Source organism: Vicugna pacos, chromosome 25, assembly GCF_048564905.1.
Source record: "Vicugna pacos chromosome 25, VicPac4, whole genome shotgun sequence".
Lineage (NCBI taxonomy): Eukaryota > Metazoa > Chordata > Mammalia > Artiodactyla > Camelidae > Vicugna > Vicugna pacos.
The window spans coordinates 11,490,368-11,562,293 of record NC_133011.1 but is presented as its reverse complement, the minus strand read 5'-3'; the positions used below and the strand labels follow the sequence as shown (position 1 = coordinate 11,562,293).

Sequence of the window (71,926 nt, the reverse complement as noted above, 5' to 3'; positions counted from 1 at the left end):
CCTTCTGTGCTTTCAAATGCAGCTATGGTTTGGGAATGACAGACTCCCCAGTACCCACGGCCCTTCCTCCTTTCCTTTGGCGGCATCCCCTTGGCAAGCCTGCCAGCCCAGAGCAGATGCCAGGGTACCCCCTCCTCCCTGCTCCTGGCTCCTGAGCACTGCTTGGGAAAAGCCACCACCACGGGACTGGCATCGCTACAGACTCAGGCTCCCAGCTGGGCACCACCTGCCAGCACATGCAGTGGTCCTGGGTCTCGCTGTCTCGCTTTTCTGGGCCCTCATCACTCTCCCTGTGCTCCCCGCTGACCCCAGGCCCAACACTCAGCTCCTTGTCTCCTATTACTGGAAAAAAATTGAGGCCACTGGGATCACATGATCTTCGTCAAATTCTTTCTCCCTACTGATTCTGCTACCGCTATCCCCACTGCTTTCCTGTTAATTTTAGAAGCAGGCCAAAATCCAGGTCAAATCCCCCCAGCCTATGGAGTCAGGCCACCAGGGCTCCAATCCCATTTATGTCCCTTACTGGCTGTGTGATCTTGGGCAGTTTTCTTAATCTGCTCAGTGCCTCAGTTTCCTCATCAGTGAAATGGGATAATATTTGCCTTTTCCTCAGAGTTGATGAAAGGATTAAATGAATGGGCCACACAGAGAGCTTGGCTCAGGCAAATACTAACAAAAGGTCATTATTGTCGCTTCCCCCTCTGCCTCCTCCAAGCCTTGTTCCATCATTATGAACCTCTGCCTGCTTCTAGCTCATTCCTCCTAGCCCATAAAAATGCACAAGTCTTTCCAATTCTAAAAATCTCCTCTTGATTCTATGTTCGTGGTTTCTCTCATCCCTCCTCATGCAAACTTCTCAGAAGCATTCTTTATCAGCTCGCTTCTCTCTTTATCTCCCTTCTGTTCCTCAGTCCACTGGGACGTGGCTTCTGGCTCTACCATAGTTCAGATGTTTGTCGGGGTCACCAAGTGCTTGGCCGATACCAGGGGGCACCTCTCAGTCCCTGACTTCTGCCTGCTGCACTTGACTTTGTTAATCATTTCCTCCTTTGTGAAATGGTGGGTGGCTTGGCTTCTGTGCCTCCTTATCACTCCCTTGCTTCTCCTTGGACTCCCTCTGCCTTTCCCTCTCTGTCTCCTCATAGGGCTCCTCATCCTCTGTTGGCTCCAGGAGGGCTGTGGTGACCCTGAGTCTGTCCTTGGCTTATGGGGCTCCTCTGCCCTCACACTCCTTTCAAATGATCTTAGCAACACCTGTGGCTTCTACTTCCACTTGATGGTCGATCCGTGCTACTGACGGAATTTCGTCCCCCCAAATTCATGTGTTGGTGCTGTCATCCCCAGTGCTATAGTGTGTGCAGACAGGGACTCAAAGGAGGTAATTAAGATTAAAAGAGGTTAAACATTTGGGGCCCTAATCTGATAAAACTGATGCCCTTACATGAAGAACAAGAGACACCAGAAATTCTCTCTCTTTCTGGGCTCACACAGAGAAAAGTTCATATGAGGACACAGCGAGGAGCTGCCATCTATTAGCCAGGAAGAGAGGTCTCACCAGAAACCAACTCTACTGGCACCTTGATCTTGGACCTCTAGCTTCTAGAACTGTGAGACAGTAAACTGCTGTTATTCAAGCCGGTGGCCACTTGTTACAGCAGCCTGTGCTGACTAACACAATACCTAAGTAGATCAGTTCCCTTTTCCTGCGTAACAAACCATTCCAAAATTTAGTCATTGAAAACACCAACCATTTCTTTAGCTTCCCTTTCTGCAGGTCGGCAATTTGGTCTGGGTTCAGCTGGGTGGTTCCTCTGGTCTCGGCCAGGTTCACTCACGGACCTGTGGCCAGCTGCTGGCTTGGCCGGGCGCTGGTTGCTCGGGGTGGCTCAGCTGCGAGGGCTGCCCTCTGCTCCACGTGGCCGCCTACCCTCCAGCAGGAGGGCCGGGCTTCTTTTCACGGCAATGCGGCAAGGTTCTAAGGAAGCGAGCGGAGCGGAGGTTTGGAAGGAAAAGCCTCAAACCACTCAGAGATCTGGGCCTTTCCACTCACATCTGGCACCCTGGTCGTTGACTTCTCAATATCAAGATACCTTGGACAATGAACTAGAAATATAGAATAATAAGTAAGTAAGTTCTGGGAAAACACATAGCATTTTCAAGTATAGTTGGCAGGACTTGACAGATGTAGAATGAGAAAGGATGAGGAAAATAGGCTTCCTCCTGGGCAGAAAGTTTGCTGGACTGGATGGATTGTGGAAATAATTTGCTGAGCACTTTTTATTTGCTAAATACTATTCTAAGCCCTCGGCACACGCAGAACACCAAGGTGCTCAAGAAAATGTCTCTAGAGCCAGAATTGCTGAGTTTGAACCTCAGTTCAGCCACTGCCACAAAGAAAGTTACTTAACCTTTCTGGGCCTCAGTTTCCTCATCCATAAAATAGCATAATAATGGCACCTTTCCTCACTAGGCTGTCCTGAGAATGAAATGAAATATTACATGCAAGCCACGCAGAAGTGCCTGGCTCGTACGGTGCCCTCTGAATAGCTGCCTGTGCCATGATCGTCTCATTTAATCCTCACAACCAACCCATGAGGCAGGTGCTTTTATCTCCATTTTACAGGTGAGGAAGCAGATGCTTGGAGATGTTAAATAGCTACCCTAATATGCAAGGTTAGGCTGTGACGTTGGACCCAGGCAGTCTTAACTCCAGAAGCCATGTTCTTAACCACCACTTCCTCTATAATCCTCCTGTACCACAGGAAGAGAACATGTTTGGGGTTCAAGGGAACGAGTTTGGTTTTAGAGGTAGATGTGGAGTTGCCTCTAGGACATCCAGGTAGGGAGGTAGGGAGACTTCTGGTCAGCCGCTGGGTGTGTATATGGAGGGTAGAAATCAAGACGCTGTGGACAGACAAGGACTGAGTGGCGGGTAGATAACATCATCCAGGGAGATGGTGTAGCTTGAGAACGGAGGGGGGCTCGGGGCACATTTAAAGAGAGGATGGAAGGAAAGGATCCCGTGAAAGAGCCTGAGAACAAGCAGCCAGAGAAGAGAGAGGGAGGTTTTGGAGGAAGGGAGACCACGGGTCTGAGTTTGCCTGGGGGGAGCCTCAGTTGAGGACAGCCTGGCGCAATAATTAATGAGTGCCCCCTTTCACTTTAAATAGTGGCCCAGTTTAGAAGATAAATTATATATTCACCCTCCGTAGAGGGTCAAGGAGGAGAAAACATGAGGGAGGAGGAAATGCAGATGTGAAATACCGCAGAAAGGACAAGTAAGGTGAGTTTGGAAAGTGGGCTGTTGAAATTGGATTTGGCAAACTGATGACCTTGGAGAGAGGTTTCTGAGGAAAAAGATGGAAAACAGATTGGATCAAGCTGAAGTCTGAATAAGAGACAAGTAGGGATAACAAATGTGCACAAGTCTTTCCAGAAGCTTGGCTGGGAAGGGGAGAGAGAGACAGAGGGGCAGCTACAGAGAGCAGGAGAGAAGGACACGCGCTCCCAGCCCCACTGGATAGGGAAGGGATCAGATCGTGTCAGACCCAAAAGGGAGGAAGCCAATGGGTAGAGAAAGTGACAGGCAATCAAGGAGACTGCTGATGGATCGAGGTCCCTGGGGAGCCAGAAAGGAGTCAAGTTCAGGCAAATAGGAAAGAGCCTTGGAGACATAAAGGAGCAGACTTAACAAGTGGTGGAAAACATTGTCCCAAGAAGGTGGGTTTCCTGGCACAGGACTGATAAAGGGGATGGCATCATCGTGCAGACTTGTTCAGCTGCAGCAGAACTTGGTCAGTCATGCCCAGGTCTTTCCTTGGCCATAGTCTCTTCAACCTCAACCCCACCCCAAATGCACACACATCATGCACACATGCATGATTTCTACACACGTGTCAGAAGGTTCACAGCAAACTGATGCCCACAAAGGAGTCCAGACCACAGCGAGGAAGCTTTGCTCCCTGGAGTGCTTTCCTGGTGCTTGGGTGTTTTCACCCCCAAACCTGTTCTTTCCACCTCCCCCAGCTGATCCATAAATGCGCTCAACAGCCATGAAGGCAGCCCCTTCTTCATTTTAAATGATTTTCATAACATGCCACAACTCCCAAATTTGCAGTTGCTTTTCACCAGTGACATTCTCCAGCTGCATCCACATACCTCAAGGGGGAGAGGTTCCTTAATCCCGACAGTGTGGTTTCTGGAAGGCTTCTCCTAGGAAGGGTCCTTCCTGAAAACCCACAAGTTCATTTCTGGATTCTGGGCTCCCCTCCTTGACCAGAGAAAGATGCCCTTCTGAGACACCCCCTCTAGACCTCAGGCCGCATAGCCCTTTGAGTGGCAAGACTGAGTGAGGATGCTGCCTTCACTCCCGACCCATGGAAAGACTATCTTGGTGAGAATTCTTTTCAGCTCTTACACTTTATAATTTAATGAATATTAATGAGGTAGAGAACGGCCGTCTTTCATTTATTCAACAAATAGTTGTCAAGTTCCATGATGGTCCTGGTGGAGGGCTGGGAATGCAGGGGGAGTTAGCGCCTGCTCCCTGCACTGGAGGCATCCTTCTGAGGCCACGCCCACTCTGTCCTATAAGAGCTCACCCCCACCTAAGTCATTCTGAGTAGTTGACAGCATTTAGAAGCTGTGTCACATGCATCGCCACAGAATTTTGGATTATGATGGTGAATGTCTTTACTGCTATTAAACAAGAGTTTATTTCTTGAAAAATAGAGGCTTGTGTAAAGGCAGCATGACAGGGGGAGGCAGGTCTTACTTCATGCTGCAGGTGATGGATCGGAGACACAGAGAGGTGAGAACTGCTTCACAACCCCGCAGGTGGTCAGTGAGGGGCCAGGGGACAGCCCAGACCTTCTGACTTCTGAACGGGAGGATGAGGCATCCAAGAGGAGACAGAAGAATACAGGTAGAGAACAAATAACCTGGAGAAGGGCTGATGGAGAAGGGGGAACAGCTGATGAAGTAGGTAGAATAGACCCCAGGCAGAGGTGGGGTCGAATCTTTGAATGAACAACCAAAATCCTCTGCTAAAATTAGAGACAGAGATTGCCCGATCTCTTAATTCCCGCTGCCATGGCTCAGGGCAGACTTGAGTCCTTAACAAAAAGGGCAGTCCCCCGTGACCCCCCTCACAGTTCCACCTCGACCCCTATCTCTTGTCATCTCCCCACTCGCAGCCACCATTTCAGCGAGCACACTCTCTCACCCAGGACTCACTGCCCTGACCCCTCTCTGACCTGCCTTCCCAACCACCCACGGGACACCTCCCCGGTGGCCCCGCAGCCACCTCAGTGACAATGTTTCGTTCATTTATTAAATTCTTTCCTGCAGCCCGTTTTGTATGCCAGGAACCACTGTGCCGGGCTCAGAGGAGACAATGGACAGTGAGCAGACGTGGTCCTGCCCTTACTGGGGAGATAGAAATAAGTCAAACAAGCAACAGCTCGTTACAATACAATGTGAGGACAAGTGCTCATGGTGTTCCCCCTCCACGCCCCGGCAGTAGCAGCAACGTCATCATCAAGCAGCAATCCTGGGTCCTCCTGGCTCCTCCTCCGGCCCGCCCACGCGTTCAGGTGATTCTCTGTGCTAAAAGGTCGCGCCCTCTTTCTCCATGACCTCGGCCCCACTCCTAGTCTGTAACTGCCAGTCTTCACCCCAGACCCTCCTCCACATTGCTGCCCTAGTTTTCTTTTCTAAATTACAAATGTGATCACAATATTCTCAAGATTAAGAGCGTCACCAGAAAAAGCTACAGGAACTACAAAGAGAAGTAGTCAGAAACTCACTGGAGACAGAAGATTTTAATTCAAGATTCTCAGAAAATAAATAGACAGATACACACGCACACACAGCACGTAAAAGAACTAAATACCATGAACAATAAGGTAGAACTAATTTATACGGGGTTTTGTTTTCTCTAAAGATAGATAATACAAGAGCCTGTGGAAAATTCACCAAAATTGACCATATTTTAGGGAACAAAAAAAACCTTAACAGATTCCAAAAAGCAGAGTACAAACAATCTTCTGATTGTAAGACAATTAAACTAGAATTTAATAACCACCAGAAGACCAAAAAGTCACTCCAACCTGGAAATACATTTTAAAAATGTATCTTCGACAACTGGAGTTAAAGAGGAAATACAAACCACAAAAGAAAGGTTATCCAGAAAATAATAATAAACTCTTTTGAAGCATCAAAAAATGAATACATAAAACAAGTTTCCTTTTCCCCACCACGTTCAAAAGTGCCCTCTGTAGTTTGCACCCTGTGACCCCCTGTCCACTTTTCTCTGTGTTCCTCTCACTGAATTTCTCAACAGTTCTGGAAGCTGCCTCCTCCTTTTACTCCTCCACACCTTCACACCTTTATTTTGTTTGCCTGGAATGTCTTTTCCCTTCTTACCTACCAAGTAAACTTGAGTTTATTCTCTAAGACTCAACTCAATGGTCCCCTCCTTTGTGACGCCTCACACAGAATCACCCCCCCCCTTCCCCACGCCCCCAGAGGCCTTGGCACTGTCCTCTGGAGAAGATGGTGAGTGAAAAGAGAGCCTGGGTCAGAAGGTCTCAGCCGCTTCCCAGGCCAGCAGTTTCAACACCGTGTCACTAACACCCAAGTCCCTTGTCCCTGTTGCCTTCCACCTTCTTGGCAGCTGGCTGTATTTCTAGGGGCTTTTGCTCTAGGTCAGTTAATATTGCTGGATAAAACAAAACAAAAACAGGAAATTGTGTTAATTCTGCTCACTAACAGCTCATCTGTCCTTAGCTGACCCCTGCCCGTTAGGCCAGCTCACGAATATTCTCCTCTTGAGTCTCAGCACAGAGGTTCCCAGAATGTGTCCCAAAGATTATGCATGTCCTTTGAGATATGAATGGGCTGTTTTTATGTTGTTTTGTTTTGGAGGAAGTTATGGAAGGAAAAGATTCCCAAATAAATTTGGGATGCAGAAGTGAACAAATAGGTTAGACTTTCTGGCCTCGTGAAGCTTATCCTGTGTGTGTGTGTGTGTGTGTGTGCATAGTGAGAGAAACAGAAAAGAACAAATCTACAAATAAACAACATGGTTCAAGGGCATTTGGGAAGAATAAAGCCAAGTGATGGGATGGAGTCACTGGGAGGCTAGTTGAGGCAGATCGGGAGGGGAAGCCCTCTTAGAAGTGGTGATACTTGAGCTCAGAGCTCTGTGAAGAGTGAATCTGCTTGTCAAGCTTGAGGGACAGAGCCTTCCAGAAAGGCCAGAGTTCAAGGAAAGTCCCTGAGGTGGGAGTTTGAAAAACAGAAAGAAGGCCAGTGAGGGTGGCAGTGGAAACCAAAGGGGAGAGGATGGATTCCAGAGCTATGAGGTGTTGATTGACAGCCCTTGGTGAGGGTCTGGATGTGGGGGGAAAGGAGGGGATGGATCTAGGATGCCTTCCCATGTCCTCTTTGGGAACGTGGGTACCACTCCTCCCTCAGGCAGAGGTGGCAGAAGGAACTGGTTTTGATGAAATGCAGTGTATTACATAGTGAGTTGAATAGTGGTTCATCCACTTGGACAAATAATATGTCCAAGTTTTAACCCCTGGAACTGTGAATGCAACCTTATTTGGAAGAAGGGTCTTTGCAGATGCAATTATGTCTAGGATCTTGAGATGAGATTCTCCTGGATTTAGGGTGGGCCTTAAGTCCAATGACAGGTGTTCTTCTAAGAGAAAGGCAGAGTGAGATTTGAGACACAGACACAGAAGGAAGGGGAGAAGGCCCTGTGAAGATGGAGGCTGAGATAGGATTCATTATAGCCACAAGCCAAGGAACGCCTGGGGCTCCCAGAAGCTGGAAGAGACAAGAAGGGATTCTCTCCTAGAGACTTCAGAGGGAGTACGGCCTTACTGACACCTTGACTTGAGGGTTCTGGCCTCCATAGCTGTGAGAGATGACATTTCTGTCATTATAAGCCACCACAATTTGTTTGTAATTTGTTAGGTCAGCCGCAGGATACTGCCACGTGTGGACCACTCCATGTTGAGTGTGGGGAGCTAGGCGGAGGGGCTAACTCGGCAGGTGGATACATGGATCCCCCCAGGAGAGAGGCTGAGGCAGGAGAGAAAGCTTTGGAAGCCAGTTGAGCTGATAGGTGATGGTTTAAACCAGTGTCACTTGTGAGGGGAACCTGAAAACTTAGAACCCGAATGTGGCCTCAGAAGCTCTTTCTCAGAAGCACAAAACGAAAAGCTTTCCAGATTTTCCAGAACAGATTTCATTCACTGTTATAACCAAACACCCACACTGTGTATCAATGAAATATAATGTTCATATCGAAGAATATATTTATGTGCATTTTAATATCTTCCAATAAAGAATATTTCTATCAGATTATTTTAAGTTAGGAAGGAATTGTACTTCCTTGAAATTCTCCGAGTCTGATGTGAGGCCAGCCCTCTTTCCCTCTGACACTACTGAGAGCATACAAGGAGGAAGGCTGCTGGGAAGAAAGCGCCAGAAGCAGTGTGGATGAGTTGATGGTTCTGCCCTGCAAGAATTCCTCCCGATGCCTCCAACGGGCCGTGAAAGTGCTTCTGTGACACAAGCTGAATTTGTACCTCCTCCTCTTCTTTATTTTTTATTGAAGTACAGTCCGCTTACAATGTTGTGTCGGTTTCTGGTGTACAGCATAATAGTTCAGTCATACATATACGTACACATCTGCATTTTCATATTCTTTTTCATTATGGGTTACTATAAGACATTGAATATAGTTCCCTGTGCTATGCAGTAGAAACTTGCTGTTTATCTATGTACCTCCTCCTTATTCCTTCTCTTAAAATGTGTCTACTCATAGGTATTGCAGAAGTGACATTCCTCTCCTAGCTTCCGGTTGGCCTCCGGCACTGCAGGAGTCAAGTGTTTACACGTTATTAAACCCACAAAATATTGACTAGCATACAGTTTGTCTACCTACCTTGACAAATGACTTCCCAATGCCCTGGAGGGTGACAATCAGATTTGTAACTCAGCCTCCCTAGAGTTCTGCCCTGGAATGCGGGGTGTGGGCAGGGCTCCCTCCTGGCACCCCCTGCTCCCACCTGCTCCACAGCACACCCAGAGGGTCTCTCAGGAGGCAGACGGGCACCCAGGACCCAGGCAGGGCCCAGCCCCAGCTGCACACCCCACCCAAACAGCGCCTCTCGGCCGCCCTCAGGCCTGAGCCCCGCAGTGGCTTCCAGAGGAGCAGCCCAGAAAAGAGGCCCTGCACAGGCCCTGGGCTTGGTTGGGGGCCATCTGGGCTCGGAGTTCTGGGCTCTAGGGTGGGGCATGGACTAGGAACAGGTTTGGCCCCTCGGCCCTGCGGACCCCTCGACCAGTGAGAAGGGGCACAGAGCACGACACCCGGGGCACGGGCTCCTCTTGCCTGGGTAGACGGGGGCCGGTTTTCAAGGGCCAGAGAAGTGGACCAAGACGCTGCCACGATCAATGTGTGGGTTTTCTTGTACGCTTTTCGGTTTTGAGGGAACACAGGTTAAGAAATGAAACGCTGTAGATATTTTGAGCCCCGATTAACAAATATTATTATGATGCCAATATTTCACTGGGTTTTAGAAATCAAAAATCAAATGCCTATGAAGTTTGACTACAGTGAAATATGACTGATATGAATGGAACAGCATCTCAGGTAGCAGTGCTTTCCAGAAACTTCTTTCTCTCCTTTCTTTCTTCCTGCCTTCTTCTCTCCCTCCCTCCTCTCATGCACTCTCATTTCCAAGGCAGAAGTCAAGATGGAAACCACAGGCTTGGATGGAGTCTCCTGGGGAAAGTGTAGCTACAGGGTGAAACATGGAGGCCACCATATCAGTATCAAGCCAAGGAAGAGCTTCCACCAAGGAAAGTTCAGGAATGGCATGGGGAGAGGAGAGGCTGCAGTCCCATAGACTGGGGAGGAGATGGGAGAGGAGAGGTCTGGAGGAGGGAGTTGTTCAGAGAAGCAAGTGCCCCGAGGGGCCGCCATCCTCCTGAGGCCAGTTGAAGCAGGCCTGGCTCGTGCCTCTAGGGGGACCAGCTCTTCCTCACACCCACTGTGGGTCTGCTCCAGTCCTGCTCTTTCTCTTCTCACCCTACATTTCTCCCCTTTCTCGTGGCTTTCCACGCTGTTGACTTACCAACCTCCATCCCTGGACCTCTGGCAGAACAATGGGTCCCAAGCACATGCTTTGCTCAGGAGGGATGCTCACCTGGTAACAGTCCAATGTCGTTAGCTGTCCAAGGTGGAGGTGTTCATCAGTGTTACTGATTCCCAAAGCAAGGACAATCTGTTTCCTCTCTTGAGAAAGAGGAGCACAAAGCCCTTTACCCTGTGATCTCTCTGACCCCAACGCACTGGAGCCCTGCTCCCCAGACATGCTCATTCCTTGGCCTGTGACATTCTCCCCACTTCTTCCTCTTCCAAATCAAATGTCACCTCTTGGTGATTCCTTGGGCAGGAAGCCTTTCCCCAATATTTTGTGTGTATGTGTCTATCTCTTATAATATTATTCATTTTATGTTTTCATCGTCTCCCCTCCCCCACCAAAACTGTGGGCTGGTAGGGAAGGTTGACTTTACCCAGTGTTTTAAACCAAACTTAAGAGCTCTAAATTTGTAGAATATAGTAACACTCTCTTACAAAAGTTTATTTCAAAATTCAAGTTTAATGAAGCAGTGAGAGAAGATTTTTTCAAGAATTCTCCAATCCTTGTTTTTTTTCTTTCCCTAGCCTTTCAGAGGTCGGCTCTTCTGGCTGGAATTTGGTTTTAGAAGGGAAACCCACTATTTTCCCCTTTGGATGGGCTGTGAGCCTTTCTTACACATGTAGTATGTATTTCCGTTTTGTTACAGGACATAAGCTCTTAGATGTTTTGCAAATGTCTGAAATTCAGAATTTTAAAAATGGAGCCCCTCCCCCAGTATCTGTGGGCTTGCCCCCTCATCTCTAACTTTTGTTCATCTGTTACCTTCCTTAGTCACGAAATGGAAATTTGCTGCCCTTAACTCCCCAGTCAATACATCTAACCTCTTTCCTGCTTTATTTTTCTCCATAGCACATATCACTGTCTGCTATGCTCAGATTTTATTAATGTTCTGTTCATTAGTTATCTCTCACCAATAGCAGGTAAGTTCCACAAGGGCGGGGCTTGCTCCCTGCTGTACCCCAGTGCCTGGAGCAGTGCCTGGCATGTGGCAGGTCTTTACTCATTGTTTACTGAATGACCAACGACTGGCTTATTGGAGACCTACCCTTGGCTCCCACAGCAGACTCCCTGTCTCGAAGCAAATCCTGACACCTTTTTATGCCAATATCAGGTTTTTAAAAATCAGCATCATCTTTCCTCCATATTTCTTCAGTCTCGGCCACCAAGTTCCTAAGTCTTGGCAGTTCCTGGGTTTTGTCTCTCACGGATGCTCTGCCTTTAATAGATGCTCAAGAAAATGCTATTGCAAGGTTGTTCTGGCAATTTGGATGGAGGGAAAAGACCAAGATTCATATTTCCCTTTACTGTAAAAGTCAATAGTGTGGTAATAGCGCTGGTTTCCTGTCTGTCTCCCATTCTCCACCCCCACTTCTATACTTCAGGTGTTCATCCGCCTCCCCATGGCCCTCTACATGTTCAGGTGTTGCTGACTCTAACTCTCCAACTTGGCTGTCAGAGAAAGGGCGGGTCCAGATTAGTTTAAGCCATTCTCTGTGTATATATCATCATACCCCGCTGTTCCCCACCCCCGACTAGGGGCACAGACCCAAGCTGACCCAATCAAATGCCTTCTCTTTCCTCAGAGCTGTGAGCAAGATAGTGCCAACTGTCTCTGTGACCACAAAGGAACCAGGCAGGAAGAGAGCTTTTACTGCGGACGGCAGAGCTGAGAGGTAAAAAGGGTCTGGGTCCTTGATGCTGTCTCTGTGCTGCTGGTCGCAGGTTTCATTCAGTAGCCCGCCTTATGCCCGCCCAGGCAGGATTTTGCCTGCTGGGGAAATAGCCGTAAATCTACACAGACAAAAACCCCGACTTCATGGAGCTTTCATTCCTGTAAGGGTGGGGGAGAGGAGCGACAGACTACAAAAATAACTATAATAACAAGAAAATAATGTTAGAAAGTCATAAGTGCTATGGAAAAAAATAGGACCATTGGCTAGAACGGATTCTCAAACACTGAATTCCTATATGTGTTGTGTGTTCTTTTCAAGAACAAATCCAAACATCCCTTTTGGGAGTTGACAGTCTTTTAGTTTGCAATGTATAAGAATATAGAATTGTGCACTGGAGTTGGGATTCTGACCTGATTTTTTAAAAAAATTCAGTTGAACCCATTGAGGATCCGTGGTTGCAAACAAGTGAAAATTGTGTTGGAAATGGGAGCATTCCTGGGGATTGTGATTTTAAAAGGCACTTGTCTGTGAACAAGTGTAATAACCACATGAATAAATCTCATGAACTGCCCATTAGTGTTGCAAGGGTATCAGATGCAAACAAGGCAAATGACAACAGAACAGAATAAAACACACACATATAAGGAAGCGATTATTTGAAATCTGGATTCCCATCAGACAGACAATGAAAGTGAACCGATGCCTCACCCATCACATATTTTAGAGATGCTCCTAAATTCTGGCATAAATTTATCCAACATCAAGCATCATTTTGAAATGTACATGGAACACCATATAAACACTATCAAAATAGTTTACTATTAAGGGCAAGACACAATGTATCAGGAGATTAGAACGTAAAATCTGTGGAGACTAAATGTATATAATTGTATTTAATTGCAAAGCCCGGAACTGCTAAATTTATTGACAAATTGTCAGTCCTGATGCAAAAAAAAAAAATTGGCAAATAATGATGACAGCAAAGTTAAGCACAATGATTGACAAGATACCTCTGGCCAGTAATTTGAATGACAGAAATGGCAGCTGGCATAGATATAAAGCAGCCATTTTTATTAGCGCAATGAAGTGAAACGAGTCACTGCAAATTGGCGAACCTAGTGAGGTGAATTCAATGTTAGGGTTGTCAGTATGACAATCTATGAGCTGGGTAAAGATGTCTATGAAGATATTTTATGCTGCTAATCTTGGCCAACTTGTACGGTCATTTCACTGACCCTCATGGCATGGACTGGAAGTGAGGATTTGGGATGGGCTGGGATGGGCTGGAGCTCTGCTGGTTGGAAGACCTGTCTCCATAGTCAGGCAGATGCACCAAAGCTACATTTCCTCAGTGATACAAGGAAACCGTCGCCCCCTAGAACATATACGAAGATGTAAGACAGGTACTCAGTGAAGCTGATAAAACTATCAATCATGTCACAAGCAGGTGATTAAATGACCTGACCCTTTTCCTTGGCAGTGTGAAGAAATGGGTAATGACTCCAAAGAGCTGCTGTTTCAAACAAAAGTTTCTTGTCTTTGGATTAGAAAAGTTTTTGTTTGTTTATGTAAATTATAAGAGGGATATTTTTTCGTAGAAATCTTTCCCTTTGTGAGATATCATAGCTGGATGGGCCTGGCTTTACAAATTACTCTATGTGTTTAGCTAAACACCTGTATACACTGTTGCGAGGCAGGTGTGTGTGAGTTCCACAAGAGGCCAAGGCCAAGAGGCTGCAGTGAGGGCCAGTCTGGCTCCATGAGGCAGACTCTAATTTTTTTCTGTTGCCTTAAAGCCTTGATATTAACTCATCTGAAAATATGTCAGGAAGAGACACTTCAAAGTCTTAATAAAAGCCTTTAACAAGTTATTGGTAAACTCCAAGACTCCAAGTGGCTTAGTTGACCAGGAAAACTTTATTCGACCACTTTAGGGTGTCACCTAGTAACTTTAGACCTTCTGAGGAAGAACAGATTCTGGAGGTACCTTCAGACGGTTTCTTGAAATGAACATTTTCAGTTCCTTTGGATTTTTTGGTTTTGAATACATTTATATCGTTTTGTTCCACTTACGTCATTTTAAGTGGGAATTATTTCTCAGCATCCGACCAGTTGGAGAGGACAGTTAATCACAGCAGGAGGGAATATGTGCTAGCACTTTCTCCGTGTAAGGCACTATTGGAAGTGTGTGTACTAACAAATTTCATCCTCCTCATGACCCTGTGAGGTAGGTGTTACCCCATAAATAAGTAAATGGTATTATCTCTATTTTATAAATGATAAAACTTAGGCACAAAAAGTTAAGCAACTCGCCCCAAGTTTGCACAGCTAGGAAAGCCAGGAGTACAGCCTGGACAGTTCTGGCCAAAGGCCAAACTCTGTGCCGTGTTGCTGGACAGGCCGACCTCGTCTTATCGTGCTTCACTCTACTGTGCCTCGTGGACATTGCGTTTTTTACAGATTGAAGGTGTGAAGCAACCCTGGGTCGAGCAAGTCTATTGGCACCATTTTTCCAACAGTATTTGCTCACTTCAGGTCTCTGTGTCACATTTTGGTAATTCTCATGATATTTCAAACTTTTCATTATTGTTGTATTTGTCATGGTGGATTATGATCAGTGATCATTGATGTTACTACTACAACTCGCTGAAGTCTCAGATGATGGGTAGCGTTGTTTATCAGCAAAGTATTTTTAATTAAAGCAGGTAGATTGTTTTTTAGACACGATCCTATGGTACACTTAATAGACTACAGTACAGTGTAAACATGACTTTTATGTGTATTGGGAAACGAAAAAATTGCACGACTCTCTTTATTGCGATATTTGCTTTGTTACGGTGGTCTGGAACTGGGCCCACAACATCTCCGAGGTATGCCTGTGTATTTTACATATATAAATATGTGTATGTATGTATTTAAAGTAAGTGATACTTACTACTGCTGCAACGATGATCACAAACTAGTGGCTGAAAACAAAAGGACTTTATCTTAGAGTTTCGAAGGTCAGAAGTCTGCAATGGATCTCACTGGGCTAAAATTAAGGTGTAGTCAGGGCTGCATTCCTTCTGGAGGCTCTGGGGGACTCTGTTTCCTTGCTTCTTCTATTGTCTAGAGGCTGCCTCATTTCTTGGCTCTTGGCTCCCTTCCTCCATCTTCAAAGCAAAGAGCATAGCATCTTCAGTTCTTTTTCTGACCCTGACACTGATTCTCCAGGCTCCCTCTTTCGCACGGAAGGGCCCTTAGAGTTACATCAGGCCCGCTCAGATAATCCAGGGCAATCTCTTCATTTTAAGGTCAGCTGACTAGCGACCCTAATTCTACCTGCAACCTGAACTCCTCTTTGCCACATAACATAACATGTTCATAGATTCCAGGGACGAGGACTTTGCAGGGTCATTGTTCTGCCCATCATATTTTACCTGGTTCAAAATTCAAAAATTACAGAACAAAACAAAAAAGGGTCCAGTGAAAAATCTTCCTTCTATGTCTGCGCCAGACACAACTCCCCTCCCCAGAAGCAACTGATATGATCTGCTGTGTCTTTCTAGGTTTATTTTATGCATATAGGGCAAATATGTATTTTGGGGTTTTAAAATTGTTTATTTTTTGCCTTCACTATTACACAGTCTTCTACATCTTGCTTTTTTCGTTTAAATAATACGTCCTAGAGATGATTCAGGTTGATACATAAAGTTCTGCATCATTCTTTTTTGTGCCTGTGTAGTATTTCATTGCATGGTCATTTATCATGTTTCATTTTACCTCATTTGTCTCACAGGATGTTTAGGGAATTGCCAGTCTTTTAGCTGTTTTCGATCTTTTGCAACACAAATAATACTGTAGTGAACAGCTTTCTGCCCTCATTATTTGGCAAGTATGTGAGTGTGTCTGAAGAATCGCCCCAAGGTGGAGAATGATGGGTCAAGGGGTATGTGCATTTGTCATTTTGGTAACTAGTGCTAAGGTGTCTCTTTCACTCTCTCCAACTAGGAATTTTAAAAAGCCTTAGAACTTTGGTTTATCTAACAAGTTTAATAAGTACCTCTCGATTTCTAAGTGTGCATTTTTGAAAATTTATTAGATGTGTTATTTCCTTTCCATTGTTTTCTTTAATCCTTTTAATGTTTTAAAATTAACAAGCTATTTTGCTTTTATTATAATTTTAAAATTTCATTCTTTATGATGAGTGACACTGGCTTTTATAAAGTACTATAAACTTCCATTTAAATATATATATATTTACAATTTCTTTTTCATTGAGATAAAATTGATTTACAATGTTGTGTTAGTTTCTGGTGTACAGCATAGTGATTCAGTTATACATGTATATTCTTTTTCATATTCTTCTTCATAACAGGTTATTACAAGCTATTGAATATAGTTTCCTGTGCTACACAGTTAGACCTTGTTGTTTATCTATTCTGTGTGTAGTAGTTTATAACCATTACTCCCAAATTCCCAATTTATCCTTCGCCCACCTTCCTCTCTGGTAATCATGAGTTTGTTTTCTAAGTTTGTGAGTCTCTTTCTGTTTTGTAGATAAGTTCATTTGTGTCATTTTTTTAGATTCCACATATAAGTGACATCATATGATATTTGTCTTTGTCTGACTTACTTCACTTCCAATGATAATCTCTAGGTCCATCCATGTTACTGCAAATGGCATTATTTCATCCTTTTTTATGTCAGTAGTATTCCATTGTATATATATACCACATCTTCTTTATCCATTCATATGTTAATGGTCACTTGGGTTTCTTCCATGTCTTGGCTATTGTAAATAGTGCTGCTATGGACATTGGGGTGCATGTATCTTTTCCAGTTAGCGTTTTCTCCAGATATATGCCCAGGAGTGGGATTGCTGGATCATACTACTTTTAGTTTTTTAAAGAGTCTCCATATCATTCTCCATAGTGGCTGCATCAAATTACATTCCTACCAACAGGGTAGGAGTGTTCCCTTTTCTCCACACCCTCTCCAGCATTCATGGACTTTTGAATAATGGTCATTCTGACTGCTGTGAGGTGATACCTCACTATAGTTTTGATTTACATTTCTCTGATAATTAGAAATGTTGTTTTTTCCTGTGCCTATTTGCCATCTGTATGTCTTCACTGGAGAAATGTCTGTTGAGATCTTCTGCCCATTTTTTGATTGGATTATTTGTTTGTTTGTTTGTTTGTTTTGTTGTTGAGTTGTATGAGCTGTCTGTATATTCTGGAAGTTAAGCCTTTGTCAGTTGCATCATTTGCAAATATTTTCTTCTAGTCTGTAGATTGTGGTTTTATTTTGTTTTGTTTATGTTTTCCTTTGCTGTACAAAAGCTTATGTTTAATTAGGTCCCATTTATTTGTTTGCTTTTATTTCTATTGCCTTGGGAGAGTGACCTAGGAGAACATTGCTATGATTTTTGTCAGAGAATGTTTTGCCTGATTTCTCTTCTAGATTTGTGGTGTACTGTCTTATGTTTAAGTCTTTAAGCCATTTTGGGTTTATTTTTGTGTAAGGTATGAGGGAGTATTCGAACTTCATTGATTTACATGAGGTTGTCCAGCTTTCCTAACACCATTTGCTGAAGAGACTGTCTTTTCTCCATTGTATATTCTTGCCTCCTTTGTCAAAGATTAATTGACCATAGGTGTGTGAATTTATTTAAATATATTTCTTTAAAAATTTTTTTTGTAATTGAAGTGTAGTCAGTTTACAGTGTGTTAATTTCTGGTGTACAGCATAATATTTCAATTATATATACATATATTCCTTTTCATATTCTTTTTCATTATAGATTATTACAAGATATTGAATATAGTTCCCTGTGCTATACAGTAGGACCTTATTGTTTCTCTGTTTTATGTATAATAATTAGTATCTGCAAATCTCGAATTTCCAATTTATCCCTCCACCATCCCCCACCAAACTGCCCTGGTAACTGTAAGTTTGTTTTTTATGTCTGTGAGTCTGTTTCTGTTTTGTAAATAAGTTCATTTGTGTCATTCATTTAGATATAAGTGATACCATATGGTATTTTTCTTTCTCTTTCTGGCTTATTTCACTTAGTATGACAATCTCCAGGTCCATCCATGTTGCTGCAAATGGCATTATTAAATATATTTCTTTATGTTTAAAAACATTAGATAACTTAAAGAAAAACAGTATGTATTAATAATACAGATGTTACCCCAATATAGCAAAAAATAATTTTTTTATGATTAATGGCTGCTCCCTCACATCAAGTAATGATCACTTGTTTAATTTTTGTTGATGTTTTTTACATAACAAAGAATCACTGTCAACAAGATCTTTAAGCGAGAGAGGGGAAAGTGGCGAAGGGGCAGCTGCAGAAGCAGCCTTCTTCAGGAGCAGATCATTGTTTTCCTTTGTGCTGTTTTCGAACGTTTTTAGCTCATATCTCATGGATGGAAGCCAAAAACTCAGGCGCCCAACAGAGAAAAAGTCAATTCCAAGTAGATAAATTGAGATAATTAAAACCAGACAGACCTAGAACATTAGGCTTCTGGCTACCAGGAAGGCGACAGCTTTTAGGGAGGTCTAGCTTTGATTCATGTGCTATAAACACACTCATCTTTTTCATCCTTTGCTGTAAACACTCAGCCTGTCTCTCTTACTTACTTTGTAGATTGCAGATGGCAAACTTTAATCAGGCTATCTCCTAGGAACTACCCTGTTTGTAATTGGGCATATTTCATTCCTTAGCAGAGAAATCAGAGGGTGCAGACTATCCTTAATATTTGCCTGTACCAGCATTGCTCAAGAGTGGGCTACAGAAAATACATCTGTTGGACTTCAATGAATATTACTTGGAAGAGAGGCTCCACAATGAAATGTTCTGGATACTTTGAGTTAAACAGCTTTCTTTACTGCAGGCCTTCTCAGAGCATTTATTACCCTCTCTGGCTAGAGCCACGATTAATCATCTCAAGGGACTAGTGTTCCCTGGACTGACTGGGCTTTCAGTGGCACTAGCCTAGACAAAATAAAATCAGGAAAGTGAGACTTTGCCTTAATCTAATAAGGCATTCCCAAAGCTAAATACAAGGATAATTGGGATTAACTGCTTTCTTGGATTATTCATATGATGATGACTTCCAGTTACCAAGCACCTACTTTGTGCCAGCTACGTCCTAGCATCTTATTGACTCTTTTAACAACCCTGCAAAGGTCTTTTAAAATATCCATTTAAAAAAACCAAACAAAGTAAAGATCAGAACGACTAAGTGATTTGGTTCATTTATTCAATACATTTCTAAGTGCCTGCTAACTCCTGGGTACTCTCCCTGACATTGGCTCTGAAGCCCTGACAGCCTCTAGATTAGCCTCTATAACCAAGAGTGATATTCTTGGAAAACAGGTAAACAAAGCCTGGCAGAGCTCCCCACATATCTTCAGGAGCCACTGTGACGTGGTAGCTAGGAGCGGGAGTTCTAGGGTCTGCGTCTCCCAGAATCTCAGCTCTCCATCTGAGAAGAGGGGCCAGAGACAATACCCTACATCACAAGGATGTCGTGGGGATCGAGAGAGATCAGATACAGAATGTGTTCTACTCAAAGCAGGCACCTGGATGAGCCTAACCAAGGTCCACATGACCTGCGGGGTCGAGATGCGAGAAGCTCAGCTGTTCAGACTTCCTGTGAAAATACTTTGTGTCATCTATCTAAAATTGCCAAGAGAGGGAAGGCAGGAAGGGAAAAGGAAGTCAAATAATCAAAAATGTTGATTTTCCAATTGAATCAGTTTGAGGTTGGTGGGGTGCCCTGGAGTTAGTTTGCATGTAAAGCAAGTCTCCCCAAACGGCAATCCCAGTTCACCAGAGCCAGAGAGCATGGAGGTCAGAGCTGTCCTCCTGAGGGAAAACTATTCTGGATAGGAGCACAGAGCATTCAGAACAGCACACAGAATTATAAAGAGAAGAAATTTGGTGACACAATCACGGCCAACAGGAACTGAGTTTATTCTTTAAAGGCTCTGATACGTCTGGTCAGCTGGGCAATACCTAATAAAAGAGCAGACCGAGGCAGTGATAGACTTTGTAATGGATGGATCAGACCAGAAACAGGAAGCCCCTGATCAATCTGAATTTCACTAAAGCTGAGTCTATGGTCACTCTGTGCCTCCAGAGGTGACACAATAGGAACAGCCCAGAACTGCCTATGAAGAGTTCTTGCAAAAAACTAAAATTAAAGATTGAACCTGGGCAGCTACTCACCTGAGTCTGCTCGCTCTCCCCTTCAGAGCATACTGTTGCTTAATGAATCTTCACTTTGTTTTCTTGAAAAAAACTTAACCTGACTCCAATCTAGTCTCTAGACTTGATTTTATAAGGAGAACACAGAGGAAACATGTTAAATGACACCATAAAGATACAATCAGCTAAACCCAGAGCAAAGGAAACTCTTTAGGACAAATGACTCAGGTTCTGAACAAACAAATGGCATGAAGAAGGCTGTGGGGTAGGGAGGGGACTTGTTAGAGATTTTATGAGATTTAAGAAATGCAAAGTGTGGAGCTTGTGTGGGTTCTATTCAAATAAACCACCTGTAAAAAGGCATTTTTTTTGAGACAGCTGGGGAAAAGTCAACCAAGTGGGCAATAATTGAATCCAAATATATTGCTATTATATCTTATCATCAGGGTATTAGTTGATGTCAAGCAGTTCTTGGTGATGTGAGAGGTGGTAACAGTATCAGGTTATGTTTTTAGGAAAGTACTTACTGGTTAGAGATAAATCCTGAAGTATTTACTGGTGAAATGGTACAACATCCAGAATTCACCTCAAAATACTGAAACAAAAATAAACAAATAAAATTGGCTAGTTGGGAAGGCTCTATGAAACCACAGTGGGACAACCGTTAAAGCTGAGTGTTGTGTACATGGAGCTTCGTTACCCCTCTTTCTACATGCGTGTATGGTTTTAAAATTCCAGAAAAAGTGTCAAATGAATACAATTTTAATTTTTAAAATTGTGAGAGCTTAACTGAAGAGATTTCCAAGTTCCAATCAAAGGGAAAACAGGCACCTGGTGAGATTCTGAGAGGGTTTTCTGGCAGCAGCCCTGGGGAACCCCGCCTGGGCTGCGTCCTCTCAGTGGGCACTAGCCACCTGCCACCCACGTCCGCGACCGCATTGTGACGGCTCCCTGCACAGGCACTGTCAAACTGTCTACTCGACACACTGCACTGGCTTACCCAACGTCTAACTATCTATGGAGCTAATTAAATGATTAGACTCAGAACTGTGAGATGGCCCAGTTTACGTAAGAAGAGTCAGTCCTCCGCAGCCACTAAGCTAATTCCCCTTGAAGCCATAATTAGTCATCGGAGTCGTTCCCAATCAAGTCGTGTCTCTGATACAGAATCCCCAGTTGGCTCCTAACACTTCCCTGGTGGTGAAGTTGTTTATGTGATCTCGGCACAAACAGATGGAGGTGGGACAGACCAGGTAAAATGTCCCTAGGTCTGGCCAAGGGCCCAGTTTTTGAGTTAAGATGTCCAGTAGTGGGGCCACTATTGGATGAACAGGGACTGGGTTGATTCCTCTTCAAAGGCTTCAAAGGCCCTGTTGACTGAAGCCCAGAAATGCCAGTCTCTGTGATGAAGAACCTGTGCCCCTGATCCTCTCTGCCAGCATCCATCCAGGCTGGAGAAGTAGCCTCAGTTCCCACTCAGGGCCCAGGGCCTCACCCTGTTGATAAGAAGTGATGGGGACAAACAGGGTGGTGGGCAGAAAAGCTACTGTGCTGGGAACGAAAGACATGGGCTCAGGCCAAGTCCCCAGACCTGCCTGGGTCGCAGGGTCCTCACCTGTAAGATGGGGGGCTGGACAAAGTGATTTCCAAGACTCCTTTCCAACTGAGAAACGAGTTTAAGTGGCTGGCGTTCTTCTGGGAAATGGTACAGAAACTCGAGGTGAAATGTTTGCGGTTTCCATCCTTAGCAGAGAGGCTGTATGTCTTAGTGGTCAAGAAAGGATTCTAAGGCCAGATTGCCTTGGCTCCCATGCTGCTCTCTCACTCACCAGCCATGTGGCGTCCTGAGCCTCAGTTTCCCCTCTGTCCAGCGAGGATAACAGTGATACCTTCCTCATAGGTATTATGAGGAAATGAATATACGTGAAACAGGCAGAACTTAGAGGATAAGCCCCATGTAAGTGTTACTATTACTTTTATCAAGAAAAGGAACAATTTATACAACTTCACAGACTTAGGAATAAAGCACAAGGCTGCTGATGTCTTCTGAATTATTCAGACCCTCTCTAATAATTTTATCGATTAGAAGATGGGCATTTCTATTAAAACCCTGGCCTTGACAATGATAACAATGATGATTGTTAACAATGGTAAGTTTTAAAATATGATAACAGTGACAAACATAACATGACAATGATTAAGATACAGAGTAGCATTTATTGCATACTTTGTTTTTTAAGTCAGAAGGTTGGAAAGACATAGGGTTGGAATGGACACCTACAGTTTTTCAGCTTAAGCCTCAATCAGAAGTTTAGGTCCCTCTACAACATCACTGCTAAGTGACCCTTTATGTTCTGCTTGAATTCCTTCAGGGACACAGGATTCACTACCCCCGAGACAGAGCTGCTGTTTGAACCTTTCCCCAGGAGAAAATGTTAAAAGAACTGAGGATCTTTAAGTTGGAAAAAAGAGTTTATTGGAAACACAGCTGACTTTAAATATTTGAAGAACTCTATAATTATTATTAACATTGATTGACATGAAGCACGGTCACTAATCTTTTGCTATTATGGTGATCATTTATTCATTTCACACCACATGCCAGACACTGTGCCAAATGCTTTCTCATTCAATCTTTCAACAACCCTCTGAGACAGTACTGTTAATCTGATTGTATAGCTGAAAAAATTGAGACAAGAGAACAGTTAGGTAAAATCCTGCTCAAGGATATACAATTAGCAAGAGGCAGAAGAAATGGGATTCAAACCTAGATTGGTCTGACTTTGGAAGGCAGAATAAGAACAGTTTAGTGGAAGTTATTAGGACCCCAAAACATAGACTATCTGGGAAGCAGGTTTTGAATCAACATAACGAGAACTTTCACATGAGACTGAACACATCTCAGGCAATGACGTATACACAGGGCTGGTGTAAAGCACACACACCCTACTCGGCCTGGTGCTGGCTCCTGAAGAGGCGGTGGGGAGGCAGGAAGGGCCGGGACCTGGCAATGCTGGACAGGAGGAATCTGGCTGGTCAAGTGGGGTGTCCATGGCAGTCTCACTGCTGGAGAGAAACCCCCAAGTCGGGTGACTGGTGCTGTGACAAATGTGTGGGCCTCCCCACTACATTGTTGCTCCTGTCAGCTCTGCCCCGTTCCCCTCCACAAACCAGCCTGTCCCTGGCCCACTCTCCCTTAGCAGATGACCACGCTTCTACTTCCTGGGGAAAGCAGAGTTGACTGGGCATGACCTCAGCCATCAGCCTCTGTGTAATAAACAAGCTGCACCGTCTTCCCTCCCTCCCTCCCTGTCTTGAGAACCAGGCACCCAGAACTGCTCCGTCTCCACGCTCTTTCCTGAACCTTGATCCCGTGTCCTTTCCTCTTTCTACCAGCATGTCACCACACTCAACAACACAAGGAAACATAACTCTCTTTTTTCAACTGAAGTATAGTTGATTTACAATGTTAGTTTCCAGTGTACAGCAAAGTGATTCAGTTATACATATATATAATCTTTTTCAAATTCTTTTTCATTATAGGTTATTACAAGATATTGAATATAGTTCCCTGTGCTATCCAGTAGGACCTTGTTGTTTATCTATTTTATATATAGTCGTGTGTATCTGCTAATCCCAAACTCTTACTTTATCCCTCCCACAACTTTCCCCCTTGGTAACCATAAATTTGTTTTCTATGTCTGTGAGTCTGTTTCTGCTCTGAAAATAAATTCATTTGTATCATTTTTTTTAGGTTCTACATATGAGTGATATCACATGTTTGTCTTTCTCTTTCTGACTTACTTCACTTAGCATGGTAATCTCTAGGTCCGTCCATGTTGCTGCAAATGGCAAAATTTCATTCTTTTTTATGGCTGAGTAGCATTCAAGTGTGTGTACATGTGTATATGTACCACATCTTTATCCAGTCATCTGTTGATGGGCAACTGGGTTGGGTGGCTTCCATGTCTTAGCTACTGTAAATAGTGCTGCTATGAACACTGGGGTGCATGTATCTTTTCAAATTAGAGTTTTCATCTTTCCCAGATATATTCCAGGAGTGAGATTGCTGGGTCATATGGTAACTTTAAGTTTTTTTTTTAAGGAACTTCCACCCATACTGTTATTCATAGTGGTTGCACTGATTTACATTCCCACCAACAGTGTAGGCAGGAAACAACCTTCTTGACTCGGTATCCAGCTCCCCACAAGTGGGCTAGCCCACCTTTCAAAGCAGAGCTTCTGAAAGAGCAGTTGGTACTTGCTCTCGCGACAACTCCTTGCACCTGTCCTCTGCCCACTCCACCTGGTTTTTGGCCACATCAGCGTAGGAACAGCTCCTACCAAGGACCCCACCACCTCACAGTTTCCAATATTCAGCAGACACTTTTGGGCTCTGTCTTACCTGGCCAGATCTGTTCCTCACTTCCTCTTTATGAAATTCCCATTTCTCTTGTTGTTCTAAAACACTCTTTCTTGTTTTATTCCCCACCTTTCTGGCTCTTTCTGGATCCTCTTTCTCTCAGGCCTCTCACTTGTTTATCAGAGGACATCGGAGGCCCTGATCTCAGTCCAGACCCACCAGACCATCTGCCCACATGTGGCTCCCTGGCTAGAAACCCAGCTCTTTTCCAGGGTCCAGGCTTCTCCATCCAGCTGCCTGCAGTGGGCTCTGTGCCTTCCTCTCAGAAAATCACAGACAGACAGCACACAGATCCACCAACAACCTGAAGGGATTCTGGCAAGATGCCGCCATGCAGACCAACCACCCTGTTGGGTATGAAATTTTAGGGCTTCAGGTGGCCCAGAGCAAGTCCTAGCTGGATCCTCAGCCTGGTTCCCTCAGCTGCCTCGGCTACATCTCAGGGACACATTCCAGTACTCTCTGGCTCTGACCTTGTCCCCGTCCTCCAAGGCTGGGTGCAGACACATGATCTTTCTTCCACCATTCGCTTCATTTTGGTCCTTTGTTTCAACCCCTGATTTTCCCACTTTCCCAACGTCTACATTCCCACACATTGTGTTTTCTATTCTAGCCCTCTCCCTTGTCGTCTCCTATACAATTTATAGAGGCCAAATTAAGTGGTGCATATCCATTAGCTTTGCAGCTCCCATGAGGTTTGGGGAGAGAAATGGCTCACAAGAAACCCTGACATGCCGTATGCAAGCCGTGAACGCAGACCACATATCTCTGCTCCTCAGCCCTCAGCACAGGCTCTAAACCGCCCCAGAGGCCACAGCACTGAGAGTCAAGCACGGACCGTGTGAAGAAGAAAAAGTGGCCTTTCCCATGGAGTGCTCCCAGGGGACACCAGGCACCCAGGATCTCATAGAAACAGGGGGTGGCCGACCTCACGGCAGTGCTGAGATGGGTGAAAGGAGCAGCAGGAACGGGAGCATACCGGCCTGGAAGGCTGCCCACACCCCGCGTGGACACCCCGCGTGGGCTCCGCGTCCTGGCAAAGACCAGACAGCATACTCCTTCCTCAGAACCCTGCTGTCTTTGGCCTCATGTTCCTCCACCAGAACAGGGGCTCGTCTTTTGTCTGGAGCACTTCTCATATTGTGGATTCTTCTCTTTTTTCTCTGAAGCTCCACCCCCTACCTGTTCCTTGGGCCCATTTCAGCCTCCAGAACCGGCCCCGCACTGGGCTGTGCCAGGTGTGGCTGCCTCCGTCCCCCCTCCCCCCATCTCCTCAGGCAGTCAGGAAGCCCAGGGTGCCTTTCAAGAGGGATGTTTGATGTTCCTCAAATGTTCTCAAACACACAAAGACAAACCGCAGATAACAGAGTGCTTACAGACCCCAATGTCCACCGGGGTCTCTTACAGATGCTTTCTGAGAACCAGACACTTAGCTCAGGATGGGAACGAGAGAGCTCCTTTCACGGCACTGGGGACTTGAGTTGCCTGTCTGGGCGATAATTTTGTTTAGATACCTAATAACTTTCAGCTTGGCGCACTCTTAAATTCTCAGTAGATAAAAAGAACTTAACGAAGAATGTCAGAAAACAGGTATTTTCCAAATTAACAAGAAAAACCACCACAATAAATTATTCAAAAGGAAAAAACCCAAAACACCAGGGAAAATATATTAGAGATTTCAACTAGACAACTCCCACCTAAGAAGTTCTTCCTGTAAAATGTGTATGGATCATGTATCTTGTATACATTGTCTCCAAAGCCCAGATCATAAAAATAAGTTAAAAATCGGTTTTTCCTACAACAAGAAAGTACAGGATGCAGTTGTAATGTAGAGACTGGAGAAGTGGTAAACACTGTGAACCTGAGCTTCAGCACAGTGATCACCACCAGCCCACCCCCATTTCTTCCATACCCACTACAGGCCAGCACTCATTTTAGCACCGGGAGGCAGGCATTATCATCCCATTTGCAGGCCCTGGAGGGTTTACTTAGTGAGCCGGGATTTCAACTTGATTCTTTCAAACCTGAGTCTACCTTTAGCCTCTGCATTCTCCTGCCCCGTGCTATATTTCAAGTATCTTGCAAACCCATTATAATTCATCCCCACCCCCCTTTAGCAAAAATCCCAGAATGCTTCCCAGTCAAACAAGGGCAGAAAATCTAACACTTACGGAGTGTTCATCCACACACATTTTAAAAGAAATTCCAGTGCAATTTAAATCAGAGTTTCTCAGCCCTGGCATTACTCATGTTTTGGTGGGGATAATTGTTGTGGGGCTGTCCTGCGTACTGTAGAATGTTTAGTAGCATCTCTGGCTTTTACCTCCTAGATGCCAGCGATATCCCTCCCCGAGTTGTGGCAACAAAAATGTCTCCAGACATTGCCAGATGTCTGCTGGGTGGGTAGGTGGGTGATGGGAACTGCCCTTAGTTGAGAGTCACCCCTCTAGATGACCAGACCATCAGCATGGACTAATCACCTCACACCTGCCCAACCAGATTTGCCTTTTCTGCTTTGCAAACTCCTTCCTGGAAGCAACAGCACTGAAATCCCGCAGTAGTACAGACAGGAAGAGCATGGCCAAAAAGAATTCAGGAATAAGTGATATTAGAAAGCAGGTGGGTTGACAGCTGGCATCAGGTTTAGGAATTTTTTCATACAGGTCAGTATTTTCTTGACAAAAATGTCCACTTTACCTCTATTTATGCCAAGTCTAGTTAATTTTATACAAAGGACATTCTTGTTATGTTACTTTTAAAGATCATGGTTGTGAAGACTCTGAGAAGCTTAAAAATGCTCATGACAGTGAAAAAAGTAGGTTAAAAATTTGTATGAACATTGTGATGGCAACTAAAGTGAGAAGAGAACTATGGAATTAAGGTAATGGGATTATGGGCAATATTTTCCTCCTCTTTCTAATTTTCCTGTAAGGTAACTTCCATAATCCCTTTGTAATTTAGAAAGTAAAATTTCAGATAGGATCCCCAGACATGGGTTCCTCCACTGCCACCACAGGTAGAGTCACCAAACCATACAATTACTACCTGGCCTCCCTGAATTACCACCAAGATCCACAGTTTGACCTTAGACAATGTCCCCTGGATGACCTGTGTTATATCTGAATTGCTCTTACTAAGTTCATATAATATAAAATATTATTATTATTATTATTATTATTATTATTATTATTATTATTATTATTATTCCATTGCCTGATCTCTTTTGTGAATCTTGATGAAACCTACAGTGCCTTGGACCCCTCCAACTGCTTCCCTTTCTTCTGAGGCACAGGTGGATCCTCAGCAGCCATGTTCATACTTTAGGTCCTACCCCTCTGTCCGGCTGGAACCTGGCCTGAGCTGGGCAAGTCAGGTTCCCTTTCTTAGATATTTGGAATTTTGAACGAAGAGATCCAGACTCTAGGAGTTGTAGCTGAATTACGTAAGTGGTCATTCTCTAGAAAAGCCATAATAAACTCCTGTTACTTGGATCCCCAATTTCTGTTCCTTCTGAAGTTTGGTTGGTCAGCTTTTCCTGGGATCCTCCCCTACCAAAAATAATAATATTATTTTATCTATCTGTTTATTTAAGCTGGCTCTAATTGATTTTTGTTTCTTGTAACTAAAAAAATCTTAACTCCATGGGATTAAGATACATATTACTATACATAAAATAGATGAACAACAAGGACCTACTGTATAGCATAGGGAAATACATTTAATTTTTGTGGTAACATATAATGGAAGAGAATCTGAAAAAAAATTATGTATATATATGTATAGCTGGGTTGCTTTGCTGTACACCTGAAACTAACATTGTAAATCAACTACACTGAAATTAAAAAAAAAAAAAAGAATCTTAACTCCTAGAGATTAGAGTTGAGACCTCTTTATTATTCATATAAATCTAAGGCCATAAGTATTATTCTGATCCTCTTGCCAGTGATGATGTCCTAAAAACCTCACTACTGTCTTCTATGGTTGCAACTTAAAAGCAGGAATGTTGGCTTCGGTCAGACTGATTTCACGTCTCAGCTCTCCCTCTTTAAGCCTGACTTTCCTTATGGGGTGAGTAGACATTTTACACTCAGCAGCAGAGCTCCTGTGGGGTTTAAATGAGGGCATGCACAGGGCATGACACACAGGATATTTCTGTACACACCACACCCTCTACCTCGAATGTTCTGTCTCAAGCCAGGAGATGTTGGTTCTTCTTTATTCATCATGGTCCAAAACACTAAATCCTATTTTGCAAAATAGTCTATATTTATCTCTATATGCATACTCCTCACATCTCTTTTCTCTCCCCAAATCCCAACAATTGACGTGGCAGGTTCTCAAGGCCTTCCGTTTCCTGTCCAGGATTTCCTGAGCCTTGGACGTGCTTGTCAGGTTTCTTCTGACATAGAATTAGTGTCCTCACACAAGTCCCTAACAATATGGAGTGGTTAGTGGGCTTTTCTTTGGAAATCCTTTACCAGTATCCCATACACTTGGCCCAGGGATGATGATAATTTACTGAGTGCTTACTGTGTGCTTTGCTTGAGTCGTCTCATTTAAACTTTGTGCAACTCTGTGAGGTAGGTAATACCACTATCCCCATTTTATGGAAGAGGAAACCAAAGCTCAGAGTGGTGAAGGAACCTGCCAGTGTCACATAACTAATAACTGGTAGAGCTGAATCCAGAGCCTGTGTGCTTAACTGCTAACTATGCTAAATTACTCTCTTAACTGACCGCCTTTACATCACCTACAGCCAACTTCCTGGCCTGCCCTCAGTGCAAGATGAGCACCGGGACATACTTCTTCATCCTGGGCTCAGAGCAAACATCTCTGTGCCCGTGGGCCGAGGGTCCTCACTTACAGCGCCTGGGAGCTCAATATGCTGCTCTTTCCCCCAGAAAGTCCCCGTCTGTGCAGCCAACCTAGGAGTTACTGCTCCTTCTTCTCCTTGTCTCACTCACTTTTATTACCAGCTGCATCCTCAGCTTCTTTGACTTCTGTTTATTGAGTACTTACTTTGTACGACATAAATATCCAGAACCTAATTCACAATAAATATTAAAGTTTGATTTCATCATTACGATTCACACTCACGCACCCCTCACAACGGCCCCCAGGGCTCCGTGTGAGCTAAAACCCCAACCGCCTCCCTGGACCGCCTCCCACCCCCTCCCCCTCCCTCAAAGCCTCCACCAACTGGTTCCTTTGCTCTGCCAAGGATACCCTCAAGCATGCTCCTGCTTCAGAGACTTTCCACTTATCATTCCTAGCTTGCTTACCTACTTCCTTCAGATTTTTGCCCAAATACTCCTTAAAAATTGTGCTGTGCCCTTTCATAAATTGTCTCATTTCACCCTCAGAAACTCTATGAGGTAGGTTCCACATTAGGTTGAAATGGATAACATTTGACCGTTTGACTCACACAAAAGCAATTTCATATTGTTCACCCTAGTATCATCCCTTTTTTACAGATGTAGGAATTGGAGTTTAAATAATTTGGCAAAGGTCACACAGTTACAAAGTGGCAGAGCCAGGATTCAGGCTTAGGCCTTTTTTATCCTGAAGTCCGTGCTCCTGCTGTCTAATTTTACCATGTGCCTCCCAGACCTTCTCTGTTTCCCTCTTGGATTTTTGTCCTTTTGTTTTGTCCAGAAACTTGTCACGCCTCTATTCAGCTGAGATACAGAAAGACTGAAACACTGATCCTTCCACTTTAAGAGCCCAGGGCCTTTCAGTCAACACAGATGCTGCCTACCTGGATATCCCGCCTCTCTGCCACCATCCAGCCCCTGGTAAGGGAGCCCAGGCAGCCAGGATGTGCCCTATAGACTAGATTTGCACTTTCTGAAAAGTGAGGGGGAATTACGAGCTATTAGGCACTGGGCACAGGCCTAAAAGCAGAGAAGTGACTCAGACACCATGGAGGGGAAAAGCAAGCCTGAGAATTCAAAAACACTTAGAAGCCAAATAACTGTAACGTCTCTGCTGTAACTCTCTCACCTGTTGAGCAAAACCCCCTTAAGTAGTAGGCATGGGGTGAGGGGTTTGGGCAAGTCTCCAAGAGTCACTATCAAAACACAGGCTTAGGCCCTTTGGGGAAGACCAGCCACCACCACGTCTTTCCCCGCCTCCTTGCTGTCTGCAGGCCAGGTCTGCCCTAGGTTGGGCTTTGTTGATGTCATGTTGAATAGCATTCCTAGATAATAATGTTCTTTATGAAGTTCATCAGTTATGGTGCATCTCCTCAGAAAAAAAGTGGTTCCCGTCCTCTGTTTATCTCTCTGGGTTTCCAGTTTTACTTGGATTTGGGCCCTTCTGACAATGTAGTATATCCTGCCAGGTCTTTGATACATTTAAGATTTTTAGAGTAGGTGAGGTACACGGAGTGTTATTTCAGAGCCTACCCCACCATGTTACTGAAAATGGAAATCCATTCAATGTTGTCCTCAAGCAGAGGGGTCACACGCTGTCAGGTCTTTGGTTTGATTTTTTAAAGGATGACTCTGACAGTTGTATGAAGAAGGGACTAAAGGCAGGGGGCAGAATCTGAAGGAGGGAGGCCACCTGAGAGGCCGTTACAGTGGGCCCGGGGAGAAGTGAGGTTGACTTGGCCTGGCCTGGGGCGGTGGCGGTGGAGGGAGACAGAAAAGAACTAATTCAAGAGGTATTCCTGAGGCATCTGTGCAGAAGGTGGTGGCAACCTGCCTCTGTGGGGGGGCCGAGCAGGTGCTCTGAAAGGTCCACCCTACTATCGTGACCAAACAGCTAGTGAACCAGATGACCTCTAAACAAACCAGATGACCTTTAAACAAACCATGACCTCTAAAATCCTTCCCAACTCGCATCTGATATGGAATAGTAGTGACACCTATGCAGCGATTAATAGTTATGACCCATTTCCACGTACATGGTCTTATTTGATCCTCATAGCAACCGTATGGGAGATATATATATTTTTCCTATTTTAAAAATTAGAAAATTCCAGCTTGGAAAGTTTATTTATTTATTTTTAATTGAAGTATAGTTGATTTACAATGTTGTGTTAGTATCTGGTGTACAGCAAACTGATTCAGTTATACATATATATAGTCTTTTTCATATTCTTTTCCATTATGGATTATTACAGGATATTAAATATAGTCCCCTGCACTATACAGTAAGACCTTGTTGTTTAGCTATTTTATATATAGTAGTTTGTATCTGGTAATCCTAAACTCTTAATTTATCCCTCCCCGCTCCTTCCCCTTTGATAACCATAAGTTTGTTTTCTATGTTTATGAGTCTGTTTCTGTTTGATAAATAAGTTCATCTGTACTGTATTTTAGATTTCACATATAAATCATATATGATATTTGTCTTTGTCTGACTGACTTCATTATTGTACAGTAATCTCTAGGTCCATCCATGTTGCTACAAATGGCATTATTTCATTCTTTTTTATGGCTGAGTAGTATTCCATTGCCACACCTTTATCTAGTCATCTATTGATGGACATTCAGGTTGCTTCCATGTCTAATGGTGCTGCTATGAACACTGGGGTGCATGTATCTTTTCAAATTAGAGTTTTCTCCAGATACATGCCCAGGAGTGGGATTGTTGGATCATACGGTAAGTCTATTGTTAATTTTTAAAGGAATCTCCATACTATTTTTCATAGTGGCTTCAGCAAATTAATTCCCACCAACAGTGTAAGAAGGTTCCCTTTTCTCCATACCATCTCCAACATTTATCATTTGTGGACATTTTAATGATGGCCATTCTGACCTGTGTGAGGTGATACCTCATTGTGGTTTTGATTTGCATTTCTCTAGTGCTTAGCAATATTAAGCATCTTTTCATGTGCCTGTTGGCCGTCTGTGTGTCTTCTTTGGAGAAATGTCTATTTAGGTCTTCTGCCCATTTTTGGATTGGGTTGTTTGGTTTTTTGTTATTGAATTGTATGAGTTGTTTGTATATTCTGGAAATTAAGCCCTTGTCAGTCACATCATTTGCAAATATTTTCTCCCATTCCATAGGTTGAAATGCATAGGTTGTCTTTTCATTTTGTTTATGATTTCCTTTTCTGTGCAAAAGCTTTAAGTTTAATTAGGTCCCATTTATTTTTGCTTTTATTTCTATTCAGGCGTAGAGAGTTTAAGTGATTAATTCAAATACTAATCAAACCCAGTGGATTTCAAACGGGGTTCAAATGCAGGTCTTCTAAATCAAGAACCCACCCATTTTCTCTCTCATGAGAGCAGAGAGCTTTTCTGAGCAAAAGTGCCAAGGAGATCATAAAGTTGAGAGGAATAAAATCACTGCTATTATTTTAAAACTAATAAACATTCCATGTTATTAAATTGATAAAAGTATAGTTATAGCAACAGCTGTATTTCAGCACTTACTATGTGCCAGGGACTCATCAAAGCACTAAGTATATGATCATGTTTGGTTCTCACAAGAACCCAGAAAGGTAGGTACTATCATTATCTCCGTATTGTATGTGGAGAAACTGTAGAACAGAAGGTAAGTACATTGCCCAAGTTTACACAGCTGACACCCGAGTCCCCACTTTAACCTTTGGGGCTAGATGGCCTTCCAAGAGAGAACAAATACGCCTTTGTGATCGCGTGCATAGAAAGCTTCTGAAACTCCATCTAGGGAAGAGGGCTAGAGACTAGAATGCGAAGGAGGGACACCAACTTTCATTGCTTGTCCTTTAACATCACTTGAATTTTTCATACCATAGAGACTGAGATTGCTAGCTAGCCCCCAATATCTATTCTTTTCTTCCCTTAGTTATAGAAATTCTGAGTTTAGCTGGGCCTGTGGGAGCCCAACTAGAAATTACATTTCCCAGTCTTCCCTGTGCTAGGTATGGCCATGTGACTAAGTTCTAGCCAGTGGAGTGAGGACAGAAGGAACATGTACAAATTCTGGGCCATGCCCTTAAAAGGAATGGATAAAGGTTGCCCTTGCCTTTTCTCCATTCTGGACTACTGGGATGCAGACATGATGGTAGGAGCTGGAGCAGCCATCTTAGACCCAGGGACAGAATCAATATATTGAGAATAAGAGAGCTGCCTTACCAACTCTGGGCAGCCTACTTCTGGACCTTTATCTGAAAGAAAAACAAATCTCTGTCTAATTTAAACCACTATTCTTGTAGGTCTCTTTTTAACAAAAGTTTCTTCTGTACTTTAACAGCTACATGCATATATTTCTTTTTTCAATGAAAAAAATAGTTTAAAAAATATCATGACGTAGGGAACACAGCCTGCAATTTTATATTTGAACAATTATTCAGTGGAGTGGCAGCTGTTCAGGGGTGGAAAAAGCCCTTATTTGTAGGATTTTCCAGTTTTCCTGGTGTCAATATGCCTCCAGGGTTGATTTCAAGCTGCCAACTTGAGGTTGTTGAGTGAAGAGTTGGGAAGAGATGCACAGTTGTTCTTGAGAGGTGTTATAGGCCACCTCCAGCACACCCTGCACTTACCCCTGTAACCTCTGAGAAAATGCTTTAAATACGGAGTGCAACAAACTGTGGCTTGATCTTATAGGATTCCCAGGAGCCTCTAGGACTGATGATTTAGGAAGATATTTTTTAAAGGAGTTTTTTTTTTAAACCTGTGAGACATTGCTCAGATTAGATAACCTTATAAAACATTAAGAATGTTTAATTTCACTTATCAAACCATGGGTTTGACTCCATATGTTTCATACTTATCGTTATAATAGTACTTTGCAAAGTTGAAAGCTAGAAATGATGTTGGGAACATGCAGCCATTCAACAGGCATTTATCTTATCTTCTAGAAGGCCAGGGAAAGAGAGAAGTTAAATATGGCCTCTGTCCTTGAAACGATGATGGCTTTTACATGCAGTGTCTGGAAATGAAGCTCCGTTTCTATCGTGTTAAGACTTACGATGGTTACACCAAAGAAGAGGATTTCTCTCCCTCCAAAAACAGGAAGTAAAATGAAGTCTTTCTTATTAGTGGTTTAATTCAATTTAATGTAAATTAAATTCCTCTCATCACAAAGAGCGTCAGGCTCTGGCAAGAGCATATTGCACAGGCGGAAATGGGGACCGGGTAACTTTGGGGAGGGCTGACCACACAGAGCATTCACCACGGTTACGGCATTTCAAAATCTGAAGGACAGTGAGATTTCAATAAGAAATGCTCAAAACTTGTGGGGCTTCAAAAGTTGAATAACCTTTTCCATGAGGAAAAATGGTGGAAGCCTTATTGCCTCACCAGGTCACATAGATGAACTCCCAAAGATCTGAGTCTGTCAACAGCAGCTTGTCAAATTTCCACAAACCTTTCCCCCACAGACCAGTGTATATATCTATGTGAAACCAGCTAAAGAAATGCAGTATCCATGTCTAAATTCTTCTTTTACTTGAAGTAATCATCTATACCTAGAGCTTGCTTTATTTAGGACTGGATCAGTATTTAAGCCATGACTCTGACAGCAAGATCTAGTTAGGATCGAATTCAAACATCATCTAAGATCCAGGTGGACAAATGAACTCAGGATCACTGTTGCATCTGGAAGGGTAGGAGCCACTTCTGTCTCTCAGAGCCCCATAGAAAGGAAAGGAGAAGTATATTGGGCCCCAGATGTCTCGCTACTGGTGTCCAGTGTCATGGCAGGGGTCACCAGTGGCCCCGAGTAAGTCCACCTGCCAGATGGCTGGATAGCCTACGGGGCTGTCCTGGACTTATCTTCTTGGCTGCAAGCCTCCTAGCTCCCGCCCAGACTTGCATCCAGAGCTGTGGGGTGTTGCCTGAGCTGCCAGATTCCACCCCTAAGCAGAGGCTCTTCACCACTGGTAACATCCAACTAGTCAGCAATGAGCTTCCGGGCAATTCTTTCAAGAGACTAGATGGATACCTGGAGCCAGACTTTATCAGACTTACTGAAGTTTGACCCTTATAAACAGTACAGTTTCCAGAGTTTTCTGGCTTGCAGGTGGTTGAAAACTGAACTCTATCTGCCAAGTTCTGAGTCCAGCTTTGAAAGTGTTTATCCTCCACCACCTGCTCCAGAGCACGAGGTGAGTAAGTGGCCAAGGCTCATGGGCCGGGTGTGTGTGGGGCTGCCGGACACCCCGGAGTCACGTGACTGCACAGATGGCCACCAGCCTCGCTTCTAGGCTTTTAGCTCCTGACAGTTTCCAACGTGGCTCCTCTGACAGGTTGTGGCTTTGGATGATATAGGGGGACTGTGTTTTCTTGTACCTACTGCCACCAGGAAAGCACTACATCTTATGTGCCTCTATAACACTGTTCTTCAGAGTTCCCTGAGACTAAAGTGCAAGGACAATGATAAAACAAACTCGAAGAACAAATGGTGTACCTGAACTCTAGTCAGCAGAAAGTTTCCTGTGCCTTCTAAATGCAACGCATTCTTCCAGGAAGTGTGATGCAGGCAGTGGGGGTGGGGGGGGTGGGGGGTAGGGGGAGTGGGGGTAAAAGAGAAAATATAAAGATGTGAAAGTGTGTACAAAGTAAAAATAGGGTTCTGCTTTCATGCAGTGGGGGGGGGGCGGCGGATCTGAAGCATGGACTTCCTGTGTCTCTCCTCCCTGTGAAGTTTGCTCACCCCAACTCTGTCCAAAGTATTTAGGGTTAACCACATTTGTGGGTAAACCATGTAAAATTGCCATTTTTCCAGTCAAAAAGGTAGAATGTCAGCAACTTCATTTGGTTCAACCTAATAATCATTCTCCCAAAGCACTATATCTATACGACGCTGTTTTCAGTCTGTCATTTGTACAATTAGGTATTTACATGACCTTTTCCTCCACTTGATTACAAAGCTCCTTGAGAGCATATCCAGGGAGTACTGCACCTTACACAGAAGGGGAATGAACGAATGGGAAAATACGTGTGTGTGTGTGTGTTTTTCCAAGCAGCGTGCTGGTGTTGAGGATGAAAGGCTGAACCCATCAGGGCTCAGGTGATACCCAGGATGAGCTTGGGTGTCAGTGAGACGCAGAAAATCCCAGGGATTCTCAGCAGTGGCACTACGGACACTTTGGATCATGGAGCCTCTGTTGCGGGGGCAGCTGTGCTGTGCGTTGTAGAATGCTCAGGCAGCATCCCTGGCCACTACCAGCTCCATGCCAGCGGTATACCCCCATCCCACCCCACCCAACCATGACAGTAAAATGTCTCTAAACGTGGCCAGATGTCCCCTGAAGAACAAAGTCAACCCCTACTGAGAACCACTGCCACAGATGAGCTAAGGAGGCAGGATGCCAGTGTGGCAGTTCAGAGAAAAGCTTCTCTGGTATAAGTCTTGAATGACAAGTAGGAACTAGCAAGGTAAAGCAAGGCAGAGGCCACTGCACCAGTCAAGACACAGCGGCTTACCCATGCTGTACCTTGACCAGGCTCAGGTGTGACCCGCACATAAATGAAAGGCAGTGACTTCACACAAAAAGATCAGCCTACATACTCTCTCTTTGAAAGGTAGATTCCACCAAGTCTTTGTTTCTGTTGTAACTTTCTTTCTGTGAATTCCTCTCCCTTCAGCAATGCTTGGTCCAAACACAGGACCTTGATAAATTAAGTGAGGTCACTCAGAACAGTTTTACTGCTTGTGTAGAAGAACATCAAGAGTTGCAATACTGCTATCTTCTTTTGGCAAGGTACTTTTCTGGACTTTTTCCTCTCTACTTTGTTCTTTTTGCATTAATTTTTAAAAGGTGCTTTAACGAGACATTAAATACGTATAAAAGAATATTCAGCATGCACGCACACAGAGTACCAATGAAGCAGGACCCTCTATGCTGCCATAGATGTAGACTATCACCACCATCTTTGAAGCTCACTGTGTGCTCCCTCTAATATCATTCCCCTCTCTACCCCTAGAGGAGAAAGTGTTTGTGTTCACATTTATTCATTCAATAAACATTTAACTCAACACCCCACTATGCTATGGGCCAGGCTCTGGGTGATGAAGCAGTGAATAGAACAAAACCTTCCCCTCTCTCACTTAAGGCACTTTTACATCAGCCGATCAATTTACTTTGATGTTCTCATTATCCCAATGAGATACCTACATGCAACTAACAATTACTCTTTCCCTCACCTCCTTCACAGATGAGGAAATAGAGGCTCAGACTGTTGACTTGTCCCAAGTCCCAGGTTACTAAGTGGCAGAACTGGAGCAAGAAGCCCAGTGGTTGCCTCCCTCCCATCCACCTCCTTCCATTGCTCCACAGGCCTGCCTCTCCCCTTCCCTCCGTTCCCCTCCTCGCCCGACAGCAGATTCACCCCTACCAAATGCCTAGCTCTGCGACTGAAGCGAGGCACCAGCAGAGCAGGCAGATGGGCAGCATCCGGAGACCCTTAATGGCCCCGCCAGAGTCAGGATGAACCAGACGGTGTATTGGGGCAGGGGGAGAAGTCTCTGCAGTGAAGCAGACCCCAGAAGGGAAGTCTTGTCCCCAGGCATTTAGGTCCAAATCAACTCCCCATTTACAGCTGTGCCATGTCATACAAACAAGCCATCTTTTTTCCTATTTCATTTGATAGGAAAAAGATGGTTATTTGTGGTCGGTTTATTGGTTACTTAAGTTGGATAAACTTGGGGCCCACTTATTTATGACTCAGTTTCTACTTTACTTTTTAGTATTCTTTGACAAAGACCTTCCTGCAAACAAAAATACGGCTGAGATGTGGCTTCCATTTAGTCTAGCAACTCTGAGCAGTTGGCAGTAACTATCTAGGGTGGTGTCTTGAGAAGACTTGAGGGCCATAACAGATTAGTGATCATTCACTGGAGAATGAATTGGGGGTCCTTATGTCACGTATTTTTTTAACCTGGATGTAGCTATGACAGCTAAGGTTGACCAAGCACCAATGAAGGCCTCAGACCAGAAAGCTCCATGGTCCCCAGTAGCTGGCCTGTCTCTCAGTGAGTGAATTGCATACTCTAAGGGAGGCAAAGATCTGGTCCTTGGCTCCTGCCCCTTTCAAATAAGGGTATAGCATGAGAGGAAAGTGCCAGCTCCAGAACCAGATGTGACCTCTAGTGACACAATAGGAAACGTACATTTGGTCTCTGCCCCCAGGTCCTGACACAGGGCTCTTGAATCCCTAGGAGTTTCCTGGGTGACAGGAACAACATTTGTTCTAATGGGGTGATGCTTGGTGGGCTCCTGAGTGGCTTCAGGATGGGGCTGGTCACCAGAAAGACCAAGTCATGATTAGAGATGAGGAGTTTTCAGCCCCCCCCCCCATTTCTCTGGGGAAGGGGAAGGACTGGAGATGAATTAATAATGGATCGTGGCCACATGGTGAAGCCTCCATGAAGATCCCTGATCTATGGGGCTTAGAGAGCTTCCAGGTTGGTGAGCACGTCCATGCTCTGGGAGGGTGATGCACCCCAGCTCCATGGGTGCAAAAGCTCCTGCTCTTGGGACACTTCCAGACCCCAGAGTATGTACCTCTTCATCTGGCTGTTCGTCTGTATCCTTTATTATGTCCTCCATGGTAAACCAGTAAATATATGTAAGTTCTATGAGCAGTTTTAACAGATTCTCAAAGCTGAAGAGGGGTCATGAGAATCCTTGATTCATACCTGGTTGGTGAGAAGTACAGGTGACAACCTGGGACTTGTGATTGGCGTCTGATGTGGGACTTGACTGGGACTGAGTCCATAACCTGTGAGGTCTGTGCTAACTCCAAGCAGTTAGTGTCAGAATTGAGTTTAATTGTAAGACACCCAGTTGGTATCTACTGAGAACTGCAGATTTGCTAGATGTGGAAAAACCCACACCTGGTATCAGAAGTCTGAGGAGTTGAGGAAAACAGGAGTTCTCCTTTAGCTTTGCTTGGTCCATCAATTCACTCCACGAACATTTATTGCAAGCTCTTCTGTGCCAGGTGCCGTACTGGTCACTGGGGATCCAAAGGCAACCAAATCAGAGACCCTGTCCTCTGGGAACTCACTGTCTGGTGGGTAATACAGATATGAAATAAACAGTAACACTACAGTGGAGTGAGGGCTGTGGTAAGGGAAATGCAGGATTCTACCAGAGCCTGTGAATGTGAATGGTCAGGAGAGGATGGCTGCCATGGCCTTGGGGGCAGAGAAAATTGTGCAGTGAGCCATGGAAGTTCTCCCTTCCTGAAATGTTTTGCTGGGACTGTTTTATGACCTGTTGATGCTTGACGATACTAGGAAAGCAGTTGGGGGCCGGACTCATGGCCCCTTGACATCAACAGACAGAATATGTACCCAGGGCAGCTATATGCAGGTTGTGGTCTGCACAAAAGCACCCAGACTAAAAGGAAAAGCTGCAGGAAGGAAGGGGTGACTTTTACTAATGCTTCCCAAAGAGGGCACCTTCTTCTCATCTGCCCAACATGCAGTATTTGTCTGCAGAAAATCCACGGGGATCATATTTTTCAGTTACCCTGCAATCATGGAAGGCAGGACTGACTGAGCTGTCTCTAACTGCTTTCATGGTGTCTACACAGCTTAACATCCCATGTACATTTCTTTGGATCTGAATGGAAGGTGAATTCCCAACTCTTGCTTTACTTTGGACACAGGAAGTGTTTCTTGACTGGTCAGTCAGGGTTCACTCAGGGAGCAGGAGCCCCTGTGAGTTCTGAGATGAGGGATTTATTCTAGGAGTTAGACCTGACTCACCTCTGGGAAGGAGTTGGGGAGGTGAAGGCCTAGGGGGGACTGGAGGGTCAGAGAAGGAGCCACCAAGCAGCCGGTCGGACAAGCTAAGGAGACCCCATCACTGAGAAGGGATCGCAAAGAGAAGCCTGAGGGAGGGCTCTGTCGGGGGTGGGGTACTGGGGGCGGGGCCATGTGCCCTGTGCGGGTCCCTCCTCTGGGGGTCCATCTGAGGGAGGGTCTGGAGCTGCTGTTGGTTCTAGAGCCAGCAGTCGAGAGAGGAGTGGACTGGCTGGAGGAGAGGGCGGAGAAGCTGGAACCCGTCACCATGTGTCTGCCTGTCACCGCACTTAACCCTGACCGCCTTCTGAGAGTAATGGCTGCCCCTTCATATCCATCTTCCAGATCTTGTATGAGTTCCTCCTTTGGCCAATTCTAACTCAGCGTTACAGGGAAGGGGATCTGGGAAAGGTACTTTCGTTTTAGAAAAGTCGGTGGGTGAGGGCAGAATAAAGAAACAAACACTGCAGAGTCCTAGATCAAAGCGCCGCAGGTTCTGAGACGTGTGTGTAGGAGAACTGCTTGAGGAGCTGCTGAAAAGACAGATTTGGAGCTTCATTTCTCAAGATTCCAAGGTGGAGTCTGGGCGCCTATTTTTGTTTGTTTGTTTTTTGTTTTATTGAAGCAGAGCTGATTTACAGTGTTGTATTTGTTTCTGGTATAACAAGCTCTGTAGGTGATACTGATCCACACGAAATCTCGAAAACCACTGTCCCCAACCTTCCAAGCAGATAAATAATTTATTAATCAATTCAACTCCAATGGCCTGCTATTGGAAGTCCTTGAACAATTATCTGCCATTTTGGGGCCCTGGAACGGTGACCCAACATAACCCCAAGTTCCCTCTTGAGCTGAATTTTGACGAGTCCTCCACCTCCCTGCTTGGATCTTCCAACAGCAGATTTTTAATCCACTCCTGAACTCTCTGAGGGAGCTGGGTGTGCCTGGATGGCAGAAGAGTCTCACTCTGATGCTGCCAAGGAGCTAATGGATTGGGAAAGCCAAAGTGTGCTCCACCCTGCAAACTGGGTTTACTGGTAACTGACACAATTGACATCTCATTCAAATGATCCTATTAAACAGTATGCACCCGACACCCCAAAGTGTATGGGCATCTGGGCAGGGCACTATGTGAAGCAAGTGAAAATGGCAGGTGCCTGCCCTAGAGGTCAGGGAGGACCAGATTTACAGACCCTCCTATGTTCCTTATTTGTCCTGATGCTCTTAGACACTCCCCCCGGCCACCTGCCTACACACCACTTCCACCCTGGCTCCATGAAAATTTTTGACCCAGCTGCCAAAGCTACCAGCAATGCCAGCCTCTAGCTCCTTGGGGAGGCAAGGCAGGCAACCTGATAAATCTCAAAGGAGGATGAGACAGGGCCTGGAGCGGCCCAGCTAAGGTGCACGGCTGAGCTGAGAGATCTCCCCGCAGAGCTGCGCAGGGTCAGAGTCAAGGCAAGCATGCCCCACCTCCAGACTGCCCCCTTCCCACAGCTGCCTCTTCTGCCTTTGTGAATGGAATCACAAAGAAACTGAAACACATTCAAAATTCCTTCCTCCTTCTGTCTTCTCCCCTAGTATCAGTCAGTTTTATTAGTACTGACGGAACAAATCAGTGGGCCAGGGATCCATTTGCATTAACATGACTCGATTACTCAGGGACCTTGTCAATGATGCAGATTGCTGAGTTTCACCGTCAAGGAACCTGACTTAATAGGTGACACTGGGAAGCTGCATTTTAAACAGGTGCCATGAGGGATTCCCATGCAGATGGTCAAGGACAAGGTTCTGGAAAACATTGCCCTAGGCAGAATGCTTGTGGAGGTGGGTTGGGGAAGAGGGAGAGGCAGACCAGAATAAGACTTCACAGTCTGGGCCGGATTAGGGGGTGGGCGCAGATAGCTCAGTGGTAGAACGTGTGCTTAGCGTGCAGGAGGTTCTGGGTTCAATCCCCAGTACATCATTAAAAAAAAAAAAAAGACTTTACAGTCTAGTTAGGAAGGCAGATGGCACAGAATGAAGGAGACTTAAGGAAAGGCAACATGCAGAGAGTCCCACAAAGACCCTGGGAGGAGGGAGAGTTTGCTTAGATCCAGCTCTCTCTGTTTTGTTCATGGCTGCATCCGCAGCACCTAGGGCTGGGACTAGGGTGAGACAAGTGAGGCACCTAGGGCACCAAATTGAAGGAGGTGCTCACTCTCAGGTGCCGGCCTTGCTCTTGCATGACCCCAGAGGGAGTGTCTGCTTAAATTTTATACCTTAGCCACCTCGCCACTTCACCCTCCTCATGGCCCCGGAACATACAACCAAGCCTCGTGCATAGCAGGTGCTCTGTAAATATTTGTTGGGTGAATGAATGAATCTCTTTAATAGACATTTACTGAGTGCAAACCGTTACCACTAAGCGTGGGCAATGAGTGTGGGGGTAGGTCCAAGAGAAAACGACAGCCTAGAAATGAACTGGACACGGATCTAGCTCTGAAAGAAGTTTACATCAATGAGCAGGCTGGGAAATAAAAAATACAAGGGAGTGAAGGCTGGTGGAAAGGGGAGAGCTTGGGGGGGACGAGAGGGGGTCTCATCCATCTCTGCTGGACCACATGCTCTGTGAGAGCTGCGACCCCGCCTCTTCTGACACACCCCCGTTTCCAGTACAACACAGGCACAGGGTGGGCACTTTATATATATTAACCTGAATTAATGGCAAGAGACGTTCCAGGGCTACACCCCGGTGTGTTGTGCAGCTTTATAGTTGAATCTGAGTCCAGATAAGCAGTTGCCTAGAATTAGCTGAGGTTAATAACAAAGGCTTCCTAACGATCCAGCCCGGCAGCTCCCACATTCGCTTGATTATCAAAACCCCTTGAGGTGTGTTTGGAAAATACTGACTCCCAGGCCCCACCCAAGAGAGGCCAAATCAGGATCTGTATGGTGGGGCTCAGGCATCTGTATCTGAGCTCGCTGGGTACAGGACAGCTCATGAGCACCCATGCCTGGGAACCACTGCTCTAATCAGGAGTAAAGACCCCAGCTTCTTGCGAGCACATGGTGGGCCCAGCCTCCAGGAATGGCCACAGCCCTCACACACACCCCCAACTTTTTATTGCAGTAGAACAGCCATAACATAAAATTTACCATCTTAATCAGTGTGAAGTGTACAGTTCAGTGGTATTAAGTACGCTCATAATATTGTACAACCATCACCACCCTCCATCTCCAGAACTCTTTTCATCTTGCAAAACTGAAACTCTGCACCCATTGAACAGTGACTCCCCACTTCCCCCTCCTCCTAGCCCCTGGCAACCACCGTTCTAGTCTCTGTCTGTGTGATTTTGATTACTGTGGGTACCTGGTATCTTAGCTCATTCAGGAAAAAATGTCATGGACTGAATGGCTTAAACAACAAACATTTATTTCCTCACAGTTCTAGAGGCTAGGCAGTCCAAAATCAAGATGCCTGTAGGCTAGGTATCCAGTGTGCACCACTTCCTGGCTCCTAGAGGGCTGTCTTCTGCTGAGTCTGCACACGGTGGAAGGGGTAAGGGAGCTCCCTAGGGTCTCCTTTTTAAGGGCACTAATCCCATTCATCACCTCCTAAGACCATCACATTGGAGGTTAGGTTCTCAACATGTGGAGTTTGAGAGGACACATTCAGTCCATAGCATTCACAGCATGTAATTGTGACTAACTTATTTCACTTAGCATCATGTCCAGTTTCATCCATGTTGTAGCATATATCCGCGCTTCCTTCCTCCACTGTGTTTATGTACCACATTTTGCTTATCTGTTCAACTTGGGTTGCTTTCACATTTTAGCTACTAGGAATAATGCTGCTATGGGTATGGCGTTACAAACATGTTCTTGAGACCCTGCTTTCAACTCTTTTGGGTACTTACCCAAAGAGGAATGGCTGGATCATACAGTAAATCCTTTTTTAATTTTATGAGGAGCCACTACACTACTTTCCACAGCAGCTGCACCATCTCACATCCCCAGCAGTGGTGTTCCCTTTTCTTCACAACCCCAAATCATGGTTTTATTGCTTGTGTGTTTGTGTTCGGATTACAGCCATCTGAAGGGGTGTGAGGCGGCATCTGATTGCAGTTTTAATTTGCATTTCCCTAATGATTGGTGACATTGGGCATTTTTCCATGTGCTTATTGGCCATTTGTATATCTCCTTTGGAGAAATATCTATTCAAGGCCTCTGCTCATTTTTCAATCAGGTATTTTTTGTTGTTGAGTTTCATAAGTTCTCTATATATTCTAGATATCAATCTGTTATCAGATATGTGATTTGCAAATATTTTTTTCCCATTCTTTGGGTTGCCTTTTAATTCTTTTGATAGTGTCCTTTGATGCACAAAAATTATAATTTTCACAACCAAAGTCTAATTTTTTTCTCTCATTACCTGTGTCTTTTGTGTCATATCCAAGAACTCATTGCCAGACCCAATGTGTGTGACTTGTTTTTAAACTCCTTTCTGTGTGCCTCAGTTTCCTGTACAAAGAGAGGGCACGGGTAGCTTGAATTAAGTGAAGGGAGATAAACATGACAGCTGAGACCAGAGCCCAGTGCAACAGCATTTAGTCGTTACCATGTGCACTTTTCCAGCAACACACCCAGCTTCTCAGTTTCCTTTTCTCACCCCTAACAAAGCTTCCTGGATGCTCAGGAGACTTTGAGGGGAGCGCTGAACCTTAGCTTCCATCTGGGACCCAACAATGGTGTTTAGAAACCTGACTTGAGTATAGTGTCAGTTTTATTGCTGTTTTCTCTCAAACGCAGCCATAACCCCTGCCCCGGCTCCTTGCTAAGTCCTCTTCCAGCACCCCTGCTCTCCATGCCCTGCACCCACAGTGGGGTTAGCTGGGACATTTAGCGGTGTCCCACACATGACTTTGGGAAGGTCTAAAGCTGTGGACCCACAGGGGCAACCTCCGCAGGCCTTGAGTGCCTTCACTAGGGGAGGAGGGCACCATCCTTCACATTATTACTCTTTCAGGCTGATTCTTTCCCCCAGGGAGATGAGGAAACAGCCGGGCAAAGAAAAACCCTGGAACTCCCAAAGTTGGAAGCATGCTTCAACTTAAAAACCAAGGAGACTAAAAGATAACCTCCCCGCTCTAACACTGTCCACCTGCCTCCCCTATCTGTGCCCTGGGACATGGAGCGAGGCTGCTTCTCCCACTGGATCAAGCATCTTCTACTCCTGAGAGGGAGGAGTTGGCCAGAAGGTGGCTGCTGAAACACAAGTGCCTTCTCTTAAAGAACGTCTGCTTTAGAAAGAGGTCAGTTGTCAAAATGAATTGATTCGGAAGCACAACCCCTGCAGGATCTCAAGCTGTAAGCAGTGGTATGAAGGATGCTTGGGTCAGGCCCTGGAAGTGGAAATAACAACCTTGCAGCCCTTTATCACATTCTTGTTAGCAGGTTTAGGCCTCCTTTATGCAGTTGTCTGGGGGTAAAAAAACAAACAAACGAAAAACAGAAAAACCCCTTTGTTTTGGATGATTATACAAACAATTTTTATAAGTGACTTATTGGCCTGTGTTTAACCTTTATTAGTTGGTCCTAATTTACTTTATTAATCGATGCTCAATTCCAGGAAAAGCACTGGCTCAAGGCTTACAGGCTGCTGGAAAAGTGATGACAGGGTGTAAAGATACAGCAGGAAGATTCTCCTTGCAGTTCAGGTGATCAGGCACTTTAAATATATGAAGGACATCCACACAGAAAAGGAGTTAGATTTGTCTGGGGGTGGGAGCCCCACAATGGCAGAACTGGGATTAGTGGGGTGGAAGCTACAGGAAGACATGTTCACTTGGCACAAGGAAATATTTTTGAACAATTATAATTATTTTAAAATAAAAATGAAGTGCCCCAGGAGGTGCCGAGCACCTGAGCACTGGAAGTATCAAATTAGAGGGCCGAGGGGTCACTTGTCAGGATGCTGGGAGGCATTTGAGCTGATGTCCAAGGAGGTCCAACTCAGGTCGAGGATTCTGTAATGACTACTGGGACTAGAAAGCTATATACACAGAGTTACCTTCTGTCTGGGGTCAGGGAAATGCTTCTCAGACAGGACTAAGGAGAAAGGATTTCCACATGTGAAGACCTGTTACAGAAAACATTATTTCAACAGGTAGCTAACAAAATAGAGCATGCACGTGAACTTAATTACAAAATGGCGATGGTGTTACGCATGTTGGTCACAGCACTGCGGTAAATACTGAGCCAATATAGGAATGTGCTTGGAACAGAGTCTTGATAAGTGTTCAAGATTATTATTAGTATTTAATACATAAAAACTAGCTAGTCAATTTTTTTCTGTGAACACAGTCATAAGATGCTTACAGAAATGACTAGGAATCTATGAAAACTGCCTGTGATTGAGTAGGAGGAGGTAGGTTTTTGAGTTTAGAAACTAAAACTTGGATAATGTGCCCACTTCTCCAATCACAGGAGAGAGTAACATTGTCAGTAATGCCATTCAAATACAAAAACAGGAACTTGTGTTAACTAGCATACACTTTACAGTGTATATGGAGACATACGGCATAAGTATTTATATGTATATTTATAACTACTCTAATTCCTTGAAGTTAGGAAGTTGAGCAGTAAAAATACTCTCTACTAAACCGATAACTTATAAAATTGGTCCCTACTAAAGCATTACTTCTCAGCTAATAATACTCTTCTGTGATAGGGCTTTAAAAGTCCAAGTTAAGTGAAAGATGTTATGATTTATAATTTTGTCAGAAAATGTATGCTGAGAAAAATCACAGGTAACTCATTCTTTAAGAATTAGAGCATATTTGCAATTGTATCTGAGACTTGTTAAATCTAAGAAAACATATTTTAATATCATTTAGTTCATTTTTCAATATGAAGTTCTAATCAGACTTTTGCCCCTACTGACTGCAAAACCGTGATTCTCTGTTTAAGTGAATTCACACTAAATGTCCTTGCCTGGTAGTAATTATCCTCAGATATGGGAAGAGAAAGAGAGTGTGAGCAAGCACCAGCGACCTTTCTCTAGGGTTGCTTAATTCTTTAGCTAAGCAGCAATGGGAGACAAACAGATCCACTGTCCTTTCTTTAAAGTCTTGTGAAATGGAAGGAGAATGACATTTCCTCTTACTAGAGCAGGCTCTAGAAAGTTACCTGGGTTCTTGTACCAGGGTTTTGCTGGAAGAGTCTGTGCGGTGCCTTTGAAGCAGAGAGCAACATTCAGATCAGATTCTTCAAGACACTTCAGAGCTCAAACCTCACCTTTACTTTCGATTACCATTTGAATGGATTCTTAGAATTTCAGAGCTAGGAAACCATTTCAGAAAATGGTCTCTTGGGGTCAAACTTGTGTTTCAGTCAAATCTGAAGGCAACCCCCTCATTTAATAGGTAAGGAAACTGAAGAGAAAGTGAGTAAATGACTTTCCCGAGAGCACACTGGTGATTAACGGCTTGACTGGAACCAAAACCCAAGTCTCCTGAGTCTAGAACTTGGTTCTCAACCTTGGCTGCACACTGGAACCACCCAAGGAACTTCAAATCGGATGTTCCTGATCCTACTGTTCCTACTGACGTCTGGCTCCCACCTCCAGAGATGCTAACTTAACTGATCTTGGGTGCAGCTGGAATGGGCATTTTGAAGCCTTCCCCAGGTGATTCTAACATGCAAACCAAGTTAAGATTCACTGATCTTTCCTAATTTTTGCTTTTACAAAAGGACTTTCCAATATAGTTATTTCTATCCATTTTTCCCTCCCAATTAATCCTACTCCTTCTCTAGTGTTGCCATATCCCAATAATTATATTAAAGCCCAATGCCAGAAAAGGTGGGCCTGTGTGACCACAGGCAGCAGCTGGTGAGCGGAGGAGGGTGGGAGGGCTGAGGACAGGGTGGGCTGATTCAGAAGGTGTAGAAAACCGCAGAGCAGCGGGCACCTAGTCCACCCAGCCTTCTTGCACTGGACAGATGGATTTCAAAGCCGAATGTACCAGGGAACCAATGCCACACACCCAAATTTAAGTTTCAATATTCTCCATATGCTCGGGTTTTGAATTCTTTCCTGGAGCAGCAGGCAGCAGAAACCAACCACCTCGAGTCCCAGCAGACAACAAATGTCTTTTGGAACTGAAAACTGCCGGCTGCCGTGGTGATGGGAGCATGAAGCCAGGCCCTGGACCAACCCATTTCACCACCTATTTGTTCTTCCCTCAGCTGTGAGAGGGTCTTTTCAATGCAGTTAGTTGGGTGTGTAAAAATGAATGTTGGATCCTGTCCTAGAAGGGAAGCGGTGAAAAAGTAAATTTAAAAATTAATCTTTCCTTTTGAAAAAAGTCATCATTACAAAGAGAAAAGCCTGTTCCAGAAGCCCATGCCCTCATGCTGGGCTTGTATCCACATGGGTCTTAACAAAGAGGGAACTCACCCCACCCCCAGGGGTACCGTTATCAGGGCCTCAAATCTCGCAAGAAGTTCTGGCCCCACCTCCTGGAGAATGTGCCAATCAGAGCAGGCCGCTGTAGTCCGAATTAGACTGGAGGACTCTCATGATGCTCTGGCACGGGGCAGACACTTCCTCCCAGGCAGATAATGGAGTGGAGCTCCATGTTCCCACCACTTGGAAAGTGGAAGTGCAAGCTTTCCCATGAACAACCAGCCCTGCAAACACCCGACCCTGCTGGTCTTGTGCACGCCAGATCTGGCTGCACGGAAGGTAGCTTCTATTTTCCTGAAAGGTGCGAGACCCCAGCTGTGAATACCTACTCCTTTCCTGCAAAGGCTTTCCACCTCAGTGTTTCACACGATTCTCCTTTCCTTCCCAAAGCGTGGGAACCCAAGAGTTCACTTTAATGATGCCCAAGCCCTCTTTTTAGTTTTATGTAACCATTTCTGGAAATACATTGAAGGAAAGGATAGTACTTTATGCCTCTGGACACAAGAGCTGGAGCAACTCTTTCCTTGTTAATTGTGTATTAATTTTGTGGCCTATTCTAGGGCCATAAGACAAAGCACTTTGAAACTACTGTCAATTAAAGTTTTGAATTAGATGTAAACTAGTTAGAGGCCAGGTTGTTCCACTGTTTGGTTTAGGGGGCTGGGGAATCCATTTCTAAAACATTGTTAAAGAGGGACTTCTTATGTGATTAATTTTGGGCAGTGGATGCAGGCAAATAAGGTTCCCACTCTCAATTTGCTTACAGTCTAATGGAGAACAGAAATACTTGGATTATAGATGACTCTGCTGTGTGGTGTGTCCTACAGGAGAGAGATCCTCAACTGAGTGACTTCCTTAGGTTCTCTGTCAAATCAGTGGTGTCACCAAAGCTGGGGAAAGCAAACCCCCTGATCTCACATATCGTAACACATCTTTGGATAACATTGTCCACACTACATTGAGACCCAGCTCCTGTCTGCTAGGGACGTATTGAAGGTGAGTGTAGCAAGAAGCCAAAATGAAAAGAAGTTGACTGCAGCCAAAAAGACATCAAAGAGAGGAAGTCCATGATCTGTGGTGAAGCAGCAGTGAGGAAGATGGCACCGGAAACGGGGAGTTAAATTTGGGTTAGGTCATGTAGGGTTGGATTGTGAAGGCTCTTATGCATCTGATAGAGGAAAGTTTGGTGGAGGGGAGGTTGTTTTGCTTTTATCTTTTTTTCCCCATGTGAAGAAATTTGAATGAAAAACTCAAATTTTCAAGCACGTCATCATGTAGGCACATAGTGCAAGGTTCTCTTATTTTACTTTTTACCTCTAAACCCTAATTATATTCTTTTTGTTCCCATAACACTTACTCTGATATGTTCAATATATCTTTAGATCTGCAAGCATACCTTTTCCCAAAGTATTATTACTTTTATGTGGCTGTGTCTTTACAGAAATGATAATGTGCTATAAATCTTGTTCTAATTCCTGTGTTTTTCCCTCAGTGCTAGGTTTCTAAGATCCATCAGTGATGCTATGTACATCTGGTTGGCATTTCTTACTGCTATTTAGTTTTTAACAGTGCACATCTGCCAAATTTTACTAATAACCCCTTTCTCTAATGATAGGCACCTAGGCTGCCTCCAACATCCAGCTATCTCGAGAAACCCCATAATAAACATCCTTGTGGACCTGTGAGAGAATTTCCTTGTAGTATATATTCTAGAGTTTTTCAACAGGTCATAGGACAGTCCCTGCCTAATCTCAACAATGGCCAGATTGCTTTTCTGAGAGATGGTACCTTCTGTGAGAGTTGACAGTCCCTCCTCCGACAGTGTCCCAGATTCCATCTTCCACATTCTCAACTGTGCCATTATCTCCCTTCTGATATTGGTCATTCTTAAACATTCTAAGACAGAAGCTTAGAATAGATGCAACAGGTCATAATGAGCTATCTAAAGCTCTTCACCTATGAGTGCCTTGAGAAAGGGAATGCTTTAGAAGAATTGTTTAGGGCTGAATGATTTGACTCGCAAAACAAAAGATGCAGCATATATGCATTCTCTGGGAAGTTCGGGAGATATTTAGCATTACAAATGCAAAATATTTTCTACATATACTTCTTTCTTTGTTCAAATATCCTGTTCAAGAATTGTTCCCACTCCCTCTGTTGGGTTAGTTTGTGCTGATCTGGCCTGAAGCATGCTTTGACTTGGTCATGGCCAGTCTTCACCATGGCCAGCAGCGGTAGGCAGGGAAGGGGAGGTGGGGCTACAGGACCAGAATATCTTGCTGAGCAGAATCCTGGCCACACTTGATAAGTTGTACCTCCCTCCCTATCTTCAGCTGTCATCCTCCTTGTGTGAGAGGATTGGACAGAATATTAAAGCAACACTAAGTAATAACAAGGAACATTTGTAGAGTACTCGCTACTCAAAGAATGGTCCTCAGATCAGCAGCTTAGATATTACCTGGGATGCTGCTTGTTAGAAATGGAGAATTTTGGTGCCTACCCCAGTCCTACTGAATCAGAGTCTGCCTTTAGCAAGATTCCCCAAGGGATTCTATACTCTTCAGGGTTTGAAAAGCACTGCTTCAGTCTTAGCCAAAAATTTTCACATGGATTGTGGTATTTAAACTTTTTCCAACACTCTGATCTCCTTGGGTATAGATATTATGTAACTCCCATGTTACAGTTGAGGAAACTGAGGTTGGGCAGGTTAAAGTGACTAGCCCAAAGATACCCAGAAGAGCCAGTGCAGCCAGATTCTCAGACTCTGCCACTGCTTCTCAAGGTCATACTTTATTTATATTCCCGTCTCTCCATGTTCCATGTTTCCTCATTCCAAAAACACCCAGGAAGAGCTCATTTCAGAGCCAAACAAAAGCGAACTGGTGGTGAAGCTTCCGAGTCTCGTGGTCCTTGGGAGGCAAATTGCCTGCTGAGACCAAGAAGCACTCACTGCTGTTCAACCTCCATCTTCCTGCTTCACTGCAACTTCGAATTAGGAGGGGCAGCTAGATCTTCACTGAGTGTGAGGTGGTGGAGGTCTTAGTGGGTCCCTCCCCTGAGTGAAGTCTACCAGGTTTCATTTTTCCTTCTTAAAGACAGGTTAAACAGGGGTGCTTAATCTGGAGTTCCTCAGACCCTCCACCCCCAACCAAGACATTTGTGGACAGAATTCAGGAGTCTGCGAACTTAGCATTTTCTTCACTAAAACTACATGGAGGAAACACAACCAAGTAGCATCAGCAGGGCCTGTGACTGATGGAATCACTAATAGAATCACAGATATTTCCAAATCGAATTGCAACTGTTACACATTTCAAAGTCTCTTTTATCCTCATCATGACTTCAGTATTACTTCGGTTATTAGACTTACACTAGACCCTGTTACTGAGCGTGCTCATAAAAGGCACTATATTGCTAAATTATAATTTTTAAATATTTTGATAGCTGTATATCAATATAATGGTTTCCTTTCTAATCTTACGAGTTTCATTTTATGAACTTAAAGACATTATTCTGAGAAGGAGCTCCTAGGCTTTATTAAACTGTAAAAGGACCATGTCAGATTCTGGATGCTTTATCACATCTTCCAGTCTGTTTTTGGCCAGTTGGGTCACCCCCTATATTTGTTTGATATCTGTTATTGATAGCAACATAGCACTTAAAACCGAAAGGGCCTACATATTTGCTTCCTGGAGTGAAATGAAGGACTTCCTGAGAAGACTATATGCCAGTGCAGTCAGGCTTCATGGAAGTGGTGGTTGAAGAACCTCAGGGGAGAACATTTATGACCCTTGCCCTTCTTCTAGAAGATCTCAACTTTCAGATTTCAGGTAACAATGCCAACAGAGGGACCATTAACCGCAGCTTTCTCTGGTGCTTACCCTCCTGCAGGTGTGTGTTATAATCTTGATTATAATTCACAAGGAAGCTGGAAGACGTCTGGCCTTTGAAAAGGAACACCTCTCCTTCCGTAGCCATGACACTAGACAAGATTGCCAGGATTCTGAAGTCTGAAGAGATGAAAGTTAGTAACTGGCACTATCCAGAGAAAATGGAAGCTCATACTTGTAAGTAAGCTGTAAGAACTCTGGCATTATTGATGTGCAGAGAGATGTCCATGATTAAGTTAATAAGCAAAAAAGCAGATTACAGAGTAGCATATTTTATTATAGAGAGAGGAGGGGAAGTGAGAAGGCAGGGCAGAGAAAAAGAGTCTGAAAAATATATAACAAATGTTAATAGTGGTTAATTCTGGGTAGTGGGATTACAGGAGATTGTCTTTTTATTCTTGTATTTTTTTTATGATCAGCACATACAACTTTTGTTAAAAAAAAACCAACTTGGGGCAATAAGGCCATTTTCATTTTGTAAGACTTAGAATGTTTCACAGCTTTATTTTACTGCTAGTTGGAACCTTGCAGAACCTCATAACCACTTAACTAGCTTCACACTTCTTGGGAAGATAAAAAAGAGCAGAATGGAGAGTAGAAAAATTTAATTCTTTACCAAAAAAATCCTAATGTAAAGTGTTATAATAAACCATGGACTTTATATAACGGGTTATACTAGGCCCCCATATTCCTAGTGAACCAGGCAACAGCTGGTGCATAGCAGGCACTGGATCAAGGTGAAATCCTTTCCTTCCTAGTACACGTTCATTTCCATCTCAGAGCGCTAGGTAGAGTGCTGGGGGCTGGGGTAGGAGCAGGAGTGGGGTCCTGGGAAGAAGGTTCTTCCAGATCCACATATTTCCTACTTCTCCAGTTAAAACAAAAATTAATTCTTATTCCAATTTTTCTAATCAGTTTTTCTAGTCCTGCTTCCTGGGGCTTTCTCTCAGCTGGTTTGCTCCATTTATTGTTCATGAGTCTGTGGGTCAGAAATTCAAGTAGAGCCTCTTTCTTCCCTAGGCTGTGTCAGCTAGACCTGCTCGACTGGGCTGGAGGAGCCCAGGTGGCCCTGCTGTGGAGTCTTGCCCCTGGCTGTCAGTTGGAGGCCTTGGTCTCCACGTGGTCATTCTTCTTTCAGAGGTTCTCTCGTTATTCAGTAGGTTAGCCTAGTCTAAGCTCCTCTGCCTAGTGGCTGATTTCCAAGAGAGTGAAAAATGGGAAACTTCAAAGTCTTCTTAAAACCGGGGCACGAAGTCCCACAGCACCGTCCAGGCTTCTGTTAGCCAAAGCCAGTCATGAGTCACAGGGCCAGCCTAGAATCAAGGGTTGGGGAAGCAGACTTCACCTCTTGATGCAGGAATGGCAAAGTCAAATTGGAAAAGATTTTGTGGAATGGGAGGGGTTTGTGACCATCTTTAGAAACAATCTACTCAACATAAAGAGTTCAACATTTTTTAAAATTTTAGTGAGCTTAAAAACCATAGTAATTAATATGACAAAAATAACAATAATATTCACCAGTCAGAGGGGATAATTATTTTTCCTAATCTGCTCGACACTTTTAGTTTCTGAATCAGCCCTTGTTTGCCTCTCATCTCCACCTTATGTCACATTAGGCTGAGAAATCAGAAGCGTGCATATCTGAAAGAAGTCCTTGCATGTCCTCTTGGCCAATATTTCACCTGGTGGCTGTTCCCTCTTAGTCTCTTTCCTGTGCCTGTAATTCACCACCCTCAATTCTCTCATTTCTTGTTTCTTATTCTTCCTAGAGGATTTCATCCATCCCCTGGTTTCAGCTGCCACCTATGCCCTGATAACTCCCAAATTTTAATCTCCAGCCCAGATCCTTCTCTCCCGGGCTCTATACCTGAAATTCTAACTGCCTCCTGGACATCTCTGTTTGGATGTCCCTCAAGGAACCTCACCTTTACATGTTCTAAGTCAAGTTTGGCATTTTCTTCCTCTCCATCAAAACTTACTACCTCCCTATGGTCCCTTTCTTGGCATGTCCTGTTTTGGGCCTGTTTCATCCAGTGAATCAAGCCAGAAACCTGGCAGTCCTCCTTCACACCTCTTCTTCCTCAGGCCAACATCCAATAAATTACTAAATCCTACTGGTTCTTGGTGTCTCCACCTTTCTGCGCCTGCCACCATTTCCTTCATTTAAGCCACTATCGTCTTTGCTGCCTACATTGCTACAAAAGCCTTCTCACTGCTATTAGACCCCCATCCTCTCTAGTCCACTCTCCAAACTGGGTCAGGAAGAATTTTCTATACCATCATTGCTAAAACCTGTTAATAGGTCCCCATTGTCCTCAAGATAAAAGTTCCATGTCTCCAATCCTTAGCAGGGCACACAAAGGCCCTTTATGTTTGGAGCTGCTTCCCTTAACACACTAAGCTTCTCATCCTAACTCTCACAAACTTGTGATCCAGACAATTCAGAGCATCCTGAATCCCTACTGCTCTCCCTACTTTCTGCCTCCACCCCTCCTCTCCTCCAGGTTAGAGATCAACTGGGGGAGCCTTCCCTCAGCCCTTCCTCCCTTGCCCACCTAGGACACTGGGCTCACCCTTTTCCAAGCACTTACCACACTGAAGTAATGGCTGGCTCACTTATTTATTTCTTTCACTATACTAGAAGTTCCTGCAACACAGAGGCTGTGTCTTTTTATGGTTGTTCCTCAGTGTTCAGCTAGTGCCTGGCATATTGTGAGGCAATGAATGGTGTTAATACCCACTGACTGTAAGGAGCAAAGAGAAGATGGCTAGAGGGTACGGTGTGTTTTAATGTCCATATAACTGAGGGATCTTTACACATCAGCACCCCACTTCCCCCCTCCCCCGGCCCCTTCCTTCATTTTTCTGACTGAAGGAGAAATCAGCACCAGTAGCAGGAGAGGCCAACATCTAGCCCAAGTACTGCTTACTGTTACCCAGGACTTTCTTTTACTCATGCCTAAGATGACGGCTTTCCATTACTGGTCCTGTGATGATATAAGCTAAGGGAAAGGTACGGATGGAAGGATCCATACTTCTACCTAGGCAGTTGTCCACGTTCTGCCTGTGACCTCAGTGAGCCTTCACAGACAGCCTACAATTTTATTTTCTCCTTTAAAAGTTGTGACTGCCTAATATGGAACAGACACTGGTCCACAAAGATAATCATGACACGGCCACCATCTTGAAGGAGCTCAAATCTGGGCAGAGCATGGGCAAGATTTAGTACTGTAAAATACTTTGTGCCATAAGTTGTAGTATGTACTCTGCTCCCAGCACTGAGGTATGGACAAAGTGTGATGGGAGCAGAGAACAATTTATTCATCTTGGAGTTATCAAGGAAGGCTTCAACAAGGTGGAAATGGAGCAAAGGAAGGCAAAGGAGTCTCACAAGACTAAAAATGTACATTTTTTCCCAAGATGCCACGGCCCCCGGTTGCACTTTAAAGACAATCCAAATTTCATACAGAGGCCTATACATTCCTCAGTAGTCTGGCTCCTCCTGCCTCACTCTCCAAGCCTGTCCCCTCCCACCTTGCCTGGTACCCGCTATACCTCCTGCCACACTGCACCACACAGGACAAGCTCCTTCTTGCTGTATGACTCTGCCATAGCTGTTCCCTCTACTCAGGTGAGCTCTCCCTTGAGCTTCCTATCCTTTCATTAGGCTTCAGCTTCTCCTCCTCAAAGCAGGCTTCTTATCTCTCAAGGCAAACCAGCTACCCATATTCATAGGCACAGACATATCACCCTATTGCAATTCTATGCACTGAGGTTAACTTGCTTTCATAAGTGTATGTATGTGTAGTCTACTCGTCTTTGTCTTCCCGTCCAAGCCTTTTGAGAGCAGGGATCTGGCCTGTCTTATTCATTGCTGTTGTCCCAGTGCCTACAACACATAGTAGTTGCTCAACAAATATTTGTTGAATGGAGTAGATAAATGAACAGTGTTTATTCAATGAGGATGTGGCTGTGGGCAAGGGTATGTCTGGATGGGAGATGAGGTTGGGAGGGTGGGGAGAGTTGGAGGCAGATCTCATATGGCTCTGAATGGAATGCCCTTTTATCTCCCAGGCAACAGGAGCAAAGGATCATTTTTAAGTACGGAGTGTTATGATTCAATCATGACTTTAAAAAAACACCCACTCTGGTTTCAGTGTGGAGAGTTTGGCACTGGAAGTGCCAGCTGGGTTTGGGGTGAGGGTTGGGTGAGGAGAGTGCAGATTGTTTGATCCAAGCAAGAGTTGATGACAGACTGACCTAGAGTGATATTTGAGGGATACAAATGGAAAGTGAGGGAAGAGAGACATTTCTATGGCAAACCTGCTGGGACCTGGGGACCAAATGGATCCAGGGCTTTGGGAGAGAAGGTGAAGGCTGGATGGGAGATGAAGAGCCCATATGGGAAGGAGTGAAAACAAGGATTTTAGTTTTGGTTACATTGAGTCTGAGGTGCCTGGGGAACATCTTTCTCTGAATCTCTAGGAATTGTGCCACATTCTTCCTCCTACCCCTTTTCTCTTTTCTTTCCTGTTTTGAATCACTCCCACAAGCCATAAATGCTCCCTGCTTCTCAGGGTGTTGGGGCACCATGCCAGCAGGCCCCACATTCCTGAGGAAGGGACCCGGTTCAGACCTGGAGGGCTGGCTGTGGCCACCCGAGGTGGGCGGCTCCCTGACAGGAAGGAAGGCTGGCTTGCCGGCTGGGCACAGACAGGAGCTTCCTCTGCTGCAGCAGGTGCCCAGGGCCAGCTGCTCCGGTACCCTCAGGCTCAGATCAACAGGATGGGACAGCCCAGGCGGAAGGAAGCCCGAAGGGAGGGACACCCGTGCAGACAGAAGCCGGGGTATGGGATGGAGGGGGAGACAGGAAGAGCTGCCGGGCCACTGAGCTGGCGCCGCTCCAGGAGATTCAAGAGAGGCAGTGACAGGAAACCATTCAGTCCTCTTCCCCTCCCGCGGTGGGCGTCTCTCTGGCCCTGGTTAATCGTATTTATTTTTACTATTACTGTTGTTGACTAGTCTGGGCCTTAGATATATCAGAAGGAAACATCATATGTTAATAGATTTGGCCGTTTCTAAAATAGTTAATTCCCTTTCTATACTTATTTTGTGATTTGGGGAAAAGAAAGGACACTAGCATTAGCTTTTCAGTTACACAGAGAAGTGAGACAGCTCGCTGAAGGGGCAGTGATTTCTGCTATGGGTTCAGCATACCCAAAGGAGATAAAATCCCCAGTTAGCTTCAAGCCGCGTTATCGCTGTCCTCCTCTCCAACAACAGTTGCTGTGAACGGGCACCAAATGGCCAAAAGGGAGCAAATGGGGAGCCAAAGCAGAGCCATGGGCTCACGATCCGGAGTTCCCAGACCGCCTCCGACCAGCCACTGGGCCGGAGATGAGGATTGTGGGGGAGTGGCGGGGGAGTCGTTGTGACTGAGTTGGCGGGAATTCCCGCAGCAACCCACCCCTAGGGTGCCACAGCTGGCGCCTGGCGACCCTAGAGGACCCCGCCCACCACCCCATCCCCACCAGCAGTTTCCAGGCAGGGCGTTTTCGGAGGCCTTGGCCCGGGTGGATGTAAGGGTGGGGTCTACTTTGAAACCGCTTGTAGACTACAAATTAAACTTTACACGGAGCTCAAAACTGGATTCTGCAACCGAACGTCGGCGCCACATAAAGATAAAAAAACTGGTCTATGGCTCCCCATCACCCCATTGGTCGAGTTCTCGGGGCTTCCCGCAGTCCCCACACCCTTCTCTCCACAGCCCTGGAGGAAGGATGGGCGGGGCGGACAGGGGCGGGCACTGCTGCTGGCGGCGCAGATGCAGAGGGCGAACCAGCGCAGGCGGCTCGGGCGTAGGCGAGAGGCGCGGGAGCAGGTGTCGGCTCAGTGACAGGATTCCCTTCCCTCTCCTCTCCGCCCTGGTGCTACCCACGGCTCAGAGAGGCAAAACCCAGCAAATGGTCCAGAAACGCAGCTCAGTCGGTCACCCGGCTCTGCTTTCTTGCCAGACGCGCAAGAGGACGGCTCTTCTAAATGCAAATCTCTTGGCTCGGGACCCTTGGCTTGCAGCCGCCTCCTCCTCCGCCCGGCTACCCGGCGTCCCGCCCACCCCGTGGCGGGCTGAGTCGGGGCCTCGCGCGGAGGGGACGGGGCGGAGCTGGCATCCCTCCCCACCTCCCACGTGGGACCAGCCCTCCGCAGTGCCTGGGCGCGCCGCTGCCGCGCCTCCCGGCTAGGCCCCCGTCCTCGGCACCGCCCCTCCTAGGCCCGGGAGGGGGACCACAGGCAAGGGGTGGGTGAGGGGTGGGGGCGGTGTCACTGAGTCAGGTGGCGGCGGGAGTTCCCTCGGGCTGGGCCGAGGGAACGCGCTGCCGGGGATTGTGTACACGCTCCACTGACACAAGCTTCACGCTGCCGGGCAGCCGCTGATCACGCGTGGCCCCGCGAGCCCATTGGCCGGCGCCTCACACACCTTTGTTGCTGATTGGCCAGCCACAGACTCCGCCCCCGCCCCCGCCCGCGGCGCGGGGCAGGCGGAGCGGCTACCTGAATGGGGAGGGGGCAGACGGCGCGGAGCGCAGCGGCGGCGGGAGCGGCGTCGAGTGTCTCTGGGCGCCCGTCTGTGGCCAGGCAGCCAAGCAGCCTAGCATCCAGTCAGCTTGCCGCCGGCGGCTAGGCAGCCAACCATGCTCAACTTCGGCGCTTCTCTCCAGCAGGCTGCGGTAAGTCACCTGGGGATGCCCCTGTCCTTCCCTGCCTCGCTGCGACCGAGGGTCCCGTGTGAGCGCGAACCCCGAGCCCGTGACATCAGCCACGCCTGAGGACTGGGGCTGCAGCAGAGTCGTGGGAGAGGAGGTGACTTCCCGCCTGCAGACTGGGCATTAGTGAGGGCGTGTGTGTCGCAGAGGAGGTCAGGAGAAGCAGGCTAGGATCTAGAGACGAAGGGAGAGGGGGTCTTTGCTTAAGGTGTAATGAGGGGAAGGGGCAGCTCCGCTGGGAGACTTGAAGCAGGTGAACGGGAGGATGACTGGAGGGGCGGGAAGAGCTAGGAGCGGGCTGCTGCCCTGTCAGCCAGGATAGGAGGTGTGGAAGGAGGAGGGGGGCAAGGGGGCCCACCCTGCCACCGGGCGCCAGGGAGAGATGCCTCCATCTGGATCAGGAATGCGACCCAGGAAGGGAGAGGGCTGCTCTCCCTCTCATTTGAGCATTTGAGGGGTGTCCACAGGTGAGGAGGGGGGCTCCCCATCTCGGGGGTCTGAACGGAGGCTTGCAAGACCTGGGCTGCTCAGCAGATAGCTGGGGGCTGGGGGAGGGGCGCGCGGCGTGGGCGCGGGGGATGGCACGCGGGCCCGGGACCGCCGAGGGAGGACGGAGAACTGCCCCCTCAGACGTGTAGAGGGCACTCCCCATCCCGGGAGCAGGCAGGTGGCCGCCTTCCGAGGACCCTTTGGAGGGGACATGGACCCGCCTCGGCGATGGGAGGGTGGGAAGCGGGACCCAGCAGCCAGGCAGGGAAGGTGGGCGGGGGTAGCCGGTCCGCGAGACGCGGGGGCCGCGTGTAGAGGCGGGAGCCGCAAGCCGTGGGGCTGCGCGTCTGGAGCCGGGGCCTGTTGGGGCTGCACGTCTGGGAACCCGTGGAGGCGCACGGCGGGCGGGGGCCCGAGCTGCCGGAAACCGCGGGGAGGGGGTGCCGCCTCTTAGGGGAGAGTCAGGGTGGTCTAAGATCCCGCGGGCGGCGTGGGCGGGAAGCGCCGAAGGCTCGGCCGGGTCCCCGGGGGCTGCGGTCGGAGGAGGGCGGGGGCCGGGTTTCCGCGGGGACCCGGCTCCTCCTCCGGCAGCTGAGGCGGAGGCCGGGGGCGGGTCGTCAGCGGGTGCGCCCGGGGAGCTTCTCGTCCCCGAGTGACCCAGCCCCGGCCTCCGCCAGGGGCGGGAGCGAGGCCCGGCCCCGCTGTCGGTTCCTAAGGGAACGGCGGCTCGCGGGGAGCTGGAAGGGGCGGGAGCTCCTGGCGCCCGCGGCCCCGCCCCTCCCCGCGGGCTCGGGCGCGCACTGCCGGGCGGTTGGCGGCGGCGCCCTCGGCCCCTCCCCCGGGCCGGCGCGAGGGCGGGGGCCCGCGGGCTCAGGAAGTAGGTGAAAGGTGACGGCGCGGCAATTCCCAGTTCACGTTTCCTGCGCCGCCCGGAGCAGCCGCTGATCACGCTTTGTTCACATGCCTCGCCCCCCTCCTCCTTCTCCTCCGCGCCCCCTCCCTTCGCGGCCCAGCCAATCCCGGCCCGGGCCGCCCGCCCGGCTGGCCAATGGCGGGGGCAGGGACGCGAGGACGTGCGAGCGGCGAGGAATGTTCCCAGTGACTCACCCGCGAGCCTCGTTGAGGTTAGGGCGGCCCCATCCGTCTGTCCCCGCCAGCGAGGATCTCCCCCGCCGTCCGCCCCCGCCCCTCGTCTGCCTCCCCCGCCCGCGCGCCTTCGCCCGCGCTTCCCTTTCCTGCCTCGAGCCCCACTCCCTTTCCTCCCCTCCCCGCTACTCTTCCTGCCCTTCCCAGCTCACGCTCTTCTTCCCTGCTGCCTGCCTTTCCTCTTTTTTTCCTTTGCTTTGGCGTTTTGAGGTTTTTACACATACATGCGCTGTCCATTGCAGCTTACATAAAGGGCGCGCGATTATGCAATTGCATTGTTAGCGATATTTCAAGACCAATGGCTCGTTTTCTTGGGGTTTCAACACGAAAGATTTATGCATCTTTTTAAAACAAGCATTGAGAATAATACCTTGCAACGTAAGCAATGTTCCTTGGTTTTTTTTTTTTTTAACACAATCTCTGCTTTGACCAAAGAATGGGATCACATTAATGGAAAAGGGGAGAGATGGGGTAGTACCACTTTTTAAAAGTGCAGTTTAATGAACTTTAATATGAAGCATTAAATACCTGATAGAAGGAATTGTTCAAACAAATACGAAGCAGGCGCTGTTATTTTTTTTTAACCATCTAGCAGTTCTTTTAAAAATTAAGATTGTTTTAACGATTGCAGGGTACAGTCAGGGTTTTTGCAAATTCTAGTAGAATATTAAATTTTCTGATTATCCTTTTTTTGTGTTACTGCAGTAGCTGATCATAGTTATGCATAGCAAACCGTTGTGTTAAATATAAGATCCAGTGAAAGAGAACACAGTTAAGTTGAAACTCTTCTTTCCAAAGGTCAGACCCATATCATAGGCCACATCTCTGACCACTGCACTTTGCCTTTTTAAAGACAGTTTTGCCCCCCTCCTTTTTTTGCCCCCCATTAGGACCTCATATCTGAAAAGATCTCATACCATATCTTAGCATTTTTTAAAAAATGACTTTTTTGAAAAGCCTTCCCCTAGTTACTTTCCCTGACTCCGGCTGCAGTTGGCCACTCTGGAAAGAATATAAAACTTCTGTTCTAAGCCAAGTGATTCTCTTGTGTTGCAAATACATTGATACCTCCATCCTCGGTCCCCTTAATGGTAATAAGGTCCTGTTTACCTTCCAAGAATGTCTGTATTCGAGCCTAAGTGTGAGAGGAAGAATGAGGAAGATTTTGTCACTATCATCAGAGTGGGGCTGAGAAAAATTATTTCAGATTTGATCTTGAAAAGTTGTGCAAATTATAAAAAAGAAAAAAATTGTGCGTTGCCCTATGTGTCACGTGGATGACATGCTTATAAGCATTTAACCTTTTGTTTTTATAGGAGGAAAGAATCGAAATGATTTCTGAAAGATCAAAAGAGAGTGTGTATTCCTGGAACAAAACTGCAGAGAAAAGTGATTTTGAAGCTGTAGAAGCACTTATGTCAATGAGCTGCAGTTGGAAGTCTGATTTTAAGAAATACATTGAAAACAGACCCGTTACTCCGGTGTCTGATATGTCAGAGGAAGAGAATCTGCTTCCTGGTACACCTGATTTTCATACAATCCCAGCATTTGTAAGTATTGTTTTCAAGATGAATGTAAACGATAGAATTCCTTATAATTTACATAGTGAACTCTACTCTACTCATAGTGTATTTCTCTTCTCTCTAGTGTTTGACTCCACCTTACAGTCCCTCTGACTTTGAACCCTCTCAAGTGTCAAATCTGATGGCACCAGCGCCATCTACTGGACACTTCAAATCATTGTCGGACACTGCCAAGCCTCACATTGCTGCTGCACCTTTCAAAGAGGAGAAGAGCCCAGTACCTGTCCCCAAACTCCCCAAGGCTCAGGCAACCAGTGTGATTCGTCATACAGCTGATGCCCAGCTGTGTAACCACCGATCCTGTCCAGTGAAAGCAGCCAGCATCCTCAATTACCAGGACAATTCTTTTCGAAGAAGAACCCACCTAACTATTGAGGCTGCAAGAAAAAACATACCTTGCGCAGCTGTGTCACCAAACAGATCCAAACGTGAGAGAGACACAGTGGCAGATGTTGATGAGAAAGCAGATGCTGCACTTTATGACTTTTCTGTGCCTTCCTCAGAGACAGTCATCTGTAGATCTCAGCCAGCCCCCGCGTCCCCACAGCAGAAGTCGGTGTTAGTCTCTCCACCTGCAGTATCAACAGGGGGGGTGCCACCTATGCCGGTCATCTGCCAGATGGTTCCCCTCCCTGCGAACAACCCTGTTGTGACGACAGTCGTTCCCAGCACTCCGCCCAGTCAGCCACCAGCTGTCTGCCCGCCTGTTGTATTCATGGGCACCCAGGTGCCCAAAGGCGCCGTGATGTTTGTCGTACCCCAGCCCGTGGTTCAGAACCCAAAGCCTCCAGTGGTGAGCCCAAATGGCACCAGACTCTCTCCCATTGCCCCTGCTCCAGGGTTTTCCCCTTCAGCAGCAAAAGTCACTCCTCAGATGGATTCATCGAGGATAAGAAGTCACATCTGCAGCCACCCAGGATGTGGCAAGACCTACTTTAAAAGTTCTCATCTGAAGGCCCACATGAGAACGCATACAGGTACCAACCATTTCTTGTTTATGTCATAGAAATTCAGATGATGATTTTTTTGGCAATGATCACAAATATAAACCAAGCATGTTAAGAACTTGCTAATTCAGTGGGTGATATTTGCTAGTACAAGTTCCTTTAAAAGACTTCCTCAAGGTGATTTAATTTCTCAAATGATTCTTTAAATGCTAGGTAGGTAGTTACAAGTATTTTTAAGCCTTAAATATAATTCAATACATAACTTACCGTGACTTAATAAATGCATAGTAATGATGATATGAATTTTTGTTTTAGGAGAAAAACCTTTTAGCTGTAGCTGGAAAGGTTGTGAAAGGAGGTTTGCCCGTTCAGATGAACTGTCCAGGCACCGACGAACCCACACAGGCGAGAAGAAATTTGCCTGTCCCATGTGTGACCGGCGGTTCATGAGGAGTGACCATTTGACCAAGCATGCCCGGCGCCATCTGTCAGCCAAGAAGCTACCAAACTGGCAGATGGAAGTGAGCAAGTTAAATGACATTACCCTACCTCCAACCCCTGCTCCCACGCAGTGACAGCTTGGATGGCAAAGAATGAGAACTAACTTTGGTCACAGCCAGGAGCCAGTGGTGATATAAAAATGCTTCCACTGCAAGTCTGTGGCCCTTCAGTGGGGGCTGAAAGCAGAAGCCCCACAGCCCGGAGCGAAGGCCCAGCCTGGGTTAGGTGGCAAGAAGTGCTGCGGCCACAGGCGGGTCGCAGAGTGCAGGACTCATTTCTCATTGCACAGGAGACATGAGAAAGCCTTTATTCCTTTAAATATATTTTGAAGGTTTCAGGTGAGGTCAGCACAGGTAGCACAGATTTTGATTTGTGTGCACAATTTGTTACTTTACTTTCACCATTTATACTTGAGACCAACTTTTCAATGTGATTCTTCTAAAGCACTGGTTTCAAGAGTGTAGAGACTGGAAATAAACATTACGGTACAGAGATGGAGATGTAAAATTGATTTGTATCATCATGAATATTATTATCTTAGCGTTATCTTGTTTACTACTCTTGGTCTTTCCATTCAATTTTGTGGACGTAGTTAAATATATCTAGAACTAGCATTTTTACTCTAGTTGCTGACATTTGGATTTTAGCAGCTGTATATTGCTGAAGAGGTCCCAAAGAATTGGAATCCTCATTAAGTTAATTGCTTTGAAGTGTATCTTCAATTTTTTTTTGCATTTTTTTGAAAGTTTAACAAGTGACTATAACTTGGCATTTTATTATGCTTTGAACTTTAGTTTGCCTGCAGTTTCTTGTGTAGATTTGAAAACTGTATACCAGTATGTTTTCTGTAGACTCTAAAATACACTGCACTTTGTTTAAAAACAAAATTGAAGATGAAAACATATATTGTAAAGAAGGGATGTTAAGGATTTTAGATAACTCCTTGAAAAAGATGGCTTAGGTCATCAGTAAAGTTCCCTTATGAGGATACAACGTGTGCTCTATTGAATTAGAAAGTTAATGCCCATTATTCACAAAGGGACGGATGCCCTGTTAATTTATAGGAGTTTTTTGGGGAACTAGGTAGATAGAAAAATAATTAGTACATTCACTTCTGTTAACAGTATTTCTGTTATATTTTATTGTATAGTGGATGGTATACACAGTGGTGAAACAAAAGTCAGTTGTTTAAAATATATAGTGAAAAATGTCACTGTGTCTTTCCATTTAACATTTTTCTCTATATTGGGTGTAGATTTTTGCCATCAAAACTTTGGACCCTTGGAAAACAAAAGGATTTTCTTTTAATAAAAAAAATTCTTGTGATTTACAATTTGCACAATATTTCTTTTGTTGTACTTTATATCTTGTTTACAATAAAGAATTTCTTTTGGTATATATGTAATTGGTCAATTGTATTTGTTGAAAACCATCCTCACTCTAACCTTGACATTGATCACTTGTGCTATCCAAAGACTTGCCATCTGAATTTCTCTAAGGGCCACCTTCAAATTTAGAGCTGTAGGAATATATCTTTAACATGAATAATCGATTTAGAGAGTATGCAAAGGATGGCCAGATATCTACCTGCATATTCATTGAGATAATGTGCGAGCCTGCCTATTCTGAGAAAGCAATATATTTTAGTTTTTAAACATTTTTGTACATTTTGATTATTTGAGATTGAAATATAGCTCTGGCTCTCAGCAAAGCCTTGTTAAGTAGCACTGAGTTAAAGGAAATGCCACAGTGAGCAATTACAAGCAATGAGACTGCTGTGAAGTAAAAAGAAGCCTGACCTATTAAATAAGAGAGTAAATTGCTCACCTCTGGAAGTTGGATTAACTCAGACCATTAAGTGATACCTTGAATGCAATAAACATACTGGTACTTGAGCTGCGTCAAAGCTAACCCACCTCTGAAGAGAAACACTTGCTAGTCACTTGTCAGTAGAAAGAACTAGGAGCTGTAAGTGCTACTTGGTGTATCGCGTATAATTTTAGAGACTCGTATTTTGGCTTGCTCCGAGGTCGCCTCGTCATGAGAGGACATCTTCCACAGCACCCAGCTTAACCGTTGCCCTAGTCTGGCTTGCTGTTGAGTGCCCGTGGTAAGGGGCAGGGTGCCCGCATGGTGCCAGTTGTGGGACGGGCATCCTGAGCCATCTGTGCACCTGCTGCTACTTTTCTTGGAAACTTAGCCCCAGTAATCACAGTGCAGACCCGGAGGGCGCCTTGCCGTTCTGTAGCTTCTGTGTTGGGACCTGGGCCATCCAAACCTCTTGAGGTTCCCATGGTGGCAGCTCTTCAGAAGTGAGGATGGAGGAAGTTGGCTGCCTGTCCCAAAGCCCAGTCCCTGGTAATGACAGGGCCAGTGGAACTGTACCACCCAATAGCTGTGTTCTTCCTAGTCCTAGTTGGCACCTGACACTTTTCCTTAGAAATCTGGTAAATCAAACCATTTGAATGGAGTGTTACATTTGAGTTGAATGTTGATACAGGCTCTGATCTTGATGCCAAGGTTGCCCCCAAAGAAGTACATTTGTAGTATGTTACGGTAGTGTGGCATTAGTGTAGTGGCTTTAGCGCTTCTGTGTTGGTTGTTTCTTGCCTGATATATACATGCAGTTGAACTATATGAAATTGCCAATATTCAGCTCTCTTTAACAGTTGATTCTCCTTAGATAATTTTAGACTTAGAGAAAGTCGCAAAAATAGAGTTGCTGTATACACTTCATCCAACTTCCCCTCATGATGACCTCTTATATAGCCACAGAACGTTTATGAAAATGAAAAGAATTAACTTTGGTACAATATAATTAACTGAAAGTACAGAACTTACTTATTATTAGGCTTCACTGGTTTTTCTACTAATGTCTTTTTGCTATTACAGGACCTAATCTAGGGTCTCCTAGTGCAATTAGTTGTAGGTCTCCGTAATCTCTTCCGATCTATGGTTATCCCTCACTCTTCTCTTGTCTCTTTGGAACAACACTCATCAGTTCCTTCCGCCCCTCAATTTGGGTTTGTCTGATGTTTTTCATGATTAGATTGAGGTTTATACATGAACTGGGAAGATACCACAGAGTGATAATGTCCCCAGTGCATCATGTCAAGGAATACCTGATGTCATTCTGTATTATTACTGGAGATGTTAACCTTCATCACATGGCCAAGGCTGTGATATCTGCTGGAATTTTTCCACTGAAAACTGACTTATTTTGGGCTTCATAATTATTAACTACTTGGTGGGAGATACCTTAAGACTATGCAAATAACCTATTTCTGCTTAAACTTTGGCCCACTCATTTTAGTGTCTTTATGTGGGTCTTGCCTGAGGCAGTTATTACTGTTATGTACTAATGGTGATTTCCTGTTTCTTCCGTTGTTTATTAATTGGAATTTTCTATAAGAAAGAGTTGTTACTTCTCTCCCATTTATTTACTTTTATATTTATATATACATATATATATTTATTGAAGTATAGTTAGTTTACAATGTGTCCATTTCTGGTGTACAGCACAATGTTTCAGTCATACATGAACATACATATATTCGTTTGCCGATTCTTTTTCACCCTAAGTTATTACAAGGTATCAAATATAGTTCCCTGCACTATACAGCATGAACTTGTTGTTTATCTATTCTATATGTATATACATATCAGTTAGTGTCTGCAAATCTCTAACTCCCAGTTTGTCCCCTCCCACCTTCCTCCCCTACTGGTAGCCACAAGTTTGTTCTCTGTGTCTGAGATTCTGTTTCTGTTTTGCAAATAATTTTCATTTGTCTTTTTTTAGATTCCACATATAAGTGAAATCATATGGTATTTTTCTTTCTCTTTCTGGTTTATTTCTCTTAGAATGACAATCTTCAGGTCCATTCACATTGCTGCAAATGGCATTATTTTATTATTTTTTATGGCTGCATAGTATTCTATTGTATAAATATACCACAGCTTCTCCATCCAGTCATCTGTCGATGGACATTTAGGTTGCTTCCATGTCTTGGCTATTGGAAATAGTGCTGCTGTGAACATTGGGGTGCATGTATCTTTTTGAATTAGACTTCCCTCTGGATATATACCCAGGAGTGGGATTGCTGGATCATATGGTAAGTCTGTTTTTAGTGTTTTGATCAATCTGTATACTGTTTTCCATAATGGCTGCACCAAACTACATTCCCACCAGCAGTGCAGGAGGGTTCCCTTTTCTCCACACCGTCTCCAGCATTTATTGTTCATGAACTTTTTACAATGAGGTGATACCTCATTGTAGTTTTGATTTGCATTTCTCTGATAATTAGCAATATTGAGCATTTTTACATGTGCCTCTTGGCCATTTGTATGTCTTCTTTGGAGAATTTCTTGTTTAGGTCTTCTGCCCATTTTTGGATTGGGTTGTTTGCTTTTTCCTTATTAAGTTGTATGAGCTGTTTATATATTCTGGAAATTAAGCCCTTGTCAGTCTCATCTTTTGCAAATATTTTCCCCCATTCTGTCTCCCCCATTTATTTTTTGTTTATTTATTCAGTTATTTATGTCATTATGGACTCAGGTCATTTATGTCATTCTTTGGGTTATAATACAATACTATCCTTATTTTGTGATTCAATTGTTCCAACTTTGGCCCTTAATTAGCTCTTTCAATAGGCAACCGTTTTTGAGTGACAAAGATGGAAATTTCCTGCAGGTCAGCCTATCATTTCTCACTGGAACAAGAGCTGTTTGGTATTAGTAATTAGGCTTGCAAAAGTTTTCTCTACCCACATTGCTACTGCCCCCTCTAATCCACCCTCTCTCACTGGGACAACTTAACGGCCCCTACCTGGTCTCACTGCCTCTGGTCTTGTGTCCCCACCATCCAGTCTACCCACCACAGAGTCTTCTGAAAATTCAGATCTAACCATGTCCCTTCCCTGTTTCAAACACTTCCCAATGCTTCCAAGATGAAGTCTAGATTTCCTAACATGGTCTAGAATAGTACTGTCCAATAGAATTAGCAGGTGAGTCACAAAAGGTAATTTGAAATTTTCTAGTAGCCACATCAGAAAAGTGAAAAAAGAAAAAAAAATCATTGTAACTATTTTAATTTAATGCAATATATCCAAAATATTATCAGTTCAGCATATAATCAATATAAAATTGTTAATGAGATACATCACATCTTTTGTTGTACTAATCTATGAAATCCAGTACATATTATATGCTTACAGCACATATCAACTAGGACTCACCACATTTCAAGTGTGGTTGAAGGGTCCTGAGCAGACCTAGAAGACCTAACACAATTTGGTCTCTCCCAACCTCCCACCTCTCCCCACCCCTACCCCCACCGCCTTATTTTCTACATCGCATCTAAGCTCTGAGCTGTCACATATGCTGTTTTGTCTGCAGGGAATGTTTCCCTGCCTGCTTACCTTGACATTTCTGCTATCATAATGATCGCTACCCTTTACTGAAATTACTTAATGTCTGTCTTTTCCCCTTGACTGTAAAACTCCCCGAGGACAAGGATCCAGTGGCCCTTGCTCACTGCTGCATCGCCAGCATCTAGCACACTGCCTGACACACAGCAGAGGCTCACTAAATTCTAGCAAACTGCAAAGTGAACCAAGAGGAGGTCTGTGCGATTTTAGGGAGGGAAGACTACTAGGAAATTGTTAACCATGACATGCCGGAGACAGACCAAGGTGATGAAAAGACAGCCTTTTAAAATTCCCACCAATCTTTGCTGGTGCTTGAAGGACCATTCACTATGCCTTCCAAACTCTTAAGGAGTTTCATAGCATTTCGGTTCTCTTGATTGCATTTTAACCAGGCAGGGAAGAAATCTGATCAAGATGATCATGCACAAGCTCACCTCCATATGAGTCTTAATTCCTCAGCCCAGAATGACTGCGAAATACCACCTCAGCTCTCACCCCACCCTTTCTCTTTGAAGGATGTTCAGAATGGGGCAGAGACATAAATGAGGACTTTCCTCAAGGGCTCTGGGCAGCCAGAGAAGCCCCGTAACTAGGAGAAATTTTGGGAGATGACATCCAGGGACATTAAGGGAGGTCTTCCTTCTGGAGACATCCCACTGATTATTTTTTTCTTGGTGCTTCTGGCTTGTTCCAGTGGAGGAATAAAAGTAAATAAGACTACATAAATTAGGTCTGTTGTTTTAAGCTTCCCCTGCCAACTGGCATCCTAATCTTGACAGAGATTTAGAAATTCATGGCTTTCTGTTCAATTGATGCCAACAATCCTGGTTTGACCCTGATTGACCAGCTTGGCAGTGGGATGCTAAAAGGGGAGGAATACCCTGAAATATAAGAAAGTAACACCTAATGTTTCTTTGATTTCCTTGGAATGATTTAATTTTTAATTCTAAGCTTAGCCAGTGGTCAGTGGAGGCACTGCTTGGGATTGGAAATTTTTTTTATGAGATTCTAGGAAGAAAATGAGAACCTGAGAAATAACACGAAGTGAAGTGTAGGCTGGGCTAGAAGCAGTTTTCTATTTCTCTGATTAGATGATCTGAACCTTGAATATCAGTTTCCAAAAGGCACCCTTTTAGTTTGAACAGTCTAATCAAAAAGGTAAATACAAGCATTACATGTTTATTAGCCCCAGACAAGGTAAAACCAGTGTGGCCTTGGGAAAGGAAGCTTCTCCTGGGGTGATGGAACTCTGAACTGACTGTAATTATGAGCTAAACAATTTAACTGTTTCATGGCTTGGTCTCATTATCCATAAAATGGGAATTATAATGCTTATCTGACCTGCTTCCCAAGACAGAATTCGATTTGAAAATTGAAAAAAACAAGCAAACAAATGCTAAGTGGATGACTCCAATATCAGCGGTGGGGATTGCATTATCACACTCAGATCAGTCATTAAGATAGAAAAGGTCCCTAGGGGGAGGGTATAGCTCAACTGATAGAGTGCATACTTATCATGCATGAGGTCTTGGTTTCAATCCTCAGTACCTCCATCAAGTAAGTAAATAAATAAACCTAATTACTTTCATCAAAAAAAGAAAGAAAGAAAGAAAAGGCCCCTAGAGGTGGGGTCAGCAATTTAATGTCAGTTAGAAATTGTCCTAGTGTGATTCCTGTTAGGGACAAAGGTCAAATTCCAAACGTTCACAGAACTGTTCACAGTTCTGAAGACTAGTAGTCTGAGATCAATGTGTTGGCAGGTTGATTTCTTTTGAATTCTCTCTGCTTGGCTTGCAGATGGCCACCTTCTCCCCGTGTCTTCACACAGTTCTGGTCAATGGCTTGGAATGGAAATGACCTGTGTCACTTCTGATCCAGAGTATTTAACTGCTAGTGTTTGGCCCTCAGAGCACTGTTTTCCTCTACTGTGGGGACCAGCAATATTCCAGCTAGTCAACTTCTGCTCTGGAGTGAGTATGAGAAGGAGCATGAGTGAGAACTAAACCTTTGTAGTATTAAGGCATTGTGATTTGGGGGATTATTTGTTGTCACAGCATAACCTTGACTTATAAACGTATACTGACCGATACTATCACTTTTGTCTCCTGAGGCTGCTCTGCTCCAAATGAATTTATTCACCTCCCTCCAGGGACCACTTCTGCGTATCATATCAAGGGGAGGGCTTAAACGGACAAAAAGACGATGATACTTATCCTGCTATAACAATGGGTACATTATATTTGCATAATTAAGAGGGGTCAAGTCTCAGGTCCTGGATCCTGAACAAGGAGGCACTGTTGCAAGGTCCTTAGTGGTGTCTACATCATCTACCTGGACAGAGACGCAAGCTGCCTCAGCCCTCCTCCTTCCCACACCACCTTTGCCCTGGTTGTGCTGGTGGAGACAAAGCACACACAGGTTATGGGCCACTGTGATGACGCTGTCCTAAGTAGATGCTGTCCATGAGACCTTCTGGCCAAAATGCCTTAATTTTGAGATTCACAAGTGTT

At 45.1% G+C, this 71,926-nt stretch overlaps 1 protein-coding gene and 1 long non-coding RNA gene across 2 annotated transcripts; one reads left to right on the top strand and one right to left on the bottom strand.

The window, feature by feature from the left end:
- Positions 1–46,161: 46,161 nt before the first annotated feature.
- On the bottom strand, positions 46,162–50,498 carry LOC140689207 (uncharacterized). Its single transcript, XR_012064090.1, has 3 exons — positions 50,459–50,498; positions 47,392–47,436; positions 46,162–46,342 (listed from the first exon to the last, which is right to left on the bottom strand). It is a non-coding gene; the product is annotated as an uncharacterized lncRNA (long non-coding RNA).
- An 8,407-nt stretch (positions 50,499–58,905) lies between these two features.
- Positions 58,906–65,390, top strand: KLF10 (KLF transcription factor 10). Its single transcript, XM_006212165.3, has 4 exons — positions 58,906–59,288; positions 62,276–62,509; positions 62,607–63,519; positions 63,805–65,390. The coding sequence occupies exons 1-4, from the start codon at positions 59,253–59,255 to the stop codon at positions 64,062–64,064; spliced, it is 1,443 nt and encodes a 480-aa protein (XP_006212227.1). The 5' UTR covers positions 58,906–59,252; the 3' UTR covers positions 64,065–65,390.
- The last annotated feature ends 6,536 nt before the right edge of the window (positions 65,391–71,926 follow it).

Coding starts and splice junctions, on each gene's coding strand:
- KLF10 (XM_006212165.3), top strand. CDS start 59,253: ATGCTCAACTTCGGCGCTTCTCTCCAGCAGGCTGCG. Junction 62,510..62,606: donor TTCATACAATCCCAGCATTT/GTAAGTATTGTT, acceptor TCTTCTCTCTAG/TGTTTGACTCCACCTTACAG. Junction 63,520..63,804: donor CCACATGAGAACGCATACAG/GTACCAACCATT, acceptor TTTTTGTTTTAG/GAGAAAAACCTTTTAGCTGT.